The following is a 60520-nucleotide window of genomic DNA, read 5'->3' as shown; positions in this document are numbered from 1 at the left end:
GTGTTCACACGTGGGCAAGTGAAACCAGAGAGAAAGCAAACGAAAGGATTGGTCGTTATAGTCAACAATCACAAGACTGACGACAGCAAATATGGCACTTGAAGAGGAAGAGGAAGTCCCCTTTTTTGTATTTTTAAAATATTTTAAATTAATTTCTTTTGATACTTTTAATTATTTTAATATAATAATGTTAAAATTTATTTTAATATATTTTTAAATAAAATATATTTTTTAAAAAATAACAATCACCACTAAAGTACATAAAAAAATAATATTCTAACTATTTAAGTGGTTATCCAATAATAAAAGTTTGGGATTAAGAGATTTATTTTTTCTGTGGTCTCAGATTCAAACTATATGGTTGCTTATATGATGGTCAATGAAAATTTACATAGTCATTAATTTCAAGACCCATAAAATTAGTCGAGATACATCCAAATATCTACATTAAACTAAAAAAAATAATATTGCCGTGGAAAAATTGGATCAACCCCCAGAAATGATTATTGGTCAGGTCAAAGTGGCAGCGTTTCTCACCAGGAAATGTTGTTGACGTGTTTGTTAGATAGGTCATGAGTGTGCTCAGCAAGGCAAAGAGAATTCTTTTCCTCTTTCCAACACAGTCCCAGGTAAATTTATCATGGTATCGTTAGCGGCTGTTTTTATTTTTTTTATTTAAAAATATATTAAAATTTAAAAATACAAAAAATTATTCCAAAGCAAAAAGAATTTAATTTTTTTTGAAAATCACAGTAAGACCACAAAAATAAATATTTTTAAACTTATTTAAAGGGTATTTGACATTGCTTTTCAATTTTTTTAATTAAAATTTAAAATTAATTTTTTTAGTGTTTGTCGGATTATTTATTTGAAATAAAATTTAAAAAATAAAAAATATTGTATTAATATATTTTTAAATAAAAAATATTTTAAAAAATAACTAAAATAACGTTGTAAAATATGCTTTCCTGGAAAAATCAATCTGTATCTGTTTGACACGACGCGTTTGATGAACGCAATTGCATTTACTTTTGGAGGCTCGGTACGATTAGTATCTACCTCCCCTCTCTATAACCTGACACCTACGAAATAATTTCACTTTTTAGGGACCCACTTCATGTCCTGACAGTGTCTAGGAGGGGGCAAGAGATTTCCTGGGCCAAAATTAATTCAGCTGGACGATAGTACCCTTTCAGGATCTTGCTTTTATAATTGAAGTCATTTTTAATTTAAAAAAAACACACTAATATTATATTTTCATTTAAAAATATATTAAAATAATTTATTTTATTTTTTAAAATTATTTTAACATAGTTATATTAAAATAATAAGAAATATAATATAATTTTAAACGTGTTTGAAAGCATTTACTTCACTTCTATATTTAAAAATATAATAGGTCATTCTTGTTTTTAAAAATATTTTTTTTAGGGAATGCATCAAAATAATATATATTATTTATTTTTAAAAAATTTATTTTTAACATCAGTAAATTAAAAAGAAAATAACAAAGAAAAAGTAATTTAAAATTAAAAAAATTTAATTTTTTTAAAAAACATTCTTATAACTTAAAAATAAAAAAACAGGAACGACAAATTAACGAATTAATATAACGGGTGATATATTAACTAGAATTTGGATTGCATGAGAAAGCTACCATCCCATGCGGTGTTTAATCTTGACCAAAGTGAAGGGTGTTAGAGCTGGTGCTATAACAAGTGTCAGTGTCTTGTCCATGTTTTGGTGGGAGTGGAAGTGCTTGCGTGTAACCAATAGGCTTTAAATGCATTACAGTACATGGGATGGTAACACGCTCCAATCATGAGTCGCCACGACCACATTAACTAAATTAAGGATGGCCTTTTCGTGGCATGTGGTTTAGAAAACCATAATGACCAGTGGTCCCACAGAATGGGGGGTTTTCAAAACGAACGCTAACAGGCTACTGTTCATAATCCAAGCATCTCTGGTGCCCATCTGCTGCCTTATCATCTATAAAACATGAGCCCCGCCTCTCCTGCTCATCCAATTAGCATTTCTCATGATTATTTATTTATTTTAATTCGACATAATTGACAGGTGGGTTGATTTCGCGATTATTTTTTAATGTATTTTTTTTTGTTAAAAATATATTAAAATAATATTTTTTTAAATTTATTTTGCATTAAAAACACAAAATATATTAATTTAAAATAAAAATATAATTTATTTTTAAATATTTTTAAAACATAAAAATGAAAAATGCTGGGTTGTTTAAAGGGCGCCATCTGTTGCCCGTCGGTTGTTAATTCGGCGAGTAAATTGGCCATAACAATCTGATAAATGTCGGGACCCACTTCCCTCCTCCACGCAGCGAATCCGAGACAAGCTCTTTTCTTTCCACTTCCCGGGGATCTATGGGTCCCATTACCTCATTAAATAAAAGAAAGAAATTTAGATCCAACGGTCCATGTCACTCTCCCATTAACGGCAACGATTTTTCACATTTTCTCCCTACAGCCAGAAAAAAAAAAAACAAAACCCATAAATTAATCGACGAGGAGATATTTTTCAGTGATTTGGCGCCTTTAACGTCCTCAATGACGCAAATGCCCCTACATCACCATCTTCTAATAAGAAATAACTGTACTATGGGGATAGTATTGTCATTTCTCTGAGAATCAGCAGTTGGAACTTCACTTGGGTCCCACCAGGAATTTAAATCCGATGGCCCGCATCTCATCGCCGCCCCCTCGAGTTCGCGCGCTTTGACGGTGACGATTCCCGTTTTTATTAAACCGTGAAACCCACGCCTACTTTTGTGTCCATTTATGTCAAGTAAGAAGACATGAATACCCTCTGCTTTTCTTGTTGGAGTATTTATTCATGATGTCATGTTAAACGGTAGCTGGCCTGATGATATACTCCTGTCTTTTTTTTCAGTATTTTTTTCACATTTGAACTTTCCAATGCAATTTTTTTGTGGTTGACCTAGAGTTTCTAGAACATCAATTAAAATGGCTTTTAAAATGTTTTCTTAGGTTTAAAAATAAATTAAATTAATATTTTTTTAAATTTATTTTTTGATATAGCTAAAATGATTTAAAAAACAAAAGAAATTTCAAAAAAATTTCAAAAATTTTAAAATAAATTAGACCGCGCTCCCAAACAGATTTTAAAGTTATAATTTTTTTTGATTAACGTGGGTGTCCGGGTTATCTTGCGTGCACCTCGATTAATTTCATAGACCCTGAAATTAACGACCATATAAATCTCTAGTGACTCTGAGATTTGTGAGACTCGAACTAGTGATTTTTAAGAAACAAACTTAAAGCTTGACTAATTAAACTACACTTCCCAGGTTATTTATAATTTTTTTTATTTTTGTATCATGAGACAATGAGATGACCTGTTCCACAACAGGAGTGCAGATAAATAAATAATAGCATGTGTTAGATGCTAAAAATGGAAACACACCATTTTTAATTTTAACATCACAATTTCCCTATCATGAATGACTTGCAAAGAGTTACAAGGGATTAAAAAGCCATAATTAATTATTTGAACACACAATATTAATGTAATGTAAGGAAATATTTTTAAACTTATTCAGAAAAAAATCTGTTTTGCATAAACTATACTTACTATTCGATAAAAAAAATTTCCACGTGAGAAGAAATAATAAAGGATAAATTTAAGCACCAGGGCTAATATGGTAATCTAACACCCAAATATAAGAGTAGATAATATAAGACTTGCACGACGGGGATCCATTTCTCACGAAAAGAATCAACGGTCGAGAGGATTTCCTTTCACAGAAAGTAATAATCAGCGGCAATTCTATTCTTAAATGACTGTAATAAAATGAGAGCACGCCTCGGAGGAAAATCGTAAATTCAAGAGACGAGGGAAAAAAGAACAAGTAAAATAGGAGAAGAGAAAGCAAGAAACTTACTTTGATGTGTATACACTACACGCACACATATTTGTTTGTTTGGTTTCACACACATTCAAAGAGATCCCGACTTTCCTTCCCCCTTCATCATCACTCCACCCAAAATAAATAAATAAATAAATAAAATCAAATTCACACTCTTAAAAGAGAAAAAAAGAAGAGAATTTTTTCTCTTTTGTATAAATCTAATTGGAATATATTTCTTAGATTTCTTGACTATTGGATTCTTCTTCTTCATTTACCTATTGTCATCCCTGTGTTTCACTCACATTACCTCCATAACTAGCACCACACAACACATCCTTTGATTTTTTTTTTCATTTTTCTTTCAGAATTACACCCATTTTTCCTTTTCTTTTGGGTATTTGGGGATTTGTGTCAAGGGATGAAAAATTGGGTTGTTAATTAGGGGGTGGTTTTGATTGTTGATTGTAAGTGAAAGCTGAAATTTACTAATAAATTAGTGATAAAATAAACGCTTTTTTATTGTGTTATAGAAACTGTGCTGTGATGCCAGACCACAACAACAGGCAGGTTAAGAGCAATGCTGTGTCAAATCAATCCGCTGAAAACATTGAAGGTAGGTAGTAGCATCATATTTCCGTGCACTCTTTATTCTAAGCAGTGAAGATCTGCTTCTTCTTCTTCTTTTTCCTTTTTGGGTTTTTCTAAAGTGATGTGATCATGGTTTGGTAGTTTGCTTCTGTTGTCATCAGCAAATACAATGCTTTAAATGCTTGATTACAGAACATGTTACAAATTACTTTTTTTTTTGTCTGGAAAACTGTAATTTTATATTCGTGTTTTTCTTTTGTTTGTGATCATGTTAGATGTTTCAGGCTAAGTTATTATTGAGTTTCTTATCAAATTTCTTGATCACTGGTGGGTTTTTGGTTTTTAAGAGTTTTGGGCTTTGATGTTATTTGTATTTTGATGAAATGAAACTTTTGCAGATTCCACTTTGTTTATTGTGATCCCTATTATGATCAATATGTTGATGAAGCTGGAAAGTTTGTTACTTGCTTGAATGATTTTAGTTTCTTAACAAATTTTTAATTTAGGCTTCTTTTTGAGGCATTGTTGTTTGTTATTTTGTGAATAGTAGTATAATCCATGTTATAGTTCTTTTCGTTTGGAAAGTACAAACTTGTTACAAATGGAGTGCGTTGAACTTTTGATGTTTGGTTTCCTGTGGGTTTGTGGCTACTGGTGCCGTAGTGAATGATGTAATCCTTATGGAGGCCGTGAGTGGTTCTAACTTGATTTTCTAACCTTTTATGTGTTGCAGAAGCAATTTGGCGATTGAAAATACATGATCATCAAGATCAAGGGGGTATGGCTCAATCAAGTCCATACCCGGATCGTCCTGGTGCACCAGATTGTGGATATTATTTAAGGACTGGATTATGTGGTTATGGAAGCAATTGTCGCTTTAATCATCCTGTTTATGCTGCACTGGTAATATGCGTTGTTACTTTAGAAGTTGTTATTCTCTCTTTGGCTCATATCTGTGGTTTCAGTGGGACTAAGCAAGTTTGGTTTATATTCCATCTAATGTGTATATCTTCTACTTTTGACCTTGATTTCTCCTTATATTTTGTGGTTCTAATTTTGTTATTCTTTGTACAGGGCGCGCAATTGAGAGAAGAACTTCCAGAGAGAGTTGGACAGCCTGACTGTGGGGTAAATTCTTCTCCGCTCTGTCTCATGAAAAAAGGCTCACCCCATTTTGAGCATCATGTGATTGATGACCATGGGAATTTTCCATAAAAAGAAAAACAAAAAGATTTGGCTTGTTTACGTATGTATATTGTGTTTCTCTTTTATTACTTCTCTCTTGCTTGCTATCTTGGTAAATTGATAATAGTACACTTTTGTTGTGGCTCCAATGGAAGAGGAGAAATTCTTATATTACCATGGGTATATATTATCAACCACCTGTCAGTTCATTTGTTTATTAAACTAGATCAAATCATACTTGTATTGCGTGACTTTATTGTTTGATATTTGCTTTTCCACAAAGGGATGGCCTTTTGGTTGTTTGAGATACCCACGATGGCTGATGTCAAATACTACATTATTCTCAGTGCACTCCTTGAGCCTTTCTTTTTAGAAGCTCATGAAGTTTTAGATTAATAATAAATTACACATGATTTAGAGTGAAAGAGTTTGATTGGGCTTGATCTTCAGTACATCTGTTTGGAATTCTATGAGATTGAGGAGATTGAATTGAAGCTTAATAATTTATCAGTGGTTATTGGTAAACACGAGGAATTCCTCCTTGAGGGAGTACTTGTTAAATTCTTGTAAGAGAATGCTTTCTAGAAAACTTTGTAATTTATTACTTTCTGCTTCATAATGTCCATTGCAGTATTATTTAAAGACAGGGACTTGCAAATATGGATCTACTTGTAAATATCATCATCCAAGAGACAGGAATGGTGCAGGACCAGTTTCATTTAACGTGTTGGGTCTTCCTATGCGTCAGGTGTTTCTTGACACCTGGATTAAATTCGTTTTTCCTGGATTTCCTAATATTTATTAAATGCTGTAGACAATATAAATTCACTTTCTAACTTGGAAATATTTACTTTTAGGATGAAAAATCATGTCCTTACTACATGCGGACCAGATCATGTAAATTTGGAGTTGCATGCAAATTCCACCACCCCCAGCCTGCGTCATTGGGAACTAGCTTCTCCCTAACTGGAGCTGCTGCCTTTGGATCTACAGGATCACCAATTGTGCCATCTTCAGGCCTGCCTTATGTAGGTGGACTTCCAACATGGTCGTTACCAAGGGCACCACTTATGTCTGGCACAAATTTACAAGGTCCACAAGCTTATATGCCTGTTGTTGTATCTCCTTCTCCAGGCATCATTCCTGTCCCTGGCTGGAACACCTATGTGGTAACTAGATGATTTCTAAAATTTCTTTTGCCATAAATGATTAACATAAATGTGGCATGCTGACAAGGAAGGTTATGCTTTTCAATGATTTGGCATTGCATCTTGGTTGCTTTACTATTGAATGGAAAAACTGTGTGCGTTAGAGACAATGATTTGTCATTGCATCTTGGTTGTTTCAGAGTTGAATGGCAAAGTTTTGTGGGTTAGAATTTATATCTTTATATTATGATGCCAATAATCAATGCATGCCATTTCGCACTATGTTCTAGTTCCCTTTGTGTGATTGAATTTCATTGGTATGCTGTTTTGAAGCAGCATGAACTGCGCCATATTATAAAAAAAATCTTGAAAGATCTAATGATCTGATTTTACTGCTTTTGAGAAATAAATATTTCTGCTTTTCTACCAGTTTCCTCTCTTTGGTTTGGGGTTTGATATATTAATCTGGAGTTGGTACATAAGAAGATCAATGCAAAACCAGAAGTAAAATTAGTTACTTGAGCGGCTTGAGCCTGTTGTGCTGACTGAATCGGTTTTTGAATGAGTTGCATTGTTAATGTGAAGAAAGTTATAGGATGATACCTCTGCATCCAACATCAAAGAATTAATTGCCTATTTGCTATTATCTGGCAAAGGCAATTGTTTCGGAGGTGTGAAGTGGTTGGGTTTCGGGCTCCATCTCGAACAGTAGTACTTATAGGATGGATTCGAACACAAAAGTATAAAGGATTTAATTATTTTTTCTCATGTGGGTTTGAATTGAAATTCGAGTATGAAAGGGAAATGATTATTTCTAGATAAACAACTGATCTGTCTAAAGAATATTGGATGCAATAAATGATAAATCATCAGGTAGTGCTCTCTCTCAAAAAGCAATAATAAAAAAACCTGTGGAACTGGCTCTGAGACGTAATAAATTAGTACTGGGGCATATGCATGCAGTAGCTTTACTGCAACACGGCTTTGATGTAGCCAAAAGAAACTTATATAGAAACTCTCTATATTTATTTACCCATTGGCTCTTTTAATATTGCATCTAGTTATTCCTTATCATTTGCATTTTGTTGGGGGAAGAGTTTTGTTTTTTTCCTCGTCACAGTTTTATTTGTTAATCAGGGAAACTTGAATCCAATGTCCTCTTCCAGCATTCTGGGATCCAATCGTGCTTATGACTCCAGGAACCAAGGTGACTCTGGTTCCGGTGGGCAAGTGCACTTGTTATCAACAGTCAGCCCTGTTCTCCCTGAGAGACCTGGTCAACCAGAATGCCGGCATTTTATGAGCACTGGGACCTGCAAATATGGTTCTGACTGCAAGTACCATCACCCAAAAGAAAGGATTGCACAGCTAGCAACCAATACTATGGGCCTGCTTGGACTTCCCTCGAGACCTGTAAGTTCTCTATATACATAACTTTTGGTGGCATGCAGTCAGTACATTACATGAAATAACACTACTGAATAATTGTGGTCGTTTCAATTTAGTGGGCATCCTAAACTTATTGGTGAACTATTTATATATTAAAAAAACCAGTTTATATGGCGAGACACTGAATGTTGTTGCTATGATTTCTTGCTGTTCTTTAATGTGCAGGGGCAAGCCGTGTGTCCCGACTACAGTATGTATGGAATCTGCAAGTTCGGCCCAACCTGCAGATATGATCACCCCTTACATACATATCCTTATAACTATAGCTTGAGCCTGCCATCTTTATCTATAATGGATTCATCTCTGATAACTTATCCAAGAATGGCACAAGCAGCTCCTGTTACCTTGTCGAAACTCCCTGATTTGATCCACAATCCTGATGGTGCAAGCTACAATAAGCATCAGAATCCTGATACAAGTACAAAGATTTCAGATGATCCAACCGAGCAAGCTGGTTCCCCACCACCACACTCTTCACAGGCTTCTTCAGAACCTTCACACGATTAATTCGATTCAGTTCAAGTCTCACCATTTTGTTCTGGTTTGTAATTTTTTTTTTTTTTGATACTTGGTACTCTTAAAGGAGATTTTTGTCACAAGTACCTCCAGCCCCTCTTTTCACCTGTGTTTCTGCGGAGTGTGATACGTGGTTTGAAAATGTGTTGAGCAAAGATGATGGGAGTATGGAAGGGCATTTTTTGTTGTGAATAAAATGCAGGTGAAATTTGTAATATTCGTCCCTGGATTTATTCTTCTTCAGTGATATCCATCAGAAACAACATTCCACTGCCTTGCACAGATGAAATATTGGCCTTGTGAATCGGAATACTTTAGCTGCGGTGACTGTAAACGGGAGAACCAAGTACCATCTTTAGGATAATGACCTGGTTTTTGGGCGCTAAGTTATATGAGCCTCTATTTCTCTACAGGGGTGAGTGAGAAAAAAATCGATTAAATAAAAAAAACTTAAAAAAGTTTAACTGAAAAAACTAAGTTAAAAAATAAAATCAAACAAACTGATTAAAAAGTCTAAGAAAAAAACTGGTTCGGTTTTAATTTAAAATATTAAGCTGATTAAACTAGACTGAATCGAATCGGTTCAACAAATATTTAAATCCATTATAAAAGGATACTCTAAAACTGAACTTCTCAATTCTTCAGCTCTGCCGCCCCCCTCTCTCAAATGTCTTTCCTCTCTCATCACTCTCCTAGTCTTCTCTAATGTTTTGCTCTCAGCTGCCCCCTCTCCCGAATGTCTTCCCTCTCTCACCACTCTCCTTCTCTAATTCTCTCATTATTTTTTGATTCTCTAGATCAAAAGATTCAAAACTCAAGCCCTTATAAACAGAAGATGAAGGGATAGAAAATGTTTGCCCTAAATTTCTCTCTCTCTTTCATATTGTATATTCCATCATTATTATTTATAAACAAAAGATGAAGTGATAGAAGAAGATGAAGGGATAGAAAATGTTTGCCCTAAATTTCTCTCTCTCTTTCATATTGTATATTCCATCATTATTATTTACAAACAAAAGATGAAGTGATAGAAAACGTTTTTTGCTGTTTCTTTTTGCATAAAAGAGATGCGTATTAAGAATATTTTTGCCCTAATTTTTGTTATCTTATTTAATTAGAAATAGTCTTTCATGGATTTTAGAGGTTGTTTTGGGTTTTTTATGAGTTCATCCTCTTGTCATTTAGATTATTATTTTGCACTTTGTACACGATTGAAATCTTTGTCATTTAGACCAATCAGTTCATCATTTATCTTCTTCATTTGTTGGCATCAACTTGCCCTTCACCTGAACCATAACTTGATTGAATTGGTTTTTTTAATATTTTCTTTAATTAACCAAATCAAACTGAAAATAATTGATTTAAACTGGTTTCAGTTCAGTTTTGATTTTAAATTAAAAAAAAATAATTAATATTTTTAAATAAAAACCAAACCGAACAAAAAATACTCCCCTCTATTTTTCTATCTTAAAAGAATGCATAATCTGCGATGGGTAACTTAAGGTGTGTTTAGTAAAAAAAAAAAAAAGCTATGGAGAATTTTAAAATATGTTTTCTATAAATTTGGAAAACTAGTTTTCCTAGAGAATAAGAAATTCTAATTTTTCCCTTTTCAACTTCAATTTTCAAAAAATTCAAGTGTTATTCTATTTCCTTTTCTATTAGTCCCTTAACTATTTGGTCCGAAAGCTAACGCATTGTAAGAAATCTTCGGTCCTTGGTTTCTTTTCAAGTGATTGATAAATTGTTCTGGACGATGTGGTCTACACCGTAAAATGTGTTGCAGTCTTTGTTTTATTTTTTATTCTGTTTATTTTTGTGTTTTAAAAATATTTTCAAAAAAAATTAATTTTTTTTATATTTTACTTTGTTTTAAATTAATATATTTTTAATATTTTTAGATCGTTTGAAATGCTGATATCAAATTTTTTTTAAAAAAAATATAAAAAATTATTTTAATACATTTCTAAATAAAAAACACTTTTAAAAATAATTGTAACCACACTCCTAAATAGACCCCACTACAAGGACACTTGACTTTATAGTATGTCACATAAATATACAACATCCTAATAAATATATAACTTTTGAAATAAAAAAAAGTAAGTATCTAGCAATTAAAAAAACTAAGAATGTTAAATTAAATGTTAATTTTTTAGATTTAGATAATGAGTTAATTATGTCACACTTTGATAAATATAAAACACCCTAATAAATATAGAACTCTTTGAAATTAAAACAAAAAAATATTAATTATCTAGTAATTAAAAAAAACTAAGAATGTAAAATTAAATATTATTTTTAGAAATTCAGTTAATGAATTAGTTATGCTAAAGAAAAATAAACATTAATTTTACCGCATATTTTCAAACGAAAAAATTACATTTGTTATGTGTTTTATTTTAAATATATTCTATGCATGCTATTTATTGTCTGAATTATTTTCTAAATTTATTTTATGACTTACTTTATTTCATTTTAAAGAAAAATATATTGGTCTCTAAAAATAAAATTATAAATTTAATGTTAATCTATAAAATTAAAAGATTTTGTCGAATTGGAATTTCAATAAAGAATTTTAGTGTTAATCCCGAAAAAATAATATTTAAGTGATTTTGATTTTTTAATAAAAAACTTTGATATTAATCTTTAAAAATAAAATATTTTATCTATTTATTTTTATTCTAGTTTGAAAAACAAATATGTACACATTCATGTATATATAAAAAAGCAAATACATAGTTAAATTAAAAATGCATGAATGCATGGTAACCCCATTTCCGATGATGAATTTTTTCACGCATGCGGACATAAGAATGAAACATAATAGTTTCATGAAATATACCTAATGCTATTGCGAATCCAGTAAAATTAAAAAAAAAAAAACATGAGTGAAAAATTATAGTGAGGAGCTTCTATGGTGGTTGATGATGGCCTCTGGTGGCGGAGATGGCGGTGGTACCGGCGGTGGTACCAGCGGTGGAGAGGTTTCTAGGTGTATTCTCTTTAATACGAAGAGATGCACATTTAATTGCTTACAGCTTAATTCATTTTGCTTCTGCATAAAGACTTGTGTTTTGAAACTGGATGATAAGCTCTAGGCACTTCACCTGGTCCTATTGCTTTTAAAAAAACAGGGGAAGGAACAGAGCATGCTCATTTGTTGCTTCGATGGACAGTGCTCTCTAGTTAATATCTGCTAGTGTTAAACTGATAAAACGTGAATGATGTTGTTTCCGCATGCTTCTGGGTTCAAATTTAAATACTGATTAGTAATGTGGAGCTGTGATTTTTTTTTTTTGAAATTTCGGGTGCAGATCTTGTGGCATGGGTATAGCTCGCATTTATGATGTTTATGGCCATGAGCTGACAGTTCAGTGGGTTATTCACTTTGATAATAGGCAGGGCTGGATTCTTTCCATATAAAAAAGAATTTTAGGCTGGTTTTTTGGCTCCATTAAATCGGGTTGGTCTGGGCCGGGCTCTCCTTAAGAAAAACTTTGGGCCGGGTTTTTGAACCAATCATATTAAGATGGGCTGAACCCAAGCCCAATTCACATAGCTAGGCTGAGCCCTTTATTTTTGGCTGGTCAAAATTTTACCAATGAAAAAAGTATTTTTTTGTCTTTTTAAAACGTATTTTTCAAATACAATTTTAAGACACTTTTATGCATTTGGTTTTTGGACAAGGGCATGCTTATAAAATATACCCTACTATTTTCTTTTAGCACTAATTTGTTTATTATTTGTTTTTGTTTTGTCAAACAAATCTCAAATAATTAAATAATTTTAAAAATCTTTAGGGATCAATTTTTTTTTTTGAGTTCCTCACATATTTTTCCAATCATTTCACTTAATATTGAGACTAGAGACTTACATTTTAAAAATATCTAGTTTTCTTTAAAATTTCAAAAAATTTCAAAACAATAAACAAATAAAAAATACTTATTGTAAAAAATAAAAAATAATTTTTTATTTGTGTGCATACAGATAAATTCTAAAAAACAATTCTTGCATATATTATTTATAAAAAATTGCATTAAAATCTGAGCTTTAGAATAATTAGATTTTAACTCGATAAGGCAAAAACCTTCTTTTCCGATAAATATTTTTCTTGAACCTTAGATAGACCAACAAATAAAAACATGATCTAGAAAAAAAACAATCAATCAATAATGTAGCTTATCATATGTAGGGTGCATTAAAGGTGATGCGTCTTTTCCATGTACAACTAGTTTCCTTACCCAAACTCTTTCATACTAGTAGGTTTTCTAGTGACCATAATACTAGATAACGACTCCTCAACCATTCAAATTATAATTTTATGATTATTCCCAACACTTCAAAAACCCCTCGATCTAGAAGGCAAATTCATCATTCGATATCATGTGTATCATGACACTACCTACCAGTTCAAAACTACAATTTATTTAGCCCAAAAAATCTCCCTTTTTTTTCTCTTTCTAACTTGATATCTTCTCTCTTTAGCTTGGATCCTCTTTTTTCTTGCTTCTCCTGCTATTTATAAGTAAGGATGAAGATTTTGTAACCTTTCTAGGTGGAATGATCATGGCCATGGGCTTTATTAGGTAAATCTCAACCATCCACAATGTTTGTGCTATTTGGCCAAGCATGCTCAGGTTGATCTTTTTACACCACTTTTGTAGCTATTTTAAAGGGTATAGGCATATATTTTTAGCTGAATATGGAGTATCTCTGCATAAGAGGAGAATGATGTGTTGTTTGCAATTTTTGAGTGGCGTGGGAGAGAGAAATGAGTGAACAAAGTTGAAAAAAAAAAGCATGCAAAAAGAAGCACTTTTATAGGTGTATCACTAGGAAGAAGGAGGATTATTTTGAAATTTAGCTTAAAACAACATCGTTTAGGGTTATTTTTTTTTAATAAAATTGCATTGCTATATTTAAAGAGAAGTTTTTTTAAAACAAAACAATCCTCCAAGTTCAATGCCTTTTCCAAGTTGATCCCTTGCTTTATTTATTTTTTATTTTTCAGCTATTTTTGATCATTTTCTCAAGATTTATGTCAATTTAGTCCATAATTAATTAAAATAAGGTCCCTCATTATTAACATCTTTTCCAATCCAATCCTTGGCTTTCTAATATTTTAATTTTTTTTTTTTGCGAATTTCAACCTTTTTTTTAATTCGCCTCCGATTGTATTAAAAATGGCCTTTCAATTTTGATGCCTTTTTTAATTTGATCATTGGCTCTCTAATTTTTAATTTTTAGCCAATTTCAATTGATTTTTTAAATTGTTTTCTCGCTGTCATCCTTAATTGTATTAAAAATAGCCTTTCAATTTTAATGCATTTCTCAATTTAGTCACTAGCTTTACAATTTTAATTTTTTAGCTAATTTCACCCATTTTCTCTCAATCTCACCCTCTAATTTATTTTTTCTTATCCCTTAACTTCTCTGCCCCTTCTAATTTGGTCATTAGTCTTGCAAATCTTTAATTTTTACTCAAATTGGATTTTGTTTTTTTTATATATATATTTCTTTCATTTTTTCCCATAATTCGACCTAATTAAGCTCCTATATTTTGTTGTGTTTTGAAATGTAGTCCTTAGTTCCCTAATTTGTGCATTTGCAGTTAAATTGGCTATAAATTCCCATTTTTCTCTTCAATTAAGCCTTGATTGAATTAATAAGAAACTTAAATTTTTTCATCTCTTTCATTTCGGTCGTTAGTATTGGAATTCTTTGAATTTCAGCAAATTTCAACCTCTTTCTTATTTTTTCTTTAATCACGCCCCCTAATTGTCCCTAAAAAATTATTCCTAACCTTCTTGTACTTACCCTAACTCAATCAATACTTTTTGAATTATATTATTTGCCTGATTTTATCCCTAATTGTATTTTTCTTTCTTTTTTTTATTTTGATTATTTTCAGTAACTAACCTTTTATGCAAAAGTCTATCAAAATTTGCATGTAAAATATTTTGATGTGAATTTTTGTTTTTGAAAGAGGGAAATTGGGTTATGACAACATTGATACCTTTTAATTTCTTGCTTGTAAAAGTGTAGTGTTTCAATAACTTTTCAATGTTGCAAATCATCATAGATGGAGTAATAAACACTTATTTTTTATTTATTTTTATAAGCTATAAAAAAATAGCCATTCAAGAATAAATGTATTAGTAAGATAAGAAAAATTCCTTTTAATCTTTTAAAAAAGTTATAGCTTGATTGTCCTTTATTAGAGCTTTAAAGATCTCACCAAGCATAAGTTCTAAAACCTCATATAGCAAGCTATAATAACAATAATTTTTAGTTTTACTCCATCAAATCTTTCAAGTTGTTCATGTTATTAATGTGTTTTCTTTTGGCTCATTAATAAAGTAAAAAGTTAGCAAATCACACCAACAATTAAAGAATAAAATAATCGCTGTAGAGTTTTCAGCAAAACAAGTTAGACCACGATCACATTATCAATGAATTCATCTACGATAATAATACCTTATGATTATCAAAGAAGTTATTATTAGAGTATTAACCATGGTTTGGTTGGAGAACAATGGAACGAGCCAGGAGATGTGATGGTTAAAAGGTCTTGATTTCACTATCTTGCCAAATAGAGAGATATTAAAAACTATTTATATTTATAAATTCATTTCTTAACAATAACGAGTGCAATTCAGTGAAAGATACCAGTTCTGCTTGAATTATAAGAATAGTTATAAGGAATTTATGACCTGTAGATCCTAATGACAGGTGATGATTTTTCTAATAGACAAGCTTGACATTGAAAATTGAAATGATGAGAATTACAAACAGCCTTTTTATTTGATGCTAAGAGAATTAAAACACGTGAACTAGGATAACCGAGTCGACAATGCTAGATATCAGAAGAGGTAGACATGCTAACAGACTAAAAAGCTTAAGGCATAAAAGTTATGGAAAACTCTAAAAGAACATAGATGCCTTCTTTACTCTGACTAGAAAGAAGAACTTTCTTGGTCATAAGATCATTGACATAAAAAATAGAGAAGTGAATTTTTTTTTTAAAAAAGACACAGTTTTCACGATGAACAAATATGAGTTGGTTTTTTTTTTTTTTTAATATAAGGCATATGTAAGATATTAGACAAAATAAATATGTGTTTTGAAGTATGTAAAATAGTGTGAGCAGTATTGGATATGACAAATCCCTTACCATCACCAATAGACAATTGATCATTACCAAGATAAGGTTCTACACTTGTCATACTTGCAATGTCCGGAGTAATATACTGATTTGCACATGTATCAGAGAATCAAATGATAGAGTTGGTTGTTGAAGCATCAGTGAAAGAGAAGTTAGAAGAGACTTAATTTTTATGGGTCAATTATTGCGAACACTATTATGCTGAGTGACAAAAAATGTTGCATAGTTGACACCTAACTTAACGTGTAAGAGGCTACTGACTTGATAAAGAATTCTAGTTGTTCTGTTGGTGTTAATTTCCCTCATAGCCACAGTTCTACGACTAATAACCAACACTATTGCCACAATAATTCTGACCACTCGAAACAGTGAAGAAGTTACGGGTATTCCTCTAGCCACCATAACATCCTCTGCCTTAATTGTGAGAGGAGACATTTCCATTAAAACCAGAAAAACCATGCCAAACAACCAAAGTAAATAGAGGCTGCAAAAGCGTAGGCAACAACGATACAACAATAAGAATGGATTAAAGAGAGCTTTTGTGTAAAAACTCATGGGTAAGAAGAAGATTATAAAACTTAGAATAGGAAAAATGCTCAACCTTAGTCAATAGACTTGTGATCGAATCATGGAATTCATTATGAAGGCCTAAAAAACATATAAATTAAAATCAACAAGAGAGATAGATTGTTCTATTGCTATTAATTCATCAAATAAACCTTTATCTTTATGCAAATAAATGGTAACAATGTCATTACCTTGACAAAGATCTTGAATAGAGCCATGTAGTTGCATAATCTAAGAATTGGATGAAGAAGTAAAGACGTGTTTGAGCGTGCTCCAAATATTAGCAGAAGTTAGACAATTAAACACAAGATGAAGGATATTCGTGGAAAGAGAAGAGAGAAGAACACAAAGGATGAGTTGATATTGTTGTTTCAATGAGAGAAGAGCTTGATTAATAATTGAACCGAAGGTGATATGGGCAATATAATCAGCATTTGTCATGACATGGGGAGAAAGACATGGAAATGAGCCATCAATAAATGAAAAAACACCCTAACCAATTAGATATTTTTTCATCTACATCCATCAATAGAGATAGTTCGTGTTGATGAGCATGAGATAAATCACTTATTGCGTATTAAAGAGAGGAATGATGACTGTTAATGGATTAGAGACTGCTGACGTAGAAGACATAAACGTGAAAGGAATGGGAACAAAGATCGTAGCATCAGAGAACAAGAAGAAAAAGGGTTAGATGATATTGACAAACCAAGTGTGGGCAGCGACACTACCAAAGCAGAAGAATCAAGAGACAAAGAGCTGATATGAAGGCCGAAACCAGTGGTAGGAATTTGCTGGTAGATAGAATCTATTGCTCTTGGAAAAAAGTCTGTTAGGATAAAGACTCTAATACCAAATTGAAGAAGATAATAGAATATAGTTTTGTGTAAAAATAGGAGGCTTAACCTAAGGTGGCAACCATCCTCTCTCTATATATGAACAGGAAAACATATAGAAGACAAGGTAAACTATACTACCCAGAATAACTTTATACAATGTAAGTATAATATTTAATATAACATAGCATATTACATAATATGGAAGTTATTTGGTTTTTGCTATATTTTTGGGAAGGGGGAAGGAAGACTTCAATCACAAATTTATACTTTTTACTTGAAAACAAAAAGAAGATGATGTATGAACAATTTTGGTAAAGCGATCGAGTTGATAACATCAATGACAAGTTGACATGGATCAAATATTACTTTGACACGTGTGAATAGTACCTTTTTTGTTCATATCAGATGTGATTTTTAGTATATATATCTATTTTCCATGCTAGAACAAAGAAAAAAATAGCAGTGAATAATTAATTGTTCAATATTTGTTTGGGTTCAAAGGGCCTTGGAAGGAAATGAAAGGTGATCTTGCTAAGTTGATCCAATGACCTTCTCATTCAAAAACAAAAATGATACAGTATATGGCCCAAAATGCTTAGTGGTTTGCGAAATTGTTGCAAATTGTGCTGCTTTATTCTGATTTAGGCAAACCAAGTTTTCAAGTGTTGAAATCAATTTAATATAATCATTTACCACTTTACATTGTAGAGATTGGTAGTTTTGTACTAAATGATTTTTTATAGCAGTCACTAGATAGTTACCCTACGCTTCGTTGCTGTCTGAATTGATTTTTTGCAATGTAAAAACAATGTTCAAGCGTTGGAAGCTTAAAAAAATGAACAAAAAAATTAAAATCCACGACTTGACATCATAAAAAGAGAATTGAAAAAACTAACGAATGTCAATCCCCAAGAACCAAAATGTAGATGAATGAAATTGAAAAAAAAAAATTAATAAAAAAAAGAATCTTAAAAAACAAAGCACAAGCAAAATGAGGCTAGTTCGTCAAAAATTACGAGTAGGATCATGCGAACGAGATAATTCAATAGATAGCAAAATATAAAAAAAGATGAAGTCTAATTCTAAAAAGAATTAAATTTGAAGGACAGAATAAAAATAAAAATAAAAAAACAACCTAAAAAACCATAGACCACCAAGACAAACCTCCTACCTTGATCATAAAATATGGATAACTTGATTGAAAAGAAAAAAAAAATAACAAAATTTATTTTTTAAAATGAATAATTTTAAAAGATGTAATCATGAAATAAAATAATATCTATTCGTGTTAATTTTTCAAACCCATAATCCTAGTTAATGACTAAATTAAAAATATTATATCTGAAAAACTATATTTTAAAACTTAACTCAATCTAATAAGTTTACCCGTGACCCAATCCGCTGACCCTTTTCATTTGCAAGGTTTCTCCATCAATAGGATCGCGCACACGTTTGGCTTTCTTGCAATGCATTATTGCTCTTTAACATCGATGTGGCATCGTTTTTTTGTTCATTAATATAATATATAGCTTTTATGATGTTTTTTTTTTGTTGCTATATAACAATACATATGTTCTAACTTTTTTAAAAAAGATCAATTAATCAATCGGTCCCTCCAATTACATAGTTTTTTGCTCTTGTAATTTTTGTACAATATAAATATAAAGCTCTTTCACAAACTAAATTTTGCTTATATTTACTTGATTTTTCTTTACTTGCATAGTTGTTTTAGCTTCATAATAATATTGGTTCTATCATATTTTTGAATGTTTTTATTTATTTAATTTTAAATTATAATTATAACATTATTATAAATATATTTATTTTGCATACCCGTAACAACACGGAAACAAGACAATTAATTGGCACCCAAAAGAAAAACGAAGGCACTTTTCTAGTCCATAGTAATTACTCTCTAATTCCATAATGTTAATACCAAACCTCTTAGTTTTTTCTTTAATTAATAATAATTTTATAACATAGAAATTAAATATATAATTCTTAAATTAATCAGTTTTATTAAGTAAAAAAATGCAAACAATAGTTGACTCTTCATTTATCCCAACTTCACTTATTTGTCAAGTCGTGGACACCTCGAAAATACAAGAATTGGAAGAAGGCAAGAAAAAAAAGCAGGCAGGAACTTCCAGTTTGGCTTCCGACGTGAAGCGAGTCATGCAGGATGCAGCAATTGAGAAGTAGAGGGAGCTCACTTTTCGGTTCCCAATTGAAGAGGAAAACTCTTAATTCATGGACTGCTATTCAGGATACCTATTTCTCTACCAAGGTAATTTTATTTATCTTTTTTTCATTCATTACTAAGTTCTTTGTAAACTTGAAACTAAACTAAATTAAATTGAATGGGCATCTCGTATCTGTAATGGGTTTTTTTTTGGTTCTCTTGTTCGTTGGTTGGTTTTGATGGGTTCCTGAAGTTGGTTTCAAAGGGCCTTCTTTTTGTTTGGATTTAGAAGGGTCTTGTACAATTTCTTGCCTGCTTGTATCTTATATTTTGTGTTTCTTCTATGTGTTAGGATATATTTGAGAGGCATAAGGTGGTGTTTACTATTGGAACTTCTGTAGCTTCAGTTGCTACAGCTTGGGCTGGTGAGTTTTTGTTCTAAAATAATTTATGTTTAGTATCTTTGTTTTTCCCTTTCTTTATTGCTTTGTGGGCTTTGTGTTTCGTCTGAAGCGATTTTTAGGGTTTTCAATTTTCTATTAAGTTACCAGTGTTTTAAATGGGAGTTTGATGCATCAGTGTGAAAACCAGAATGAGTCCCATACGGCCAAAAACCGTTACTTCAATTTAGTGTGTTTAGTTTGAGAAAATCTAAAGAATGAATTCTAATGGATTTTGCTATTACAATGGGCAAAATTTTATTAGCAATGACAGCCTCAATAAAAGAAAACCTTATTTATGCACCAAATTCATTTGGGAACATCCTCCTCTTCCAAGAGTTGCACAACTTCGTTTAAGTTTATGAACTGATTTTCATGGTCCATCCTCCATCCATTGATCAATGTGGCCAAATATTACAAAAAGTTTTTTTTAAATAGTTAGTGATGGGCATCGTATAGAAAATTGAATAAATTATGTTGCATGGTTTTGCAATTAATCTATACAGTTATGGCTATTTCCATAACAAAAGAAAGAAATGTTTGCTTGTATATATCAATCATGATCAACACATTTTGCTCAGTGCATGTTTATTTTTGTGTCAAGATAAGTGTTTGTTTCCAATTTATGGGTGCTGAATATTTTTTCTTCATTACTCCAGAGTATCTTATTAGTACTCATAATGTGCAGGGTATTCTTTACGCCATCTCCGTGATTCAAAAGTTGATCAAAGGCTCGAAGGAATTGAAAATGCTGTGAGTCTCTGTTACATAATGTTAGATAATAAATAGTTGCTGATGCTTATGTTTTTTCTTCTTTCCTAACAAACTGTATACTGATTCCACAGAAGAATATCTTATAATCATGACTGGTAAACCCAACTTAGATCAACTCAATGAGTCTTAATTCCTGCTATTGAGAGGCATTTGAAATCCAACTTAGATCTGCTCAATGATGTCTTAATTCCTACTATTCAGTGACACCTTCTTGAATTTTGTGAATTTCTTATCTTCTATAAGATTGAAACTGGCTTATAAGATGAGAGTGCCATCTTGATTCATCTTCTCTCATCTTGTATCATGTCTGATTCCAAGTAAATGTACATGATCACTTGTGATATGCAGGAGCCCTTCTGTGCCAGCCTCTTTGTTTGCTCCCAAAGTTTTAGTTTTTTAAAGCTAGGACAGACAGTTATATGGTTTCATTTACATAATCATTTTTCTACCCTGCATGTTTTCAACCTCCCTTCAAATGGTCCTTTCCGATGCCTTTGGTGTTGATTTGTTTTCTAATAGTATAATTTCTTTTTCCTTTTTTTCTTACATGGCAGATGAAGAAAAACTATCATATTGAACATTCAGAATTTAAAAAGCTTGTTGATCCAGGACATTCCAGTGTTGCTGCCTGCATTGCTACGGCAGGGACAGCATTTGTTATTGGGTTTGTTCCTAACTGCTTTTCCTTTGTTTATTGTGTTCTTGTTTCTGTTTTCTCACAAGTTTAGAGTTATACACAACATTCCATGTTCCAAATTGATTTAATCACCTTGTCATTTGGTCACCTGCTTAGCCAAGCTTCATATTTTGAAAAGATGCACACAATGATAATACATGCTTCTCAGCTGGGGAAGGATGATGGAAAGTTGGTCGAGGGTCACTAAGGAAATTACATATGAGAAAATATGTAATGTATACCTGAGTAATTAACCGAAGTAATGTGAATTCTTTAAGGTCAGGGTGGTTTCATGCATTCCAAATGAGACTGGGAGCTTGCTAATTGGTTTGAATCTTTTTCATAATTGATTGGAATAGCATTGTACTTTGGGGGCAAAAACATGCTAAAATGAAATCCAGTACTTTAAGCAAAAATCATATGTACTGCACTGTCATTATCTACATCTGGCTAAATCCACTGAATGCTATAGCTTTCCCTCCTCCTGGGGAAATCAACACCAGGAACATCATAATATTATCTTGGACGTGGATAAGTTGTGGCTGTTATAGTTGGGTTCTGACACAAACAAACTTGCACCTTGTTTTTCCTGGAAACACTTTCCATACTTTTTAGTGTGTGGTGACTTGGTAGAAACTACGTCAAAAGAGTGTTTTCCAGTCAATGAAAAACACAAGGCTTTGATGGAGGGAAGTGTTTCCCTTGCTTAAGATTGGAAAAACACTTTCCATTTTGCATGTCACATGTTAACATTATTGATGTTTGCGTATTTGCCATTTTAAACTATATTGAAGTTTATTGTTCTTCAGTTTTTGTTTAATAAAACTTCTTTATTTGTTCTTTTTTTAAGCTATACTGCTTCTCATCCTCAATTTTTTTTTATTGTTTTAAAATTTTAACTTGCAGTATTAATTATAAAATAAATGTATATTGGCTTTTTTATTGGCCCTGTCAGAGACTACTAATGCCAGGGCTTGGTGGCTTGTTGAAGCTCTCTAATGTCATTGAGCGTTACATATTTGGCCTGTGTTTTATCATTGTATGTAGAATTGACGATGGTTTTATGTGCTGTTGAGAATAATAACAGTTGGATATCCTTCATGGCCTGTGTTTTATCATTGTATGTAGAGTCGATGATGGTCTTTCATGCTGTTGAGAATAATAACAGTTGGATATCGGAATAGCTGCTTTCTTAAGCCATGTCTGTCTTGTGATATTCTGACTATTTCACATTTAGTCTTCAACTGAAGAACTTAATTTGAATTTCTTAATCGTATCTTTACCCCCTTTGCTCAATTGCAGGTACGGTTTTGGTTGGCGAGGTGGAAGATGGTATGCAAATAAGAAGTTCAGGAAGGAGCAGATGAAATTGTCAGGGCAGATAAAACCTAGACGATGGCAGCTGCTAGGACGAATAAAACCTAGAGGATGGCAATTCCAATTTCTCAAAAAAAGATTACCAAGGTCCATAGCACCTGAAAATGCTGTTAAAACATCTGAAAAGATGGCCCTGTAATACATAATCCCGGGGAACTTCATCAGTCTTGTTACTGTGATGGCATTTACTCTACTTCTTCACCTTAGATATCCCGATATAAAAGAATTGTTTTTTGATAGAGTTAGATGCTCATTTAACATTTAAAATTGTTCTTTGTTCTAGTTTTTCGGGCAAGTAATGAACAAATCGTTTGTCATTTTGCTGCTGTTTGCTAGTATCTTCTCAGATGCCCTTACCCCCTTAATACAGTTGATTCAGACAGTACAAGCATAAGAGATATTATGCTAACAAAATATTCTATTTTTTCTGATTAGTATCTATGGTAAGCCTTCTTCTATGATATGCTTTTCTATCATCACGGCACTTGTTGAATTCAGAGTTATCTTCTCCTTGCTTATTTGATTTTTGAAATAATATGCTCTTGAATTCTATTTAACATAAAAATTTATTATAATATAGTTTCATGTGTCTAGTATCTTCTTATAAATCTCAATCCAATGTGTGACTTGAGAGATATGTTTGATCTCATAAAATTAGTTAGGAGATATTTTAAGGTTAAATTCAAATCTGATTTAGTTCATATCAGTATGAATCTCGTACTCAAAAAAGTAAAAATTAAAAATAAAATGGTTTTAGTTCGATGAATGTTATGAATCATCAAAAACATTGATATCTGTTATGATTGGTTGATTTGGAAAAGAATAATGTTCAGACTATGACATGATTGATTTTTTTTTTTATGGAATGAATGTTAGACCTGGAATTATTCAAATAACTTTGCTTTCTATTTCGGAGGGAAATAACTGGCCTAAGGTTTCCATGTGACTGGCCGAAGTGCAAAATTATGATGTGTTTTTCAGTTTGAAACAGTATTTCCAATCAAGTCTAGAAGAAAACCAAGATATTATATATATCAATGGAACAGGATTCCTGCTATGACACTTACTAATCAAATCTGCAAAACACCAGGCGTGGACGGCAGCAACTTGCTCACCTCTTTCACAGGTATTGTACATGTTGACAATTTGCAAATCAGCACTTGCCTTCAAGTAAGTTCATCTTCTTTTCTGACTTAGAATGTGTATCTTGGAGTCCCAAGTAGTGTGTGGACACTTCCAGGCTAGGCGCCAACAAAGAACTTGATCTGTGGCTCAGAGCAAGTGTATTTAAATTCCAATAACGCAAAGCACCACTGCTGAATCAGTTCAAATAGATAGATGGTACGCAGACAGATTCTTATCCTTTTCTACAAGAATGTTAGATACTCTTAATTACTAGTTTGGAAAATGATACAAATTGGATAATCCTTCAATAAGATGTAGTTTTTCAACTTGTTCCATGGCCTTCTGGACAGTGGCGAAAGTAGTGTGGTAGATTCTCTCTTCGATGGCTCATCCACGGGGGTTTTGCTATTTGCAGAAGGGAATTGTAAATAAATAGCATAGTGGTTGATGAAAGGAAAAGGCACTTTGCAATTGAGGGTCTAGCTCAGTGGTCAACAGGTGAAGCTTGCTTTGCTCATCGTTCTGAGTTCGATTCTCTGTGTGCATGTTTATCACCCTGCGGTGCTTTACCTGTCTATTAGGCTTGCAGGATGTTCAGTAGACCTGAAGAATAGTCGTGGTGCGTGCAAGCTAGCCTGGACATTTCGGGTTATCAAAAAAAAAAAAAAAGAAAAGGAAAAGGCACTTTCTCATGAACAAATTAAAGAGCAAAATACCTTAGTTGAGTTGGAAGATATACGCTTGCTATGAGGGGTTTCAATCAAAGATGTAAATTTGTAGAGAGTTTTAACGGACGCCCTTCTATTGAGAGGGAACACAATCATCTTGTCAATATTCCTAAGATAACAGAAGTCGCTTTAGGCTTTACTAGATATGATGTCAGGCCTTAGTCACCGGTTGAGAATTTTTTTTTTAATATAAAAAAATGCTAGACTAAAAAAATACAAGTCCTGAGTCATTAATTTAAGTGATAATTTAAATAATATATATAAAAAAATAATTTGACAAAAAAAAATAAAAAGAAATTTATCTGGATTATCAAATGATCCCAGAATTTCAAAATAAATAAATTAGTCTTTTCTAGGGTCATAAAGGGCAATAATTGCATCACCAGAAAATATATTAAATTATATAAAAAAATAAGGATCAAATTTGAAAGATAAAAAAAAACATGAGGAAAATAAAATTTGAATTTTTTTTAAAAAATAATCCCAAATAAAATAAATTGTAATTTAAAGAATGAGAATCAAATTTGAAATATTAAAAAATTATAAAGATAAAATTAAAAAATATTTGATAAATTATCTATAAATTAAAAAATACATGAAGTGAAATAGAAACAAATTATCCATCATAAAAAAAGTGGAGATCATGGCCATAGAAACTTCAACTAACAGGAAAATTAGAAAATAGTTTTGTGCAAGACTTTGTCTTACGTTTGCAAGATTTTCTACTCCCAACACTTTTCTATATTTAATTTCTCTCAATTTTGTTCAAGATTTTGTCGTACGTTGCAAGATTTTCTCAATAAGACTTTCTTTTACATTGTTTTTCTCTTATTAATTATTATTAAATTAAGCATAAAAGAGTTTCTCATCCCACAAATATCTTATTTCTTCAGAAATACTCAAAGTACAAACCCAAGACCTAGCGCCTCCCAATAATATAAATTACATTTTATGTGAGAAGTTTTTCTTACAATTTCATCCCTAACGGTGTAAGTTGTTTGGCAGGAAGGGGCCACCAAAAACAAAAAAAAGCATTATTATTCCTTCAAACACATAAGTCCTCCAATCAGACAGTTCTGATAAAAGATTATGCAGCAGCATTTTTGCCTTAAAATAAAATTGCAGGTGTGTAATTAGATGTCCTTAACGAGTCAGAATCAGAACACGCCAATGATATGGTGATAAGCAAGTTGCCTAGGAAATCCATTGCTTTGAGGGCATTTGAAGAGCCTTGTAAAGTGTCAACAGAAGGTGACAGGTCTTTGTTGTTTCTGACTCCATTGGACTTGCATCCTCGGAGTTTTCTGATGGGACGAATGAAAAAGTCCTGCACAAATATTATTCTTATTGCCATGTTTTGGCTTATATATTTGCCACATTTTTTCTGATCACCCCCTTGATAAGAAGCAATCTAGGATATTACGAACATGGAATAATTAATGCCAGCTAGGAATTCTAAATCATCAGTGAGGTAGATGATGAAGACTTCTAGGAGGAGAGGCTCTATAAGATACCTTATTTAGAGCACTATTGTTGTCTTAAGATCTCGTGATCAAAATATATACTCCTTTCTGTTCGTATCCTTGATTATGCTAGTATAAAATTTGCCAAACATGAAAGAAAACATATCATAGGAACATGGCCAACAGTTTAGCCTTTGTACTTACGCTGACACTTTTCTGTGGGTTGGCAGTTGGCAGCAGGAGAACAAAGTTGTTTTCAGACAAAAGTCAAAATGGCATGGCTGCTGCATTGGCCCCATCAGTCGGTGATGGCGTTTGTGCATCAATGATCGAGCCACAAGATTATATCTGCGAAGAACACACGGTAATCTGTTTGTATTACACACTCTTCATTTTGTAAATGTGGCAATCAGTTGAAGACTTGAAGTGATGATTTATAGTGTGTAAAATTCCATTGGGTTTCAGGTGACAACAAAAGATGGCTATATTCTCAGCTTGCAGAGAATCCCAGTAGGGCGATCCGGCGGGACTCGAGGAAACAGACCCCCAGTTCTGTTGCAGCATGGACTACTAATGGTCAGTAATTCTGCTGGAAACTGGATTAGTGTTGGTATTCATTTTATATATATATTATAAGAAACAATGGTGTTATGGCAGGATGGAATTACCTGGCTACTGTTACCTCCAGATCAATCTTTGGCATTCCTCTTGGCTGATAATGGCTTTGATGTTTGGATTGCCAACACTCGGGGAACCAAATATAGTCGCGGCCATGTGTCCCTCAGTCCAGATGACTCAGTAACATCTCTTCCTCTTTCTAGCAATATTTTGTTCTCCCTGTTGTCACTTGTTTCGTGTTCTGTATGATTCAACGATTCAAATGTTTTCTAGGCTTATTGGGATTGGACTTGGGATGAGCTGGTCACATACGATCTTCCAGCTACCTTCCAGTATGTTCATGATCAAGCAGGACAAAACCTGCACTATGTTGGACATTCACTGGTGAACTTTTATATCTTCTAATGCTTAAGTTGTTTTTAGGATTCTGCTAACAACAATTTGCTCATACTAAGTTTTGAATTCTTTTCTAGGGAACTTTGATTGCTCTAGCTGCCTTTTCAAAGAGCCAGCTGGTGAATTCATTGAGATCAGCTGCCTTACTTTGTCCAATTGCTTATGTTGGTCAGTTGTCCTCTCCGCTTGCAAGAAATGCTGCCAAAGATTTTCTTGCTGAGGTGAAAGCTTATTTTCTTGTTTCTATGTGTCAAGCATCTAATTATATAATTCAATCCAAGTTCCTGACAGTGATCTGCATATATATGCTTGTTTAACAGGCCTTACACTGGTTGGGTCTCAATGAATTTGATCCAAGAGGGTAATACTGCGAACTCTGCTCTTTTGACTTTCCTCAATCACTCCTAAACATACTGACAATGCTGGAGATACTTAAATTATTTGTTTTCACTGTAGCCCCACACTCTTCTTCTTCTTCTTCTTCTTCTTTTATCATACTTTTTTCTTGACAATTGCACCCTTTTGTGATTAAATTAATGACTAAATTATAATAAATTGTTATATAAATACAAAACTTAAATATAGGGGACCAATGTGTAAAATACAGAAGAATAGCATGTTCACCCTATAATTTGCCCACCAATTTTTTTTAATCCTCTCATGTTTCTTATTCTTTCATCAGAGTCTTTTTAGATATTTTATTTTGATTTAAAAATTTATTTTGATTAATTGATTAAAACATTATATTATAATTATTATTGCATCACTAAATCTGATAAGATTCACATTAAATACTTTTCGTATAACAAATGCCACGTCACATAGTAAAAAAATATTTATAAAATTTATAAATATCTCAAGTATTATCTAAACATAATGCATTAGAAAATAATAATATAATTAGTCAGGAACGATTTTCTATTAATTTAGTCTTTATTTATTTATTTATTTTGCTGCTGCACCCTTTCCAAAATCAAACAGGGAAGCTGTTGTTAAATTGCTTAAGATCATCTGCAACAAACCAGGTGTTGACTGCACCGACTTGTTAACTTCTTTCACAGGTATTTCTTTTTTTTTTTTTTTTTTTTTTTTTGCTAATTAGCTATCTCTAGGACTTTAAACCGTTGAATTTCTATTACCGACTTGTTACCGTATGCTATTACCATTTTTTCAGGCCAGAATTGCTGCCTGAATTCTTCCATAGTGGATGTGTTTCTCAGCCACGAGCCTCAATCAACAGCAACAAAGAACATGATCCATATCTCTCAGAGTAAGTGCTTTCAAGCTAGCTGGTCACTTTTTTCTTCTGTTTTTGTTGAAAACAAGTTCGGAATTAATTTTTAAGTTGTGGGCAGTGATCAGAGAAGGAACCATTGCAATGTACGATTACGACGACGACGAGAAGAACAGAGAACACTACGGGCAGACAAATCCTCCAGTGTACAATATGACAAGCATTCCAAATGACCTCCCTCTCTTCCTCAGCTATGGAGGAGCAGATGCTCTTTCTGATATTAATGACGTGCAACTCTTGCTCGATAGTCTGAAAGATCATGATGGAGATAAGCTTGTAAAGCAGTACAGAGTCGACTATGCTCATGCAGATTATGTTATGTCTGCAAATGCTAAGCAGGATGTGTATGATCCTCTCATAGCCTTCTTTAGACTTCAGTAAGAATTTCTCTGGTCATAGAGAGAAAAAAAAAGAAAAAGGGGGGGGGCGGGGGTCAATTTGTCATTTCATTACATGGTTGCCTTTTTCTCTGGGTGTAATCAGAATTTAAATTTGTTCAGTTTGGATTCTTTCCTTTTTCTTTCGTTTTTTAGGATGAGTTCCGGTTCAATTGAAATTCTTTTTTAATTTGAAATACAATTAAAGATGAATGAGAATTTATTCTAAAAAAACTTTTGAATAACAAAAAATTCATACTTCAAATGACCCAGTGGATTAGACAATGTGCTTATGGGTTCATAAGTTTATACTTGAGTTTGGTTAAAAAAAATATTTGTTATTAATTTTTTTAATTTGCTTAGTAATTTCTTTTAATTTTTTAAATATCTTAGTATATGAATCAATACATTAATTATATGATGAGAATAAATGTTATTATGAGTAATTCATGAACAATAAATATTTATGATTTTTTTCATGAATTATGAACATCCATAAATTATCATGAACTATCAACATTCATTGTAATTAATAAACATTCATGAATTATGAGCAATTAACATTTTGGTTTTCAATTCCTATAAATAAATGTCTTGAAGGGGTGACAAGGTAATTCATAAATTTCTTAAACACTTTACTTTTTTTGTTGTTCTTAGACTTCTTCTCATTTTTTCTATTCGAGAGCACAAATTTATAAAGTGATTTTGAGTATTATTCATTTGAATTAGTTGGATTTTATTTAAGAGCCGAAAGAGTTATTGGAATCCTTAGAAGTTTAATGAAATAAATCATTTTGCACCAAATAAGTAACAATAAAATTTTAAAAACAAATAATTCATTCTTTAAAATAAATAAAAAATCCAGTTCGATCAAATTCTAATAGCTTTAACAAATAAATACTTTTACTTTAAGTATTATTTTAATATATACTTCAATATCCATAATAAGAGTTAATTTCAATCTTATGTATGATCACTTTTTTTTTTGGATTCGAGGAAACCCCACCCCCCGGAAAGCGCATTTTGTGGGCCCAGGTGAGTGAATAAAACCCCGGCTGTCCCAGGCTCTTACAAGAGGTGCACGCCCTGACTCGAATTCGAGACCTGCTGTGCAGATCTCAAGCCCTTTGCCACCACGCTACACTCCTTGGGGACCTTATGTATGATCACACACACACACACAAACACTAGTTTTATGTGATGATTGTAAGTTTATTATAATGAATTTAATTTTACATGATTATAAATTAAATATATTTTTTTATTTGTCTAATTCTTACATGTGAATTTTTAGACAACAATTCTTTAATAACATGACTGTTATATTTATCAAATTTAAATCATTGAATTTGATTTAAATAAACATGATAAGAATAATAATAACTTAACTCTTTATTGTTTTATTTATCTCACTTAATCTAGAATATCTAAATTCAAAATCAATTATTAAGAATGTTTGCTCATTTCCTTGATTTTCTTAGTTCCAACCTTGAAATTAACATTTAAATAAATTTATTTATTTTTATTAAAAAAAGTTATACATGTATATGCAACAAATTAACAAATGATGAATCTTTAAGATTGTGATTAATGGCTAACCCTTGTCATCTAAAAAACTAGAAGAAAAACCGAATTATCGGATCCAAATCTTATTTACGAACTCAAAATCCAATTGTATATACATATCTACGTGGAGGAATTGGTTTTAATAGTTGCCAAACATCACCCTACATGAAAAGAAATTAAGAAATATCAGGCGAAGATCTTAATTAATAAGTGCATCAGGCTCTCGCATTGTATGTTATTTCAAATTTAGAGAATAAGCTAGCGTACATACGATTCCACTATCCCTGGCTATGGGTAGAAGTTCAAGTTACTTTTTAGCATAAAAAAAGAACAAAATAATTATGTTTTGGATATATTTTTATTTATCATAATTTTTTTTAATCGAGCAACAAAAAAAGAAGTTGTTTACACTTTATAAAATAAATTAAAAAATATATGGATGATAAATTCAAAAAGAGTTATTAATACTTATTAAATTTTAAACTAAAAACCTAGTCTTCATAGTAGAAATAAAAGATAGATGCACTTGAAAATATTTTACATTGATTGTCATTTTTATTTTAAATGTTTTCATTTATTTTATTTTAGTAAATAATTAATTGTTAATAATAAATTATTTCTATTTTTATAAATATTTCATTAAAATACAACAAGTTCATATGAAACATAAAAGAAAAAAAATTCACAAGCAATCAAATTGATGATGCAACTAAAAAAAATATAAAAAGATCCATTACTATTTAAAAAACAAAGGTAATTCAACTTATTAAAGCAATAAGAGAGAGTATATAAATCACTATTTAAATGGAAACAATTAATGAAAAGGAAAACAAAATAAAAACAAAAAAAAGAGTCCAGCTACCAATGAGCTAAGCCTACATGCCTGACCTAAATATAAAAGCTTAGGCTCGCTCAGGCATTGAAGTTTAGGCATGTGCCTAGGTTTTTTTTTTTTTTTTTGTGTAGGAGCAGACAATGCACCATCTGCTTTTATTTTATTTTTTTTATATCAAGCGACAGGTCATCTGTAGTGGCAGGCACCCTATTACTTACTATAACATTTTAGTGGCAGACACCCCCACAAACTCAATTTTAAAGTTATTTTTATATGAAAAAAACTAACACAATATCATAAGGACCTCTATAAATCATGTACCACCTCCAAAATACTCTAAAATCACTTAAAAAAACACAAATATCAACTAAATCTGAAAAATCTAAATGGACACTGATTTATTTTGTTTTTGGAAAAATGGGGGATTAAAATCACCATAATCAAACTACTCTTGTTGAATAGAACCCTTTTACACCAAATTTGATTATTTTGGTCACAAAATCATGAAAACCAATAATTTTCTCTCTCATACATCTTTTTTTAGTGACTTTCTTTCTCATTTTTTAAACTCGAAAATTAAAAAAAAATGAACAAAATTAATTTTGAGATCAAAATAAAAATTGCTGAAAATTTAGGATTAACCATGTATTTTTTCTATATTTTACATTTCAGTCCTTTGTCTTTTAATTTGGTCTCTCTAGCATAATTTCAAACTTAATCTCTTGTAATTAGGCTATAAAAAGTTTCAATTAAAAGAAAAAAAGTGAAAGATATAATAAAAAAAGAAAATGAGGGCTAACTGCTACACTTTTAGTTTATATAATAATATTTTCAAACCTAGCAAATAACACTTAGGTCTTGGCCTAGTGAAATTATCACCAACGCCTGTTTTTTACACTTCATTTTTCTCTCGTTTTATTTTTTCTTTGTTTTTTCTCATCTTATTTCTTCTTTATTTTTTCAATAATTTTAGATCTAACTATTAGATATGATGTTTTTAATAGTGAAGTGAAGGAGCCGGGGGGGGGGGGGGGGGTGAAGGAGCCGGGGGGGGGAGGGCAACTCTTTTAGTTTATATAATAATATTTTCAAACCTAGCAAATAACACTTAGGTCTTGGCCTAGTGAAATGATCACCAACGCTTGTCCTTTACGCTTCATTTTTCTCTCGATTTACTTCTTCTTTGTTTTTTCTCATCTTATTTCTTCTTTATTTTTCTAATAATTTTAGATCTAGCTATTAGATATGATGTTTTTAATAGTCCAAATAATTATAGATTTATATCTACATATGATCTAACATATATGAATTTGTTTAGTTTGTTGTCCTCCATGTATGATATATTTTTTTATCATTATTTTATGTTGGCTAGAGGTTTGTTCAAAGATACATGATGGATCAAAGTATGCATTTGCAGTTTTAAATGAATTTCTAGTAGTCTAGTTATCGAATTTGTAGAGAAAAGAAGGTTCCGATACCTTATCAAACTTTTGTTACTTTCATCAATAGAGCTTGATAGTGTAGCCCATTTCCTCATTAACAAGTTGTGGCAATAGATTTCTAGGTTTGAGATATGAAAAAAATCACACATGGACACCCTAAAAAGATGCTACTTGAAAGTTTAATAGTTACTCCCATAGTAAGCTAGTCTTTTGGCACTTGATTAGAATTGAGTATTATTTTTGTAATTTTTAGTGTAAAAAAATAAGATGTTCAGCGATGATAACGTTTTTAAAAGAGCAAGAAAAATCTAAGACATGGAACATTAATTTAACTGGATTTAATAAGTTTGATTAATTTAATAATATGATTTTAAAAAAGACTTTGATAGTAAATATAGTGAAAAAAGGTAATAATTAACTAAAAATGAGTTGTCAATATCATATTTGGGATGTAAAGAAAAACTCTTTGGAGGTAGTTCTAATATCATTACGAAACACTATACGACGACACTAAAAGAGGTCACACATAATGTTAGAGCAACAAACTCGGAAAACAAACCAAATAAAATATTTTGAAGTGAGCACCTCATGTTTATATTTAATTATCAATTAATTTAATTTAATTCATAAAACAAAATTTATTTTTTAAAAAAGATAAATTTAACAAAGAACAAAAAATAAAAAGACCTGAGATAACCCGAGTCATTTTTAAAAGAAAAGAAAAATTCTATAGAAAGCAAATAAAAAAAATATATGGAGCCTAACCTCCAATTAAATAATTGTTGAAGGATGAAACTTAAAAAAACATTAGTTTTTTTTTTAAGCAGACTCATTCAAATCTCCTAAACCTAAGCTAATCTTTCAAACTCATAACTTGTCAAAAAATAACATTAAAAAGAATGATGATCAAATCCGATAGGAAAAAAACTGAAGGAGGATGAATTCATAAGAAAAATTCAATTTTAAGAACTGTTTCAAATAAAACAAATGAAAACTAAAAGAATATTAATCAAATCTAACATATGAAAAAATTGATGGAGGATGAAATTGAAGTTCTTTTTTAATTTTATAAATGATTTCAAATAAAATAAATAGTAATTAAAATAAAAGAAACCAAATAAGAAGGAAAAATAAATTGAAGGGTTGCTTTGAAAATTTAAAGAGTTAGGCGTGAAAATCTAGGAGGAGAGAGAAAAGAAAAAAAAAAAAGGCCATTAGCACTAAACCGAAAATCAGTTAGCCAGATATGCTGCCTAGGGATGAAGAGGCAGTTGAGAGGATTCGAAAGCTGCCTCAGAAGCCACCTTTTAGCTGTTGCAATATCCCTCGCACGCCGCCCAAAAGGCGTAGGGGTATCCCACACTTTAGTGTGTGCTTTGCACATGCCGACTACTTTTGATTTTTAAATAATATTTTGATTTATTAAAATATTAGATTTCTTTTTATTCAACTTGATTATAACTAAATAACCAGGATAAAAATATAAAAAAAACCCCAGATACTAGTTCAAAATTTTTTGCTTGTAAAGGTAATGGAGTCATTTCACCGTGCTTCAAAAAAGCTCCTAAATGCAAGTTTAAAAATTTTACTTTTAAAAATAATTTAGTTATTTTATTATGTTTTAAGAAATTAAAAAGGCCATCTTGCTCTTGATCAATAGTAAAATAACTAATATCAGTAAAAAAAATACCTTATTGCTTCCAATTAAAGGTTTAATAATTTTTTTTTAGAAGTGTAAAATTATAATCTTTACTGTATAAATCTACAATGATATCTTATACAGTGAAAAGCAAACCACTTTTTTTTTTTTTGAATGAATGATGGTATATATTAAACATTACTAATACAACTGGGCCACATAGACCATTTGATGTATTATTAATTTGTAGGCACTATGCATAATGACTCTGCAGCATATTTAGATGAGCCTGATCAATTTATATTTAATAAAATATAATATTTCATGTTATTTGATTTTCAAAGAGAACACAAGAAAAAAAGGAAGAAGAATGCATTAAAGTGGCCTAAGAGAATATCCAAAAATAAAATCTCATACTCATACGATAACTATTTATTCAATTATTTAATATTTTTATAAGTTTATTTTTAAGATTAGTATTGGATTACTATTGTAATTTACAGTGTATTGGGTATAAGTGAATATTGAATTTTTCACACCCTTTAATTTATTATTTAATTTTTATGAGTTCATTTTTAAGATTAGTATTGGATAATTATCTAAATAATTATACACACACATGTGTTCGTATTGGAAGAACACATATTGGAAAACGATTAACTACACAATCAGATGTCCAAGCATGCGAAGATTAAAAATTAAAAAACCAAAGGAAAATTGTTTTCCTTCAGTTTTTATGGATGGATATTTCTTGGGGGCCATCTTTCCTTTATGTTAGTTTTTCTTTGTACGCTTAGATTTTCTTAATATGCTATATCATTATTCTGTTATTTAATATTTTTAACTCCTGAGAAATTAAAAATTCAATTTGACATTTATAGATGCATAAATAATTATTACTACATGAATATCCTACCTAAAAATAATTCTTTAGGGATACCCACAAAAATTTGGAATTTATCACAAAAAAATTATAACATTACACATAAGACAATGAACTATCTAAAACATATGCAATAGTGGATATGCAGCATTTAGTTTGGCCCATTTTATGATCAATCTAGAAAAGATAAAAAAAAAATCTTTTGGGATGCCTACAAAAATTTGGAATTTATCATCAAAAAATCACAACATTACACAAAAGACAATAAACTATCTAAAACAAGTGTAATAATGGATACACAACATTTTGGGCCCGTTTTGTGATCAATTTAAATCCGATAAAATACAATATTTTATGCTATTGGATTTTTGAAGATAATACGAGAAAAATAGGAAAAGAAAAAAAAAAGAGAATCTTTTGGGATGTCCATAAAAATTTAGGATTTATCACAAAAAAATCACAACATTACATATAAGACAATGAACAATTTAAAATATATGTAGTAGTGGATACACAATATTTAGTTGGGCTCGTTTTATGATCAATCCAAATATGATAAAATATAATATTTTATGCTATTTTATTTTCGAAGATAATATGAGAAAAATAAGGAAAGAAAAAAAAGGAAGAATCTTTTGAATTCCCACAAAAATTTGGGATTTATCATAAAAAAATTGCAACAATACACATGAGACAATAAACTATCTAAATTATGTGTAATAGTAGATGCACAACATTTAGTTGGACCTGTTTTGTAATCAATCTAAATTTGATAAAATATAATCTTTCATGCTATTTGATTTTCAAAGATAATATGAGAAAAATATGGGGAAAAAAAAGAAGGAATCTTTTGGGATGCTCATAAAAATTTGGGATTTATCACAAAACAATCGCAACATTACACATAAGATAATGAACTATCTAAAATATGTGTAATAATGGATACACAATATTTAGTTGGGCTTCTTTTGTATTCAATCTAAATATGATAAAATATGATATTTCATGCTATTTCATTTTCGAAGATAATATAAGAAAAGTAGGGAAAGAAAAAGGAAAAATCTTTTGAGATGCCCATGAACATTTGGAATTTATAACAAAACAATTGCAACATTACACATAAGACAATGAACTATTTAAAATATATGTAATAGTGGATACACAATATTTAGTTGGGCTTCTGTTGTAATCAATCTAAATCTGATAAAATATTATATTTCATGCTATTTCATTTTTGAAGATAATAAAAGAAAAATAGGGAAAGAAAAAGGAAAAATCTTTTGAGATGCCCATAAAAATTTGGAATTTATCACCAAAAAATAGCAACATTAAACATAAGACAATAAACTATCTAAAACATGTGTGATAGTGGATACACAATATTTGGTTGGACCCGTTTTGTGATCAATCTAAATCTGATAAAATACAATATTTCATGTTATTTGATTTTCAAAGATAATATGAGAAAAATAGGAAAAAAAAAGAATCTTTTGGGATGACACAAATATTTGGAATTTATCACTAAAAAATCACAACATTACATATAAGACAATTAACTATCTAAAACATGTGTGATAGTGGATACACAATATTTAGTTGGGATTTGAAATTTATCACTAAAAAATCACAACATTACATGTAAGACAATTAACTATCTAAAACATGTGTGATAGTTGATGCACAATATTTAGTTGGGTCCGTTTTGTGATCAATCTAAATCTGATAAAATACAATATTTCATGTTATTTGATTTTCAAAGATAATATGAGAAAAATAGGAAAAAAAAAAGAATCTTTTGGGATGACACAAATATTTGGAATTTATCACTAAAAAATCACAACATTACATATAAGACAATTAACTATCTAAAACATGTGTGATAGTGGATACACAATATTTAGTTGGGATTTGAAATTTATCACTAAAAAATCACAACATTACATGTAAGACAATTAACTATCTAAAACATGTGTGATAGTTGATGCACAATATTTAGTTGGGTCCGTTTTGTGATCAATCTAAATCTGATAAAATACAATATTTCATGTTATTTGATTTTCAAAGATAATATGAGAAAAATATGAAAAAAAAAGAATCTTTTGGGATGACACAAATATTTGGAATTTATCACTAAAAAATCACAACATTACATATAAGACAATTAACTATCTAAAAAATGTGTGATAGTGGATACACAATATTTAGTTGGGATTTGAAATTTATCACTAAAAAATCACTACATTACATGTAAGACAATTAACTATCTAAAACATGTGTTGATGCACAATATTTAGTTGGGTCCGTTTTGTGATCAATCTAAATCTGATAAAATACAATATTTCATGTTATTTGATTGTCAAAGATAATATGAGAAAAATAGGAAAAAAAGAAGAAGAAGAATCTTTTGGGATGACACAAATATTTGGAATTTATCACTAAAAAATCACAACATTACATATAAAACAATTAACTATCTAAAACATGTGTGATAATGGATACACAATATTTAGTTGGACCCGTTTTATGATCAATCTAAATCTAATGAAATACAATATTTCATGTTATTTGATTTTTGAAAATAATTTGAGAAAAATAGGGAAAGAAAAAAAAGAAAAAATCTTTTGGGATGACCACAAAAATTTAGAATTTATCACTAAAAAATCACAACAATACATATAACACAACGAGCTATCTAAAATATGTGTAATAGGTTTGCAATCAATGTAATGCTAAGAAAAAAAATATATTAATACGACAAGTTTTTGAAATAGAAGATAACTTGGAAATAATTATAGGATTAATCAACGTTTAAAGAAAAATTATTAGTTATTTATAATATATTATTCTTTCACTCACATAAAAATAGAACTCATCATGATATTCTAGTTTTTAATGCTCGTAAAAAATAGTACCTCAAATTCTTTTTAAAATGTTATTATGATTGTATCCCAATGTATAGGTGTACGGTTGCGATTGGAATAATAATCATGCGCTGGCCCTTTAAGTGCATAAACCCAAATGTCCTAGCCTTATCAGTCATGCCATATCATATAATATATAGTATAATTATAATAATAATAATAATAATAATAATAATAATAAAATTAATAACTGCTCCTAGTTTGGCTGAAAGACGAATATCTTTATAATTATAATTTTTTTTTCTGTCATCCTTCTATAAACATTTGAATATTCAAACCCCTGTCTTATGGTCACAATATTGCTAGCTGCACAAAGTGACAGACGCAAAGCTCCTAACCACAAAATCATGGCTGGTCCTTAATTTGTCAGCACACATCCATGGAAATGTACAAGAACAACCTTTATTAATGAGCAAGCGCTGACGAAATTGATTTTAAGCTTAATATTAAAGTGATTTTGTTTTGTACTTAATGTATTAAAATATTTAGATATTTATAAAATATTTATATAAAATATCTTAGATATTTTTATAAATATTTATTTAACTAAAAATTATATAAAATTTTTCTCTCTCTAGACGAGAAATTTACCACAATTTATCTTTATAGACTTTATAAGGTCTAAGAAACATTACAATCTAGAAAATATTTATTGTTGTTGTAAATAAAAACAAATACTATATTAATTTAAGTTTTGCAGTGTTTTTCATGTGAGTATTGTCGAGCTATTATCTTGAAGAAAAAATTATAACCAATCACCTTCTACAAAATTATTAATAAAGAAAGAACAACTTAAAATGGTTCTAAAGAATTTTTGAAATATTTCTTGTAAAAAAAATTTCTTGTATTAATTTATCTTATTAAATTGTAAGTTTGTACATAGAGAATTTTTACAATTTAGCATTAATTAAATTTCATAGTTGTATCATAGTTGTATTTTGATCTTTTACTTGACTCTTTTTTTTTACGGTAACTTGCATTCTAATTTTATTGATTTTATATAAAGAAAATTCAAGAAACTCACATCCATAACAAACGACAAAGAGTTCAGGTTATATATATGTGTGTGTTGGTAGTCTATAAAAGGAAATATATTTGGTAAAATTTGAAAACAGGAAAGTATAATTGCTGTAGTTTGTAACTAAATTTTAAATGGCCGAGACTTTAGCCACTCAAATTCTAGCGATCCTATTCTGTTTATCGGCAGCTGCGGCCGCTTCAGGAGCAAAGGTTTATTCCTTCAATAGTCAGAATAGCACATCTCTGTCATCCCTGAATGCCAATAATGGTATTTGCAAATCGGTGGTGGAGCCACAAGGCTACGCCTGCCAAGAACATACGGTACAGGAGGCTAATTTTTGCTACTAGCTCAGCTTCAATAAAAGGACTCAGAGTCATTTTGCTTTAGAAACTTGAGCACATTTTTCAAACTCTTAATGGATTATTGCAGGTAACAACAAAAGATGGTTATATTCTTAGCCTTCAGAGAATGCCTTCTGGGCTGTCCGGTCAGGCAGCAGACAAGCCGCCAGTTCTGCTGCAACATGGGCTAATTGTGGTACGTAGTGGCTAGCTTGCTAATTCTTCATTGATCTCTAATGTTTATAGCTGCGATTTAAATGAAAACGAAAAATAACATTAACGGATTGACGGCAGGATGGCGTAACGTGGCTGATGAGTCTTCCTGATGAATCTTTAGCATTCATATTGGCGGATAATGGTTATGATGTGTGGATTTCCAACGGTCGTGGGACTAGATTTAGCCGGGGCCACACATCACTCGATCCCTATGATTCGGTACTTTTGAGTCTATATATTTTCCTTCATTATGTGACCCTGAATCTTTTTTAACAATCGAACATTTTATCTTGTTTCATGGCAGGCTTATTGGGATTGGACCTGGGATGAGTTAGCTGCCTATGATCTTCCAGCTACATTTCAGTATGTGCATGACCAGACAGGGCAGAACCTTCACTATGTTGGGCATTCCCAGGTGAATATTGTTGCTCTCACTGTTTTTTTTGGTTCCTGGGACATTAATATCTATTGTTGTAGAACTTTGTTCTGCATATATATAGCTGAGGCTAAGACAATCTTTGACTTCATTTCAGGGAACTTTGATTGCTTTGGCTGCCTTTTCTCAAGGAAAGTTATTGAACATGTTAAGATCGGCTGTTTTGCTCTGTCCAATAGCTTATCTTAACCATTTGACATCACCGTTTGCAAGAGCTCTTGTCGATTTATTTATAGCTGAGGTAAAACCAAATGGATGGATCTGCCTTACTCAAAAAAATGAATTTCCAAATTTAAATTTAAAGGAAAAGAATTCCCTTACCTTTTTACTTAGCATTCTGTCTCATTATTGCACAGGACTTGTACTGGTTAGGACAACCTGAATTTTCTCTTAATGGGTGAGAAAGCAACTCTTCTTCTTCTTCTTCATCATCATCATCATAAAGTTGCTAAATGAACCCCTTCTTCTTTTTCTTCATCATCAAGTTGCTAAATGAAATAGTAACTACTATGATTTCTTAGTGAACAGGCAGGTTGTGAACAAGCTTCTGGAAGTTATCTGCAGTAATCCTGGGATCGACTGCTCTGACTTATTAACAGCTATAACTGGTATTTATGCTTGTTCATTAAAACCTGAACACACAAAAGTTTAGTAGTTAACCAATACTGATTGACCACCCAACATGTTTTAGGCCCGAATTGCTGCCTGAATTCATCTAGGACAAAAGTGTTTCTTGATTATGAACCTCAATCAACAGCAACCAAGAACATTATCCACCTGGCACATAGTAAGTGTTTCTAAATTCCTGATTGGCTAACTCTTTTTTCAGAAAAACAAATCAAGAAAAATCTTTGAACAACAAAAGCAACCAATATGGTTCTGCATAACAATTAGGAAATTATCTCAAACATTGTTTTCGATGAATGGGAAGGAAATGGGATAACTTATTCCAGCAAAATCCAAACAGAAAAATGCTGAACTTTAGAAGTTTGCTTTGTTCATTACATTCTGATTCTGTGGTTCTATGTAGTGATTAGGACGGGAACGATAGCAATGTATGATTATGGCAATGAAAATGATAACATGGATCATTACGGGCAGCCTACTCCTCCAGTGTATAACATGACCAGCATCCCTAATGACCTTCCTCTTTTTCTTGCCTATGGAGGGAAGGACTATCTCTCTGATGTGAAGGATGTACAAGTTCTACTAGACAACCTCAAAGATCACGATGGCGACAAGCTGGTGGTACAATACACCGATGAATATGCTCATGCAGATTTTGTTTTAGGCGTGAATGCTAATCAGATTGTCTATGATCCTGTAATAGCCTTCTTTAAGATCAACTGATCTGTCTGAGAACTCTGTTTGTGGACAATAGCAGGATCTGTTTATGTCTGCTTTTCCATGTAGACAGGCCTATAATATCCATGTTTACTGCAAATATTCAATCTCATGATTGAATGTAAAGGTCACGTACTGCTTAAATAGTTTTGATTTCCTTGGTCAACATCATTGCACTCTCCTATCTAGTACGATTTTGGATACGTCGACAAATCAAGCCTATATACCAAAGTTTGCTTGATTATGTGAAGTTTGAGAATGAGCCCAAGTTTGCAGCAAGAATAACGTTGAACCACAGGGCTATTGGTAAGTTAAGCATGCATTGTATGCCAATACGTACGCGTATATGTGTGGCGCATGGAAGTCTAATACTGTTGAAAGTCAATATTTTTATTTAAATCCTTTGAGATTTGTGAAAGACATTATTAAATGTCTATTTAGATGTAAGTGATCTGTGAATGAAAGTGTGTGTGTGAGCTTGCAAGTGAGAGTCTCTGTTTTCCTTGTTTTCTTCCAACAAAATTTGTATTGCAGCTTAAGTGTAATCATGGCTTCCAGCAACAACAATACTCGTATTCATATTTCCACTTCACAAAACAAAACTATAATTAATGGTGCGTGCAGTATAAGGCTTGCACTTTTGAGATCACAAGAATTATGGGATTTGGTTGAAGAAGGTTACGATGAACCAGAGTCGACAAGAGAAGAGGCAGCGACGAGAAACACAAAAAGATGGGCTCTATGAGAATCTAGAAAGGAGGATAATAAAGCCCCGTTTACAATCTATCAAAGGCTTGATGAAACAGCACTTGAAATGGTGGCTCTAGCAAAAACTTCCAAGGAAGCATGAGCAGTTTTGAACAAGACTTACAGTGGAGTTGAAAGAGCAAAAAAAGGTATGACTGCAAGCCCTAAAAGGAGATTTTGAAAAGCTGAACAAAATAATGAGACAGTTTTAGATTACTTTACAAAAGTAATATCTGTGGTGCATGGGATGAGAAGGAATGAAGAAAACATTGATGATTTTCATGTGATGAAGAAGATTTTAAGGTCTTTGGACTTGGAATTTGATCATGTTGTGGTAACAATTCAAGAATCAAAAGATTTGGAAGATTTTATAGTAGAAGAACTGATGAGATCTTTGCAAGCCCATGAGTAGAAAATTGAAAAAAGAGAGGAAGGGAGATCACAAGAACAAGCTTTACAAACAAAGCTAAATGTGAAGAGTAATTCTGAATCCAGCAAGGGATCATTTCAAAGAGGTAGATATTTCTACCAAAGAGAAAGATCTTTCAAAAGAGTAGAGGCAAAAAAAAATCTTGATGAATATACAAATTGGAGGAATAATAATGTGAATGCTCCATGTTACAACTACAAGGAGTATGGTCACCATGCTTCAAATTATTCTTAAAACAAGTATGAAGACAAAAAGATTAATTTTACATAAAAGAAACTTGATTCTAAACAACCAACTTTATTACTGACTTATAAAAAATTTAATTCCAATAATTATAGCCCTTCGTATCTATATATACTAGAGCATCTAATCACATGCGTGGAATGAAAAAAAATATTGTTTGAAATGGATGAAATTCAAGAGCAACTAGCCTCTTGATTTGGTGCATTTAAATGTGTGTGATCCTATCAATCCTTCTTTAATTGATAACAACATGTACTTTTTTTACTTTTACATAAGAAAGAGTTGAGTAGATTTAGGGAATTTAAAAACTTAATAGAGAAATAAAAGTGAATATAAATTGAACTGTCTAAAAATAGATAAAAATAATGAGTACACCACATGAATTTAATGAGTATTATAGATAAAATAACATAGTACATCAATTAATTATGCTTTAAAAGCCTTAACAGAACAAGGTGTCTGAAAGAAAGAATAGAACCATTGTTGTTTGCAAGTTCTCATCGAGAATTTTTATTTTGTTGATATTTTTGTCAGGATTTATATTGCCGATAGAAATGTGATGAATTATTTCTGCTAAAAAATCAAAATTTACCTTCTAATTTTCATTGGCAAGCGCATCAGAAATTAATTTTTGACAGAATTTTTAGTCATGTATTCCATAAAAAATGCTAAAATCTTCTATAAATTTTTGACAAAATAGGGGTGAAATTGTTGATGAAATTGCCAACAAAATGTTCTTGTTCGTGGTGATTCTATTAATGTCTATTAATGTTTTCATTATTTTTTTTTCTGTTTGATTATTATAATCATCTAGCCAACCTAAACATATAATAACAATAACACCTGTGAAATTATTGAAACAATGAACACATCTACGAAAAAACATAAAACATTATCTAACAAATTTAAATATAATACATTACGAAGCACCAACAAATATCTTACATAATTTCAATTTTATTACACAATAAAACATAACATCTAAAATAATTCAATGACAACAATGATATTTTTAATCGAACATAGCCAACAATAAAGGTTACAAGATATCTTGGAATTGATCAATGTTAATATGGTTAACTTAACTGTTTTTGAAAATCTAATGGACACAATAGTAATAAATTATCAACAACTAATGGAAGAAAAACACATTCAACATGTCAGCTCTCATCGTAAATAGAAATCAACTATTTTGACCTTACAAATTGATTGTTTTTTTTTTTGTTGCATTCTTTATAGTAGCCCTAACTTGACGCAAACCCTAGAATATTGGCCATGAAAAACTATGAAAGGTAAAAAGAAAAAAAAATGAGATAACCAATGAATACCTTCTTATGGATCCCTCTTAATTAATAATACAAAACAAAATATTAACAAGAAATTCCAAACGACAAATTGATCTAAAAAATAATATATTTGTAATGACAACCATTAGCCAGCCATAAACATCATGAAAGTCCAATCTTTTAATGTGGCACATATCGGTGTCCTTGTCATCCAAAGAAAACCCGCTTCTTGAAGTGCTTGGGGAACTTGTTCTTATGACATCTACAAGGGAGGGTGATTTCATCCATTGAAAATATGTTAATCATTAAAAAAATATATAATAGAAAAATATCAATTAGTGATTGTTAGAATCTTACAAGTCACGATGCTAATTGTATGATTATTCTCCAATTACAAGCAAAACAATGTTTGAAACTAAAACCAATTAGACATAAACAATCTTCTTTGGTAAATTGTAATGTTCGAAACTAAAATCAATTACACATAAATTTTCACAAAGAAAGAAAAGAGGTAAGTGAAAACACGTCTGCCAAAGACAACAAGAGTGACAATAGTGATCAAAAGCACAACATGTTTATATCTTTTTTTTATTATTATTATCGTGGGTGTCCGGGCCAGCTTGATAGCACTAATATGAGACAATAATTAATTATCAATTACAAATTTAAATTTTTATTAAAAATAAGTTCATAATCCAATAACTAATTATTAACTCCACACAAATTCTATTTTCCATCAAAATATAAGCTAAACAATATAATAAAATTAACAAAAGAATATTTAAATATACAAGCCAATTTCAAGTAATATAAAAAACAATAAGGAAGTTTACTTACTTGGTGTAGTGAAGGTTCACAAGAAATAGAATCAAGAGAGGGAAGCTAACATTACTGATAGATGTAGGTTGATGCCGACGGGTTGGGTGGCTAGATCTGTAAAGGGGGTGACTGAATTTGTTAATTAATTGGAAGAGAGATGCAACTATTTTGAAAAAGAAGGAAGAAGAAGAAGATGAAACAGGGAAGAAGAGAGAACTAAAGGTTTTAAATTTATTTAAATTTGCCGACAATATTTCAATTGAGGATTTCGTTGATATTGCTAACGTGTTAAATTGCCAATGAAATTTGTATTGATTTTTTTTCCTTTTCCATCATATTTTTCATTAGAAATTATCATTTGAAATTATTCGTTGTTGTTTCTATTAAAAATTACAGATTGAATATTTTTTGTTTTTTATTATTATTTATTAATTTTTTAGGAGTGAATATGATTATTCAGTAGATGGAGAGGACAATGACGGTGGTTAGAATAGTGGTGATCTTAGGCATGGGTTTGAGTTGCTGGTGGGTTGAGGGTATTTATAGGAAGATTAGGGGTTTGCATGGTGAGGACGTGTTCAGTTTTGTTGTGTAAGATGGTGAGCTTGAGGTTAGATGTATGCGTGAAGGGTTCAAAAGCAATACAAATTAGTATAATGAACTGATTTTTAAAAAAAAATTAATGATGGAAATATTTTTATTTTCAAGTAATTTATTCTAATTTTATAATAAAAATTTTGAAGTTGTCTTTAAAAGTGATTTAGAGAAGTAAATGAAAAGATCTCATAGAAATTCTTATAGAATTGAGAATTAAGTTTTCATTGTGATCATGAATTAATAATTACATTCAATCTTAAAAAAAAACAAATTGTTTTAAACTTCTTTTTTTTTTAATGAAATATTTACGGAATCCTTATCCTTATCTCATAGTATCTCTTTCCTATTCATAAATGTTGAACTGTACTTTATTTTCATTTAAGAAAACTATAAACAAACCTTTAATTTTCAAGTAATGTAATCGTGGCCAACATTTGGAGTACTATATAAAACTGTTTGTTTGTGAAGTTTTTGCTTTTCCAAGTATTATTTAGGCTCACCTCCGGCATAAGGAGGAGGAACCACTCCGAATCAAAACTTTTTTTTGTTTCACCTGCAGGGATAAGCGAACCGACGTTCTATTAGGGGTTGTGGTGTGCAGAGACCACACGCCGCCACTATTTCTCCACTTCTTGCCCTTATCCCTTGGTTACGATATTCTTTATAATCGTTCTCGGTTCTTAGAAAATCAATCCATAATCTCAAATTATTTTATTGATAAATTGCTAAAATGTAATGAAATTTATGATAAAATGATTATTATTGTGTATAATTTTTAGAATATTTGAATATTATTAATTTGTATTAATATTTGTTTTTGTTTGAGATGATTTGATAATTTATATTGGATTATGATTTTATTTTTTAGAGTTGTAATTGTTAATTAAAAATTAAATGTTGATTGATGGATTATGCTTGAGTTTATGTTGATTTGAATATTAAATATTGATACATAGACTATGTTTGGGTTTGTGTTGATTTGTTTGCATTACATTATGGGTATGAATTTAAATGTGTGAATTTAAGTTATTTTTTAACATATAAAAGAACAAAATAATTAAGTTTTGGATATGTTTTCATGTATCATATATTTTTTTAATTGAGCAACAAAAACTATTGTTCACGGTTTATAAAATATATTAAGAAATACATGAATGATAAATCCAAAATGAGTTATTAACACTTATTAAATCTTGAACTAGAAAGCTAGTCATAAATAAAAGATATATATATATTAAACATTTTCATTTATCTAAGTAGATAATTTATTGTTAATAATAAATAATTTCTATTTTTATAAAAACTTCATTCAAATACAACGAAATCATATAAAATATAAGAGGAAAAAGATTCACGAACAATCAAATTGATCATTTCAAAATATCATACAACTAAAGAAAATATATATAAAAAATCAATTACTATTTAAAAAACAAAGGTAATTCAATTTTTGAAAGAAAGAAGAGAGAGTACATAAATCACTATTTAAATGAAAACAATTAATGAAAAGAAAAAAAAATAAAAACAAAACAAAAGATAGAGGTCAGATACCAATGAGTTAGGCCTACATGCTTGATCTAAATACAAAAGCCTAGGCCGGTGCCTGAGTTTTTTTTTTTTGGTATGCAAGAGTGGATGATGCACCATTCGCTCTTATTTTTTTATTTTATATCAAGCAACAAGTCACCTTTAGTGGTAAGCAACCCTTGCTTACTATAACATTTTATGACCACCTAAGATGATTAGAATATTGGGGTCAAGATTTTAGACCCAAAAAACTTAGTTTTAAAGCTGTTTTCACATGAAAAAACTAAAAACAAATACCATAAAAACCTCCATAAACCATCCACCAACTTCAAAACACCCCAAAAACACTAAAGAACCCCAAATATCAATTGAATCTGAAAAATCTAAATGGGCACCGATCTATTTTGTTTTTTTTTTTGGCAAAATAAAGACTAAAAATCAACACAGTCAAACTCCTTTCGTTGAATGAAATTTTTTTACACCAAACTTGGCCATTTTGATTACAAATCATGAAAACCAATATCTTTCGTTCTCGCACATCTTTTCTAGCGATTTCTCCTTTCTTAAACTCGAAAATTAAAAAAAAAAGAAAAAAAATAAATCTTCAGATCAAAATAAAAATTGCTGAAAATTTAGGATCAACCATGTATTTTCTCTATATTTTACATTTTAGTCCTTTATCTTTTAATTTGGTCTCTCTACCACAATTTCAAACTTTATCTCTCATAATTAGGATATAGAAAGATTCAATTAAAAGAAAAAAAGTAAAAAACATAATAAAAAAAGATGAAAAAAGGAAACGAAAAAGGGAGCTAACTACTACACTATTTATATGAAAGTGAAGGAGTTAGAGGAAAACCCTACCTCTTTTTAGTTTATGTAGTAATGTTTTCAAACCCAGCAAATAACATTTAGGTCATGGCCTAGTGAACTTATTACCAATGCCAGCCCTTTATGCTTAATTTTTCTCTCATCTTATTTCTTCTTTGTTTTTCTCATCTTATTTTTCTTTACTTTTCCAATAATTTTAGATCTAGTTATTAGATACGATGTTTTTAATAATATAATTATAGATTTATATCTACATATGATTTAAAATATATGAATTTTTTTAGTTTGTTGTCCTCCATATATGAGATTTATATCTATTAGTTATAAAATCTGTAGAGAAAAAGAAGGTTTCGACACCTTATCACAACTTGTTACTTTCATCAATGGAGCTCGATAGTATGGCCCATTTCCTCATTAACAACTGGTGGCAATATATTTCTAGGTTGGAGACATGAAAAAAGTCACATTATAAACATCCTTAAACAAGGATGCTAAAAAAACTCATTTGAAATTCTATGAAATGACAAGATGCTACTCGAAAATTCAATGGTTATTGCTATAGTAATTGAGTTTTTTTGCACTTGATTAGAATTGAGTATAATTTTTGTAATCTCTATTTGAATATAGTGAAAATCATAATGGCTATATATTATTTTTAATATTAATGAAATCACTGTAATGTCTTGAAATAACCATAACAAAGTAACAAACACTATATTTGATTAGAGTTTTCCATGTTTTTCCTTGTTATTGTTTATTTAGGAATAGCTAGATAAGTGACCCAAAATGCACCATGTTTTGACCCAAATTTTTTTAGGCGATGATAACATTTTCAAAAAAACAAGAAAAATCTAAGACATAGGTCATTAATTTAACTAGATTTAATAAGTTTGTTAATTTAATAATATGATTTTAAAAAAGCATTGATTGTAAATATAGTGAAAAAATGTAATAATTAATTAAAAATGAGCTATCTATATCATATTTGAGATGAGAAGAAAGAAAAACTCTTTAAAGACCCACTGTCGCTCCACACATGGACCCCGCCTTACTACTAGAAAGAGTTCACTGAGACGGTTCTAATATCACTTCGAAATGCTATACGACAACATCAAAAGAGGGTGCACTTAATGTTAAAGCAACGACCCAGAAAACAAACAAAATAAAATATAATAAAGGAAGCACCTCAGGGTTACATTTAATTTTAAAAAAATTATAAGTTTAACAAAGAACAAAAAATAAAAAGCCCAAGAAAACTCTTATAGGAAGCAAATAAAAAAAATATGAAGCCTAATCTCCAATTAAATATTGAATGATGAAATTTAAAAAAAATATAGGAGTTTAAAGATAGAAAAGATAAAAGATAAAAAAAAAAAAAAAGGTTGTTTGAATCTCCCAAATTTGGGTTAATTTCCTTGACTCGCAACTTGTCAAAAAATAGCATTCAAAAAAATAATGATCAAATCTAATAGAAAAAAAACATGAGGATGAAATCAAAAGAAAAATTCAATTTCAAGAATTATCTTAATAAAACAAATGAAAATTAAAAGAATATGAATCAAATCTGACATATGAAAAAATTGATGGAGGATGAAATTGAAAAAAAATATTATAATCTTATAAATTATTTCAAATAAAAGAAATAGTAATCAAAAGGAAAGGAATGAAATAAAAAGGAAAAAAAAATTGAAGGACTGCTTTGAAAATTTCAAGAGTTAGGTGTGAAAATTTAGAGAGAAAAAAAGGGGAAAAAAGAAAAGAAAATGTTGTAAGTGCGAAAACAGAAGTTTATTAGCCAGATGCACTACCTAGGGATGAAGGTGCAACTGAGATGATTTGAATGCCGCCTTAAAATTCACATTTTGGCTGGCGCAATATCCTTTGCATGTCGCCTGAATGGTGCAAGGGTATTCCACACTTTAGTGTGTGCATTGCACATGCCGACTTATATTTTATTTTTCAATAATATTTTTTATTTATTAAAATATCATATTTCTCTTTTATTTAACCTGATTATAACTAATAATCATAATAAAAATATAAAAAAAACCCTTGTTACCATTTCAAAAAACTCTACTTTTAAAGGTAATTGAGTCATTTAACTGTAATTCAAAAAATAAAAATTTGAAAAAGCTTCTGAATGCAAGTTTAAAAATCTTTTTTAAGGGTAGTTTAGTTATTTTACTATTGATACAATCCAAATAAGGTCAGATTCGGATTTTAACGTAAAATTTCTTATCATCTAGTTTTACGCTATTGAAAATAACTTTAAATCAAACCATTGGATCGAACTGAAACTTTACCAAAAGATTCCAAATATATTTTTATATGTTGGGGTAAACATTCAACTGAATCAGAGTTCGAGAAGAACTTGTGATATAGGTCAGAATAGATTGTATGAATTTTGTTATTTACTTCCTTTTAAATTGTGAACTTTCTATTTGGCAAAGATCATTTTTCTATAAGGATGTGACAATTTGTTTTGGAAATTTCCTAGTTTTACAAGGATTTTTAATGGATTGCAACATAATTTCTGAGTGTGGCAATGATTCATTAATGTTTCAAAATCATTTTCTTACATAGATTCTGTATTCATCCTAGATATATAAGGAAAGAAGAGTTGGTGGTATTTAATAACATATTGGTTTCTAGGATAATTGGGTAGCATTGTAAGTTCTAAAAAAGTCTTATATCGGACTTGTATTGTTTGATTTTCTTTTTCTCTCCTCACAGTAGGGGATTAACTTATGAATTTTATTTTTATTATTTTAGCTATACCCCAAATTTATTTGGATTAGGGTTTGGGCTTACTAGTATAGGTTTTAGGTCAATTTTAGAAGTGACTCAACCATAAAGGTAGATTAATTAGGGTTAATTTTTTAGAAGTACTTAAACTCTTGTAAGTTTAAGTTTCAGCAACCTTTCATGAATAACACTTTTGAACTTTTTAGGTTAATGTATGTCATAACACTATTTTTGATCATTTTTATTTTAATTATTATTTTATTTATTGAAAAGGATAAAAAAATGATGATAAAAAAATAATAATGATGAAAAAAACAAGTAAAATGAAATAAATGAAGAATGAATTAAAATTTGGGTTAAGGGCAACATGATTGGAAGTTTTAGGGTTTAATTAAACTTTGGAATTAATCTAATTAAGCTTGGAATTAATTTAATTAATCAAGTCAAGGGTTTAATTGAAGAATGGATAAGTTTTGAGACTTAATTAAGCTTGGAATTAATTTAATTAATCCAATTAAGGTTTTAATTGGAGAATTGATAAGTTTTGAGACTTAATTAAGCTTGAAATTAATTTAATTAATCCAATCAGGGGCTTAATTGAAAAAATAGCAAAGTTTGGGGTTAATTGGGGGCCACGATTGCAACAGATTAAAGTCCAAGGATTAGTTTGTAAAAAACGCCGAAATACAGGGGTCCAATTACAATTTATCTAGGGGCTTGATTACACGATTTCAGAACTTCAGTGACTGGATTGCAAATGGCCATTCCCATCACACAAACGGCGCCGTTTCTAGAAATCAGTCGTCGCCTTCTTCGTCTCCTTCCACAGGAACGGTTTTTGCAGTAATGGCTTTGAAGCCGTTTCAATTGTAGAGGTGCTTGGCATTATCTGGCTATAAAGCCAGAGAAGACGAGAGAGCGCGAGAGGGAGGAGAAAAAAGAAAAACTGTGAGCGACCGAAAAGGGGAAAAACTAAGAGAAAATGAGACCCAGAACAGGGGGGGAAAGAAGGCATAAGGAGCAAATAAAAACAGAGGCAGAACCGAGGGGCTGAGAGGGAGGGAAAAAAAAAGAGCCACGAACTACAGAAAACAAGGAGTCACAGAACCGGGGGGGGGGGGGAGACAAAAACAAAACCAGGGGAGCCGAGAGAGAGAAGACTGGAGAGGCAAAAACAGTGAGGCGCATTGGCCAGCCAACACAGGAGCGCCAACCTCGTCTCCGGTTGCACCACCCCCTTTCCCCTCCGAACAGACATAATACAGAGACGAGAAGAGAGCCACAAGCAGATTTTCGTTCCTCTGTTTCTTTGAGAAGAAACAGAGGAAGCTAAAGAAAAAGAGCCACGAGCGGAGGACAAAGAAAAGAGGCTGGAGATGCAGGACACCGAGAGAAAACAGTGAGCATAAAAGGTAGGAGGAGACAAGCAGAAGGGAAGAACCTAAGCAGAGGAAAGCCACCGTGACCAGAACCATCGTTGCACCCTGCCTTCGATGTTTCCAGAACCAGGTAAGTAGGCTTCACATCCCCCGCTTTTCATTTTAATTCACTCCCTTTACCTGCACATGCACGCGTGATTTAATTCACGCGTGCTTTATGTACCCAACCGGTCACTGGCTTGGGCCAGTGACCGGCTGGGCTGGGTCTAGCCCAGCCCAGCCCATGTGGGCTGAGCTGGGCCCATCCCCCAAAAAAATATAGAAAAAATAAAAAACAGAAAAATAAAAAAATAAAAAATGTGTATGCATGAATAAAAATAATATAAATTTATTGGTTTATTCACTGACGCCAGAGTCAGGAATAAAAATACCGGTTTAAATTTATATTATTTTTATTCGTTGTATTTTATTTTATTTAGCTAGAAAAATAAAAAAAATATGTGCATGCTTAAAAATAAATTTATTTTTATTTATTCACTGACGCCAGAGTCAGGAATATTATAAACAAATTATCATAGCATGAACTAATAAACATTTAGCAATTCAAGACAAAACCAACAATGCAGTCTGTCTCAGGCAAAACGTTTAAGGCGTAATAATATCTTTCCTTTTACGTAATCAATCCCGAGCCATAGAATCTCTGATGACTAGTTAGGGTTCCTAGTGACCATAATATTAGGTGGCAACTACTCAAACAAGACTTTTTTCCCTAAAAGAACCAGATGCTAGAAATATGTTCTTTTTCCATAATTCGAGGATTTATTTGTGGGCCGCCGCGATGTCGGGTGCGACAATGTATGAGAAAGATTCTTGCATTCTTTGGTTCTTGAATGAATTGAATCTGAGTTATAAAAAATTAACTGACTTTGTAGCGTCATTTGACTTCATTCTAATATTGTTGTTGCCATGAGACACGTTTTCATTATGTCACACTCTTATTAGACCTTTTTTGATTTTTCAGAATCATATCTCAATCTTGATTATAGGTTACGTGACCACATGATCATAATGTTCACATCAACTATGCTTTAAAAAGTTAAAAAGACCTTCTTGCCTTCAATTAATCTAAAATAACTAATGAATCATAAGAAAAAAACTATATCACTTTCAATAAAGGGTTTAATAATTTTTTTTAGAAAGAAAAAATAATAATTTCACTGTTCAAAACTATAATAATATGTATCTTGCACGGTGAAAATCTAATCACTTATTTCTTTTTAATGAATGATGGTATATATTAAACCTTACTAATACAACAAAACCAAATAATTTGATGGCACTATGCATAATGAATATGTGACATTTAATTGGGTTTGTTTTGTTATCAATTTAAATTTGATAAAATATGATATTTCATGCTATTTGATTTCTGAAGATAATATAAGAAGAAAAAAATGAATAGTTTGGGATGTCCATAAATTTTAAGAATTTATCACAAAAAAATAGCAACATTACACATAAGATAATAAATCATTTAAAACATGTGTAATAGGTTGCAATCAATGTAATGTTGAGAAGAAATTATTTTAATAAGACAAGTTTTTGAAATAGAATTGATAACTTGGAAATAATTATAGGATTAATCAATGTTTAAAGAAAAATTATTATTTATTTATAATATATTATTCTTTCACTCACATAAAAATAGAACTCGCTAAATATTCTAGTTTTTAATGCTAGTAATAAATAGTACCTAAAATCCTTTTAAAATGTTATTAAGATAGTATCCCAATGTAAAGGTTTACGGTTGTGATTGGAATAATATTCATGCGGTGGCATTTATACGAGAAATTTGCGACTATACTAGTAGTTGTTTTTAAAAAATATTTTTAATTTAGAAATATATTAAAATAATATTTTTTATTTTAGTTTTTAAAATTAATTTTTAACATTAACAAATTAAAATAATTTTAAAATATAAAAATATAAAAAATAATTTTTTTAAAAAAATAAATTTTAGCTGATATATCTATTTCGGCCTACTCTGAAACAAAAACATGTTATATGTACAATTTACTTTAAAAATTAAAGCTTTCGCTTAAACAAACACCTATTAGTGCATAAACCCAAATGTCCAAATGTCTCAGTCAGAAGTCCTTGCCTCATCAGTTATGCCATATCATATAATAATAATAAAAATAAAATAAAATAATCTTCTTAGGCCTTGGTTGCATCAGCATTTTTTTTTTCTGTCATCCTTCTATAAACATTTGAATATTCAAACCCCTGTGAAGTATGTTCACATTGCTAGCTGCACAAAGTGACAGACGCAAAGCTCCCAACTACAAAATCATGGCTGGTCCTTAATTTGTCAGCACACATCCATGAAAATGTACAAGAACAACCTTTATTAATGGGCAAAACGTGGCGTTGACGAAATTGATTTGAAGCGTATTCGAGTGATTCCTTGTTTATTGTGCATGTAATTTTGTCGAAATTAATATGCTCTTTTTTTTTTATCATAGATTTTTTTTATCTGGTTTTGATAAACCAATATCATGTTGATCTTATTATTATATAATATGCATTGAATTTTTTTATTTTTTTTTTATGAATTTAGTATCTTTTTTCAGATAAGATAATACTATAGATAATTAATGATACATGAAAAAACTATACATATGTTTTATACAATGTATACATCTTTATAAATATCTCTATAAATATTCTAGATATTATATTTACTATCTTAGATATTTATTAAGATAGTTATTTTTAAAAAATCTATATAAACAAAACTTTATTTCTTTATATAAGAGCTCTGCAGAACTCATCTCTCTAGACTCTATCTCTCTAGTCAATATAAATATTAAGAAAATATAAGTCTGATACAATATTTAAATAAGGTTTAAGAAACATTTAAGTCTAGAGAATATTTATTCTCAACATCACCTGAATAAATATTATATTGACTTAAACTTCAAAGTGTTTTTTTTATAGGTGTAATCGAGCCGACCAAGTTCTTCGGGTTTAGTTTTATCAGCCCATGAAAAACACTCACAATCTTTCTATTGAGGATTTTTCCAGCCTCATCAATAGCTAAATTTATATAACATACCATAACTCTATTTTTTTATATAACAAAAACAAGATTCATTGCTTAACTTCTTTTTTTTTTGTTGATGGAAAAATTATAACCAATCACCTTCTACAAAATTATCAAGAAAGAAAGAACACCTTAAAATGATTAGAAAGAAATTCTGAATTATTTCTCACAAAAACCTTCTTGTATTTATCTTATTAAATTCTAAGTTTGTATTATAGTTTTACTTTGATCTTTTACTTGACTTTTTTTTTCTATAACTTACATTCTAATTTAATTGATTTTATATAAAGGAAATTCAAGAAACTCACATACATAATAAATGAGAAAGAGATTAGGTTATATATATATATATATATATATATATATATATATATATATATATAATGAAGGAATTGAAATATGTAAGATTTTATAATATATGCTTTGATGTTGGTAGTGTATAAAAGGAAATAGATGTGGTAAAATTTGTAATTTAAAAGAAAGTAGATTTAGTTAAGTAAGAGAAAATCTCCCAATAAGTCACCGATTTCAATTTAGAATAGCTTTCATTTTATTATAATATATAGTAGAAAAAGATAAGATACTGAACAAGTTCACACTAAAGGGTTACTTGTGATGTATTGTCTTCTGTTTGAATGTGGGTTTTGGATACACTATAAAATGCAGGAAAACAGAAAAGTGTAATTGCTGTAGTTTGTAACTAAATTTTAAATGGCCGAGACTTTAGCCACTCAAATTCTAGCGATCCTATTCTGTTTATCGGCAGCTGCGGCCGCTTCAGGAGCAAAGGTTTATTCCTTCAAATCTCTGTCATCCCTGAATGCCAATAATGGTATTTGCAAATCGGTGGTGGAGCCACAAGGCTACGCCTGCCAAGAACATACGGTACAGGAGGCTAATTTTTGCTACTAGCTCAGCTTCAATAAAAGGACTCAGAGTCATTTTGCTTTAGAAACTTGAGCACATTTTTCAAACTCTTAATGGATTATTGCAGGTAACAACAAAAGATGGTTATATTCTTAGCCTTCAGAGAATGCCTTCTGGGCTGTCCGGTCAGGCAGCAGACAAGCCGCCAGTTCTGCTACAACATGGGCTAATGATGGTACGTTGTAGCTAGCTAATTCTTCATTGATCTCTAATGTTTTTGGCTGCGATTTAAATGAAAAGGAAAAATAACACTAACGGATTGACGGCAGGATGGCGTAACGTGGCTGATGAATCTTCCTGATGAATCTTTAGCATTCATATTGGCGGATAATGGTTATGATGTGTGGATTGCCAACAGTCGTGGGACTAGATTTAGCCGGGGCCACGCATCACTCCATCCCAATGATTCGGTACTTTTGAGTCTTTACTTTCCTTCATTATGCGACCCTGAATCTTTTTTAACAATCGAACATTTTATCTTGTTTCATGGCAGGTTTATTGGGATTGGACCTGGGATGAGTTAGCTGCCTATGATCTTCCTGCAACATTTCAGTATGTGCATGACCAGACAGGGCAGAACCTTCACTATGTTGGGCATTCCCAGGTGAATATTGCACTGTGTTTGCTTTCATTGTTTTTTTGTTGTTCCTGGGACATTAATTATTATCGTTGTAGAATTTTGTTCTGCATATATATATATGTAGCTTTTGACTTCGTTTCAGGGGACTTTGATTGCTTTTGCTGCATTTTCTCAAGAAAAGTTATTGAACATGTTAAGATCGGCTGTTTTGCTCAGTCCAATAGCTTATCTTAACCAGATGCCATCACCGCTTGCAAGAGGTGCTGCCGATATATTTCTAGCTGAGGTAAAACCAAATGAATGGATCTGCCTTATTAAAAAAAAAATGAATTTCCAAATTTAAATTTAAAGGAAAATAATTCCCTTACCTTCTTACTTAGCATTCTGTCTCCTTATTGCACAGGACTTGTACTGGTTAGGACTCCATGAATTTGTTCCTCGAGGGTGAGAAAGCAACTTTTCTTTTTCTTTTTCTTTTACATATCTCCAAGTTAATCATTGACTAAAACTTACGTCTATAAAAATATTTCCTTAAATGTTTACCTGAGAGGTCCAAGAGAAAAAGGTATTAAGTTGCTAAATGGAATAGTAATCATTGTGATTTCTTACTGAACAGGCAGGCTGCGAACAAGCTTCTGGAAGACATCTGCAGTAAGCCTGGGACCAACTGCTCTGACTTCATGACAGTTTTCACTGGTATTTAGGCTTTTCATTAAAACCTGGACACACAAAAGTTTAGTCGTTAACCAATACTGATTGACCAGCCAACTTGTTTTAGGCCCGAATTGCTGCCTGAATTCTTCTAGGACAAATGAATTTCTTGATCATGAACCTCAATCAACAGCAACCAAGAACATGATCCACCTGGCACAGAGTAAGTGTTTCTAAATTCCTGATTGACTAACTCTTTTATAAGAAAAACAAATCAAGAAAAATCTTTGAACAACAAAAGCAACCAATATGGTTCTGCATAACAATTAGGAAATTATCTCAAACATTGTTTTCGATGAATGGGATAACTTATTCCAGCAAAATCCAAACAGAAAATGCTGAACTTTAGAAGTTTGCTTTATTCATTACTTTCTGATTCCGTGGTTCTATGTAGTGATTAGGACGGGAACGATAGCAATGTATGATTACGGTAATGAAAATGATAACATGGATCATTACGGGCAGCCTACTCCTCCAGTGTATAACATGACCAGCATCCCTAATGACCTTCCTCTTTTTCTTGCCTATGGAGGGAAGGACTATCTCTCTGATGTGAAGGATGTACAAGTTCTACTAGACAACCTCAAAGATCACGATGGCGACAAGCTGGTGGTACAATACACCGATGAATATGCTCATGCAGATTTTGTTTTTGGCGTGAATGCTAATCAGATTGTCTATGATCCTTTAATAGCCTTCTTTAAGATCAACTGATCAGTCTGAGAACTCTGTTTGTAGACAATAGCAGGATCTGTCTATGGCTGCTTTTCCATGTAGATAGGCCTATAATATCCATGTTTACTGAAAATATTCAATCTCATGATTGAATGTAAAGGTCATTTAATGCTTAAATAGTTTTGATTTCCATTGTTAACATCATTCACTATCAGAAAATTAACAAATACAAACGAAAAAATTATGTTAGTATGTACTGAAAAAATAACAGAGATTATTATATTGAGATTCAAAAAAGAAAATTATTCGGTGATGTTGCGTTTTTACCGATGGAGTTACTAACAGAATAATTCCATCGGTAATACCGTCAATGATATTTAATTTATGACTTGGTGATCGACCCTCTTCTCTCAATATTTCTCCTTCTTCCTTATGCATTTCTTTTCTGCAACAAACAACCCCCAACCCAAATCTCAACACAATTCAACCTCCCACAATAAATTCGGCTACCATAACACTTAGTTTGTCAACATCCATGCTCTGATTCAAATTTTATTGAAAATTATTCACTTTAAGTAAGCAAATCTATTCTTTTTTTATTTAAACTTAATTTTAAAATGTTGTTTTTATTAAGGATTCTTTTATTTAGTTATTTAGTTAATGTAGTTAATTAATACATATTGTCATTATTATTTTATATAGGTATGATATAAGTAATGAATGATCGTTCATAGATGAATAGAGATTCATCCAAAGGGTTGTGAATGATGGATTATTGTAATGAGGTTCAGGGCTTTATTAATTGAGGGGATATTAGATATCCATGCAAGAGGTGTAAAAATAAAAATTTTCTTGATCCAAATGTTGTAATGATGCATCTTCTACAAAAAAAGATTCATAGAAAAATACCTATGTTGGTATGCACATAGAGAACCATATGTTCCTCGCGATATCATGGTAGAAAGGATGATTGGGTCAACTTTTAGTTCTAACAACGTGTATGGAGTTGTAAATAACAATAGTAATCCTTGTAGGAATATAGTTATGAATGCGATGAGAATGAATCATGGTTATGCTAATCAATGTTTAATCGTAGATGAAAAAAATAATGCAGACATTACCAGACTTTTTGATCTTTTAAAAGATTTTGATGAATCATTATGGGATGGTTGCACAAATCACAGTAAATTATTAGTCGTTTCACATGTGTTTAAGATCAAGTCAGATTGTAGGTTGAGTGAGGCCAATTATGATATAATTATCGAATGGGCGGGAAGCATTATACCTGAAGGGAGCATGATGAAAGAGAACTTCTATGCTGCTAAGTTTATAAAAAAATCCCTCGGTCTAGGATATCAAAAAATTGACATGTGTCCAAACTTCTATATGTTGGACTACCTTAAAAATGTAGAATTGACTGACTATAGAACATGTAGACAATCTCGTTATAAATCTATAACTAGCAAGGGAAGATCTCTTGTCGCACATAAAAAACGTAGATACTTTTCAATCACACATAAATTGCAGAGTTTATTCATGTCACCAAAGATTATTGAACACATGACAAGACACCAATCACATGATATAGTAGATGGCGTAATGGTGCACTCTTCTGTTGGTGAAGCTTGAAAACACTTTAACAGTGTGCATTCTCAGTTTTTAGTGGAGACAAGGAACATGCGTCTTGGGTTATATACAAATGTATTCAACCCATTCTGGTCATTTGCTACTCAATATTCTTATTGCGTAGTAATACTCATGATTTATAACTTGCCACCAAAAATGTGTATAAGGCCAAAGTTCATGTTTTTTTCTATGGTCCTACTCGGTCCTAATAGTCCAGGTCAAAATATAGATGTTTGTCTTCGACCGTTGATTGATAAGTTAATACAGTTGTGGTCATCTAGGGCTTTGACTTGTAATATATTAAGGAAATAAAATTTTTTGATGTAGACAACTTTAATGTGGACTATCAATGATTTTCCAGCTTATGAAATGTGTTTGTCGGTATATTTCAAAGACCGTGGAAACTATCCACTTCTCAATGATATTATTCACGGTGTTTATTACATATGGGTATACCAACGAAATGTGTATGTCGGTATATTCTATAAACCATGAGAGTTGTTCACTTCTCAATGACACTATTCATGGTGTTCATTACATATGGGTATCCTGACAGAATGTGTCATTCGATAAATTTTAGAGACCATGAGAATTGTTCCTCTTCACCATAGTATTGTTCACGGTGTTTATTACATACAGATTTACCGACAAAATGTTTCCATCGGTAAATTCCAAAAACCATAGGAACTGTTCACTTCTCAATATGGCGATAATTAATGATCTTTTAACTATTCACTTTTTTACAGATAAAATAAAAAGTCGTCAGTAATATTTAGACGAGCTTTTTGAAAATTTTCATATAAGTTGAAAATTTTCATTTCACTTTACATATGGAA

At 30.9% G+C, this 60520-nt stretch overlaps 5 protein-coding genes across 7 annotated transcripts; all 5 read left to right on the top strand.

Moving 5' to 3' along the window:
• Positions 1-3896: 3896 nt before the first annotated feature.
• On the top strand, positions 3897-9002 carry LOC133682597 (zinc finger CCCH domain-containing protein 3-like). The gene is made up of 7 exons (XM_062106007.1): positions 3897-4514; positions 5223-5392; positions 5564-5617; positions 6306-6422; positions 6532-6843; positions 7960-8235; positions 8437-9002. Exons 1-7 carry the CDS (start codon positions 4445-4447, stop codon positions 8776-8778), a joined length of 1341 nt encoding a protein of 446 aa, XP_061961991.1. The 5' UTR covers positions 3897-4444; the 3' UTR covers positions 8779-9002.
• A 10412-nt stretch (positions 9003-19414) lies between these two features.
• LOC133681949 (uncharacterized) lies at positions 19415-23271 on the top strand. Its single transcript, XM_062105159.1, has 5 exons — positions 19415-19648; positions 19896-19968; positions 20672-20736; positions 21312-21421; positions 22736-23271. Exons 1-5 carry the CDS (start codon positions 19544-19546, stop codon positions 22947-22949), a joined length of 567 nt encoding a protein of 188 aa, XP_061961143.1. The 5' UTR covers positions 19415-19543; the 3' UTR covers positions 22950-23271.
• A 3030-nt stretch (positions 23272-26301) lies between these two features.
• LOC133682953 (triacylglycerol lipase 2-like) lies at positions 26302-28815 on the top strand. Its single transcript, XM_062106482.1, has 8 exons — positions 26302-26490; positions 26592-26702; positions 26784-26924; positions 27018-27128; positions 27218-27361; positions 27461-27501; positions 28315-28410; positions 28503-28815. The coding sequence occupies exons 1-8, from the start codon at positions 26302-26304 to the stop codon at positions 28813-28815; spliced, it is 1146 nt and encodes a 381-aa protein (XP_061962466.1).
• A 10357-nt stretch (positions 28816-39172) lies between these two features.
• Positions 39173-41621, top strand: LOC133682082 (triacylglycerol lipase 2-like). 3 transcript variants are annotated; one of them, XM_062105338.1, is made up of 9 exons: positions 39173-39438; positions 39548-39655; positions 39754-39894; positions 39980-40090; positions 40209-40352; positions 40468-40508; positions 40640-40719; positions 40803-40898; positions 41280-41621. In XM_062105338.1, the coding sequence occupies exons 1-9, from the start codon at positions 39250-39252 to the stop codon at positions 41459-41461; spliced, it is 1092 nt and encodes a 363-aa protein (XP_061961322.1). In that variant the 5' UTR covers positions 39173-39249; the 3' UTR covers positions 41462-41621. The 3 variants fall into 3 exon arrangements, with proteins under 3 accessions (XP_061961322.1, XP_061961320.1, XP_061961319.1); XM_062105335.1 differs by having other exon boundaries at positions 39174-39438; positions 41142-41621; XM_062105336.1 differs by lacking the exon at positions 40803-40898 and having other exon boundaries at positions 41142-41621.
• Positions 41622-55837: 14216 nt separating this feature from the next.
• Positions 55838-58125, top strand: LOC133681471 (triacylglycerol lipase 2-like). The gene is made up of 9 exons (XM_062104523.1): positions 55838-56050; positions 56160-56267; positions 56362-56502; positions 56586-56696; positions 56815-56958; positions 57076-57116; positions 57289-57368; positions 57451-57546; positions 57778-58125. The coding sequence occupies exons 1-9, from the start codon at positions 55877-55879 to the stop codon at positions 58095-58097; spliced, it is 1215 nt and encodes a 404-aa protein (XP_061960507.1). The 5' UTR covers positions 55838-55876; the 3' UTR covers positions 58098-58125.
• The last annotated feature ends 2395 nt before the right edge of the window (positions 58126-60520 follow it).

Source organism: Populus nigra, chromosome 2 (genome assembly GCF_951802175.1).
Source record: "Populus nigra chromosome 2, ddPopNigr1.1, whole genome shotgun sequence".
Taxonomy (NCBI): Eukaryota; Viridiplantae; Streptophyta; class Magnoliopsida; order Malpighiales; family Salicaceae; genus Populus; species Populus nigra.
Note: the sequence above shows the minus strand (reverse complement) of the source record. Positions and strands in the feature narration are given on the sequence as shown.

Coding starts and splice junctions, on each gene's coding strand:
- LOC133682597 (XM_062106007.1), top strand. CDS start 4,445: ATGCCAGACCACAACAACAGGCAGGTTAAGAGCAATGCTGTGTCAAAT. Junction 5,393..5,563: donor ATCCTGTTTATGCTGCACTG/GTAATATGCGTT, acceptor TTCTTTGTACAG/GGCGCGCAATTGAGAGAAGA. Junction 6,423..6,531: donor TGGGTCTTCCTATGCGTCAG/GTGTTTCTTGAC, acceptor ATTTACTTTTAG/GATGAAAAATCATGTCCTTA.
- LOC133681949 (XM_062105159.1), top strand. CDS start 19,544: ATGCAGCAATTGAGAAGTAGAGGGAGCTCACTTTTCGGTTCCCAATTG. Junction 19,969..20,671: donor AGTTGCTACAGCTTGGGCTG/GTGAGTTTTTGT, acceptor CATAATGTGCAG/GGTATTCTTTACGCCATCTC. Junction 21,422..22,735: donor GGGACAGCATTTGTTATTGG/GTTTGTTCCTAA, acceptor GCTCAATTGCAG/GTACGGTTTTGGTTGGCGAG.
- LOC133682953 (XM_062106482.1), top strand. CDS start 26,302: ATGGCCAACAGTTTAGCCTTTGTACTTACGCTGACACTTTTCTGTGGG. Junction 26,491..26,591: donor ATATCTGCGAAGAACACACG/GTAATCTGTTTG, acceptor ATTGGGTTTCAG/GTGACAACAAAAGATGGCTA. Junction 27,129..27,217: donor ACTATGTTGGACATTCACTG/GTGAACTTTTAT, acceptor ATTCTTTTCTAG/GGAACTTTGATTGCTCTAGC.
- LOC133682082 (XM_062105335.1), top strand. CDS start 39,250: ATGGCCGAGACTTTAGCCACTCAAATTCTAGCGATCCTATTCTGTTTA. Junction 39,439..39,547: donor ACGCCTGCCAAGAACATACG/GTACAGGAGGCT, acceptor GGATTATTGCAG/GTAACAACAAAAGATGGTTA. Junction 40,091..40,208: donor ACTATGTTGGGCATTCCCAG/GTGAATATTGTT, acceptor ACTTCATTTCAG/GGAACTTTGATTGCTTTGGC.
- LOC133681471 (XM_062104523.1), top strand. CDS start 55,877: ATGGCCGAGACTTTAGCCACTCAAATTCTAGCGATCCTATTCTGTTTA. Junction 56,268..56,361: donor TACAACATGGGCTAATGATG/GTACGTTGTAGC, acceptor GATTGACGGCAG/GATGGCGTAACGTGGCTGAT. Junction 56,959..57,075: donor CCGATATATTTCTAGCTGAG/GTAAAACCAAAT, acceptor CTTATTGCACAG/GACTTGTACTGGTTAGGACT.